Below are 72,089 nucleotides of genomic sequence, written 5' to 3' on the forward strand. Positions count from 1 at the left end.
GTCCATGGTAGAACTCGCCGAGTCCATGCAGACTCGACGAGTCCATGCCTGACTCGACGAGTCAACTCGTCAGATAATGCTTATCTCGGGATTTCTTGCTGTTTTTGCATATGGATAGTTACCTTATCATGTTAGATCAATATAAATCCGATTTTATGATATATATGACTATATTCTTGATCTAATTAAAGATAATTATCAATTAACAAGATAATTGTTTCCTTATAAGATAATTGATTAATTATTTTGAGTAAATTGATAAATTGTTTTGCAAGAAATCATTAAACAAATCAAATATGGATAATTATGTGATTAAATGTTAATTTAAAATTATTTGTTATTTGATCCTTGTTGTTATGAAAGGTTTCATATTTTCCCCTTTAGGTTTTATAGTTTAAATTTGAACCCAAAAGTTTTGGAATTTTGAAATTTAAATAGTTAAAACCCTAATGTTTTGAAAAAAGGTTTCAAAACTTGCCCTCAAGTTTTGGAATTTAAAAGTTGATTAAAGGTTTAATTAGAAATGTTAAATTCTAAAACCCTAGTAATGTTTTGAAAAGTTCAAATCACACCCTTATGGTTTTATTAATTAATTAAGGTGTATAATTATAAGAAGTTTGATAAATCCATAAAAGTTTAGGTTAACCATTTAATTGAATTAAAAGTGTAATTGTTAAAGTTAACCATATAGTATTTTAAAAGTATAAAATACAACCTATACTATATATAACATTAAAAGTCTAACATTATATATATGTATGAGTAAAAGTCAGTCTTACCGTTAGTAGGCCTCATTCACGAAACTTGTCTATAAGGGGTGTTTAAGGAAATTGCCTATAAAATGGCGATTGAATGGGTATCCACTCTTACCCACCGCACTCTTGACTAGTGGAAGGTCGTTAGCCGAACGGGTAGGATAGGACGAAACCTTCCATTATAAGTATAATGAAATACAAAGTAACTAAATGTTTTTCAAATTCCCAATCTTAGTTACTTAGGCAAAGTGAATTGATGCAATTCCATGAAATTACACTTTGTGCCCTTGCGAAGACGTTAGTGGAGCGTGTGTGGTTTACCGGCACACTAAATGGTTCTAAGCAAAGGTAGCAAAGGGTGACTCAATGTTTGTCATAGTTCGGTGGAGCGTGTGTGGTTTACCGGCACATCGAATAGGTGATTGTAACAAGTGAGGGCACCATGTAGTTTGCATGGTTATTCACACCCGCTTTGTGATCCTCGGCATCCCAGTCACAAACAAGAGGGGCATATCGAGATTTAAACATGCCATTGAAATGTTCAATGAATCTCAAAGGATCTAGGAGTTTTCATAGATTTAAAACTTAAATTTCTTTTTCGTTTTTCATGGTGGAAATTAGTGAATCGTCATTCACTTACCTTCAAATGTTCTTCAATTTGGGTTACGGCATCCCTCTCCCGAGTTGTAGAATATTGTGTTAGGTCCTAGCCTTGGAATTTCATTTGGGTGATTTACCAAGGACTCAATCAATCAACTAACTTGAATTCGTTTTTCTCCCGATGTCAAAGTTCGACAACTATGGTCTTCTCAAATCCCGTGGAACAAGTATTCCACATGAACATGATATTCCACGATTCGATCGAGGAACAAGAAATCATGCTTCACTTCCTCCTCCTCCTCCAATTATTCTCCCTAACCCACAAGATTGTAAAATTGAAAGGTTCAATATCACTCAAGCCCTTTTGGCAAGTAAACATAAAGAGGGCAAGTCGGTGTGTGCACACGTCTTAGGGATGAAGTCACACATTGATAGATTAAGAATGATGGGATCCGTTGTCGGTGAAGCGATGGATGTTGATTGGGTTCTTCAATCACTTCCTAACTCATATAGTGAGTTCGTAAGAGAGTACTATATGATGAACCGCGACGTGAGCCTTATAGATCTCACCTATATGCTTATTGCTGTTGAATCAGCAATGGTTTGGTGCAATAGAAAAGCAAAGTTGATTGGTGAATCTACCTTCGAGACCTCTATGGATATAGACAATGGAAATGAAAGACATGCAATGATCGAAAAGTTTGATCATAAGAGAAAGGCGATGTCTGAAGTAGTTCCATGTGTTGTTCCAAAAGAGTCAATTTGCTTTTATTGCTAAGAGAAGGGGCATTGGAGACGAAGTTGCCCTATTTACCTAAGAGATTTAAGAGATGGGAGAATCAAAAGTATGACTACACTTTAGGTAAAATCCACTATTTAACTCCGTTAAGTTCCTATTCATTGATTCTTAATACATGATGTGATAAGATTACATTTGAATGTTTTGAAGGATCGGTGAAAAGAAAGGAAGCTTGATAAGAGAGCAAGGTGAATCTAATCACAAGAGATGGATCTTGATCGCATGGACTTGAAGATTGGATTTTGAGCTTAGATAGTTATGATAAGAGTTGTTAGAAATTTTCTTTTACATAGTTTTCAATAGATTTTGCATTGTAAGGACAAATGTTTTTCCGCTGCTTTTATAAATAAAATAAATTTTGTTTAACTTATTTATTTGGTTATTTCCTTGCAATGAAATCGTTATGAAAATTGATGTTTGAATATTTCTACAACGAATGGATGTGATTCTTATTTATGGAAATGTCAAGAATTTACCAAATAGGGAGAGTTTCTCATCGCCCAAGTTTCAATTGGACAGAAACTTGGAATCATGCAACGTGGATGCACGATGAATGAGAAATTTCGTATTTGAAAATTAGACTAATTCATTGACAAAGTGTCAAGTGAAGGACTAGGAGATCGAGTACACAAAGTTGTGTGTTGATCAAGTTCACCATAAGAGTAACAAATATATTCGTCATGATTTACTAAAGGTTTGGTAAATATGATTATACTTATAAGATTAAGTGTAATTCTGAATTGATTAAAGGGTTTAGATCAATAGTAGAAAGAATAACAAGAATCATGTGGGCAGAGAGATAAAAGTTTCTCCATTCTAAGAAGAAGGGAGAGTACCTTTTATGCTTTATGATAGGTCTTGATGATTAAGAACCATATCTCAATTGATCCTCTAAGTGAGTCTTGGTACAATTGTATGTCCAAGAAGAGGAATCAAAGATTGAAGAAATGGTCAAATCAAGAAGTCAATCATACTTCGTTCCAAAACAAGTCTTAAAGTCAAGATTGTGACATTTAGTGAATAGTATTAAGAAGGTTTATAACATTCATCAATTGTGGAAAGTTGTGATGTCTTGAATAAGACAAAGACCAACTAAGACCAAAATTATGAAGTGTTTTGTTTTGATAAAAGCTACACTAACTCTTGAATATTTGTTTGTCAAGAAATGTTTTGATAAGAGAATCGTATATGTCAAGGAGTCAGTGGGAGTCTTAATGGTCTCGAAAAGTTTCAAGAACAAATCAAATAAACCTTATCGATCATCACTAGCACACGAGTTGAGGCTTACAACCTATCGTGAAGACATTATTTTGTTTCTGTGCCAATCCAATCGAGTTAATTATGCATGTGAGTCCTATGAGTTCTCATTTGAATGCATAAAAGGCAAGGACCTTGATCAATGAAAGGTGCATTGATAGGAAAAAGGTAAGATGCTTAACTACTTGGAAGACGTGGTGGGCAGTTGTGCTACCATAAGGCAAGAAATCAAGATTAAGAAAGTTCGATCCATATGAGTTTGAATTTGTCGTAAACTTTGTTTTTTAACAAATTCACATGGATAGGAACACATACACTGTTTAAATCTAAGTGTCATAAGATTTCCTCCTTCATGAAAATGATTGTGAGAAAATGTTTTCACTAAGAAAGATTTTAAAAGATAGTGATTGTAAAATTGCATTCTCGAATTCGATCATGGTTACGGCATCCCTTTCCATAATTTGAATTGTGAGGTTTGGCAATTAGTCTTAATTGTTAAGACACACACATGAACTATCTAAGGTAAAAGTGTATAAGTTCAAGAAGCCTTGATAAAAGATTATCAAAGCACTAAGTATTAGAAACATGAACTTAAGAAATTCAATAAGTATTGTTTTTCTGAAAGTTAAGGTGTTTATAAATACATGTCGAAGCTAGTGGGAGCATAAGTGTTATTTTTTAAAATAATCATCATGATAGTGGGAGCATAAATGTTATGATTGTATGATTATTAAGGCATGTATTGCATAGTTGGCAATATTATTTATAGAAAACAAGAGTCATACTTTGCAAAGTTGTAAGAGTTGAAAAGTTGTTTTGCAATAATTAAGGGAGAGAATATTATGCTTCATTTCAAATCTAAAGGATTAGGTTGTGGAATGTTAATAAATTTAGTCAAAGGTACATAGTGTGTTCTTAAAATTTCGATTATGATTACGGCATTCCTCTTCACAATTCGAATTCTGAGAACATAGAAAATAAAACATTGTGCGTCGTGTCCCATACGCTTCGAGTATAGGATCGATTGCAAATGCTTTAATGTTTGACCATTCTAAAATTTTCCAAATGTCTAGTGCATTTAGAGGGAAAAGGGACTAGAATTGGTTTTGACTAAAATAATTAAACAACTATCAAAGGACAATCCAAAGTTCGACGAGGATTGGTCGCTTGTGAGTAGTTGGAAGTATAGTATTGGAAATTATGGAAATGTTTCCATATTGGATGGACAATATCGACATAATTACGAATAGATAAGATTCTATTAAGAATGAGTTTTCATATGGAAAATATGGAAGCGTGTCCATATTGGGAAGTAAATATTGAAAATCTATGTCTAGATTAGAAACCTTTATGCAAAAGGATGTTCAAAGGAATGTACTTTGAGTGAGAGACATCATATCTAAGGAATTGTCTTGTAACAATCTCCAATAGAGGACTTTGTAATATCATTGGCAATAGTCTTTGAGACTTTGGTGCAGTGACATTACAAAAGGATCGTTGCATAAAGTGTTAGAATATAGTATATTCTATAAGTAACAAGAATTTGATATTCTTACACTTAAGAAAATGGATTTGGAGTTGTAAAATGAGAATGATTGGAAATGTGTTCAATTTGTCTATTTCACAAAAGTAAGAACCATAGGTAAACATTGTGTGCATGCTAGGAGCATGGGACAAGTGTTGGAATTCAAGTAAGAAGTTGATTACCCGAAACGACAAATAATGAGTAATCGATATGGTGATAAATAAAACGTGTTTTGTTTATACTCAAAGGTTTGAGGCCATATGGGATTAGTATTATTATTGTGTTTCACCTTGCATGTTTTGACTTCCAGAATAATTGAGTTTATTAAGAATAATCGAATTATTCAAACGGGCCACAGTCGTTCATATGTTGGAAGTAGATATGAATGAAGACTGTCATGAATTGGTGTGTGGATTGTCTAGAAAAGTATTAGACATAAGCAAATGTTTGCTGCAATGTTCATGAGTGCTTATGAATATGATTTGAGCATTGGATTAAACCCACGCTCACTTGGATCACTATCTCGAGTGATTAGTGAGACGATAACATCTTATATTCTTGAAACCGAGATGTGTGAGTTGTATCTTGCGAATCGGTTGCACATTGATAATATGTAAACGCACCAGTAACTTGGTGTTATAAAACATATTGTTGTGTGTAATTCGGTGAGTGAGTGCAAGCGAGCATTGTATCAAAGTTTATCCGTTCCTTTTATCCAAAGTAGGATAAAAGCGATATCTTTGGGCCCTTTGATGGTTTAGTGATGACATACGTAAATGCTCGGCCGGGCTAGGGCTAATTTGATTTGTTCAATTAGTATGTCGTCATAAATCAGAAATCGAGAAGTAGTACAAAGAGAATGATTAGAAATCATATCTCAGACGATATCAAGAATGGAGGAATATATGATCCCTTATCTAAGGACACGCGTATCTGATATGATCAGAGTTGACAGCGGCTTTGGAAAGCTACGATTGCAGATCAGAATCTGAAGTCATACGCAGAATAGTTGTTAGACTTATCCAAGTGGGAGACTGTTGGATTAGTGTCTAAGTCCATAACTATTTTGGTATGTACTTGACCCGATGGTGCATGGTCCTTTTGGGTTGCCTTCACCAAAGCAACTTGATAGGATGAATTATGGAGAGTAAGGATTAAATATGATTTATTAATATATTATGGGAATAATATATTAAAGGAGAAATCATATTGTTTAATTAATATTAGTCAATAATTAATTGGTAATTAGTTTTGTGACTAAAAGAGATTAATTAAACTTAAGGGACTGGAATTGTAATTATAGGATAATTGCAATTTGGGCCATGGATTGCCTTGTATCAAGGGTTGGACGAATTCTATGGGGAAGCCCATAAGGAAATCGTCCAAGGGCTTGATTAAAAGGAGTCTATGGGTTGCTTAGGGCTTAAGCATCCAAATTAGGGTTTCCTTGTTAGATAACCCTAATAGCCCAACTATATAAAGACCCCTTAAGGCTCAAAAACGTGGCTAATGTTCTTGTAAGGGTTTACACACGTTTTTGGCAGCCTCCATCCTCTCTCCTCTTCATCCTCTTGCTTATGGTGTTTGTGAACCATTAGAGGAGTGACACTTGTGACTCTAAGCATTCCAAAGTCAATACAAGGAGGAATTAGGATTGTTATTGCTACATGACAATCAAGGTATGATCTTAAACCTAATTACATATTAATATGATTACTTGTATGCTAGAATTAGGGTTTATAGTCTTGGATTCAAAGCATGTACAATAGAGAAACCTAGATCCAAGCATTAGGGTTTGTATGAGCACATAGGATGTCTTATGACCAAAACCCATCACCTTCAACTTCGGGCATTCGGGCTTCTTGTGTCCCGTCTCATTGTAGTGATAGCAGACGAGACCAGTAGAAGTAATTTGAGTAACTGCACTCGCAGAAGGAGTCCTACAATTCTTCCAATGATGCCCTGGCTTTTTGCAGTTGTAGCATATCAACGGATATTTCTCGCCCTGACCTGAAGACGGCATGTACTCATACCTTGACTTACCACCCTACTTTTTCTTTTTCTGGGCATCTCCGGATGTCTTGGAGGAGGTGTCATTGGCCTTTCTCTTGGACTGGGTCTGCAACTCGATTTCCCTCCTCATCGCTGTATCCATGAGCATAGTTAAAGTCGGGAACTCCTACATGCTAACGAATTCCCGAATCTCGGTACGTAGAATGGTAGTGTATCGGATGACCAACCAGGCCTCGTTCCCAGCAAACGAGGGACAAAAGGATAGCATCTCCAAGAACTTGGCGTTCAGGTCGCTAACGGACTTGGTAGTTTGCTATAAGGCCATGAAATCTTGCTGCATCTGCTGCTACTCCACCTTAGGCACATATTGTGCCTCGAACCTCTCCACAAATTGGGCCCATGACATGGCCCTCACTTCTTCTTCGTTTAATAGAGTGATGATGGTGTTCCACCATGTCTTTCCCCTTTTTCGTAGCTGATTCGTGGCGATCACAACTTTGTACTAGTCCGGACACCCAACAGTAATGAAGGCGCCCTCAACATCTGACACCCATTGCTTAGCAGCAATTGGTGCGGATTCACCGTCCCAAAGAGGAGGGCTACACTTACTGAACTTCTTGAAGTAGTATGCCAAATCCAGAACAGGCGGAGCCGGTAACGCTCCCCCAGGAATAGCTGCGAGGCGCTCATCGAAAAGCGCTCCGACCTGGTTGATTATTTCATTGGTAACATCTGGGATTAGTTCGTTGAAAGCATTATTGAATTCCTAAGCGAAAATATCCCTAACTTGCTCCATTTGGAGCTGATTAAGTCGAGCAGGCGGAGCCATTTGTATTCGTAGAAGGAGGAAAACATTTAGAAATAATTCATCCTAGATATTTCTAGGAAGACGAAACACTCAACTTGCCCAAAATTCCTCAACCTTTCCCCGACCCGAAACTAGCACCGATGTTTCAAATAGTAGGGGCCCTTCTACTACCTTCCACATAAGTTCCAATTTCGCATTCGCGTCTAGTTTCAAAATTTCCAGCTCGTTCTAGCCGTTAATCTTACAACTTTCTCACATGTTAACACTAAATAAGTGTGTAATCTAACATTTTAAGAATAGTAGAATCCAATTCATTGTTAATAATTTAACATAAACATTTAACATAAGAAATAAGGCTTACTTGGCTGGCCGACTGGCACACCACAACATCTTCCACTACTAGTCTTCAGAAAGTTTGAAAAATCCTTTAAAAATAAAATAAACTCTAGATCCTCAAATTTGAGTTTAGAACTTCCACAAGAATGCCTAGTTCCCTCAAACTATGGCTCTGAAACCAACTTGTGACACCCAAATTTTTGCAAAAATTTTAAACTTTTAAAACCCATCTTAAACTAAATTAAAACAACTGAAATAGTCATAACATAATCCATCAACTTAATAATCATATAAAATAAGTGCAGAAGTAATAATAATAATAAGTTCCCAACAAAAATAACTTATAGCAATGTCCCGGTGCTCCAAGTCAAGCCTTAGCCTCTTTAATCATAACACCTGAAAAGTTATAAGGGAAACCGTAAGCAAAAAGCTTAGTGAATTCAAACACAGACATTGTACTAACATTCATATTTACCAACCCTAATCCATTTTCAAATTATATTTGTATAATAAGGGCAAAGAACAAATCAACGCCAATAATATAAGAAGGACCTGTAGGTTTGAACCGCACCGAGAAGATCCCGTATCACTTGGCCATAATCACCGCAGCTCACGATGACTATTACATTGGTGATCTTACCTACCCACCGCACCGATAAATCTGTATCCTTTGTTGGTTTCCCAATATCCATTATTAGTTACATACAGTGCACATGTACAAATTAAAACAATACTTATATAGCATGCTTTTATAATAAATTCAAATAATCACATACGAGCTAACTAGCAAAGACAATCATCAATACAACGATGTGGGAGAACTCACCTTGAGTGAGTAGTAAGTATGGATAACAATAAAATAATGCTACCAAGCTTGAGCAAACTTCAAAACCTCACCTAAGAAGGACTAAAGGCTAGAAAGGAGAAGTAATGAAGCTATGAGTTGAGAAAAGAGTAATCAAAGCAAGATCTCTAAAACAGACCTGCTGTTGAAAACGGATTTACTCCAAAATCTAAAACCAAAATTCAAAGAAGTAAAGGACATACAAATGAAAGTCTCAGAGTTGGAATTGAATCAAAAGCATCTCCCAAAATACAGATATAAAATTCACATTGTGGACAATCACTGCACAAGCAAAAGCTGGTGACTACCCACTGATCTGGAGTGTGGATCCATTCTAACCAATTTATAATTGGAAATAACACCCAATCTGCTCCAGATCATAAATTCATAATATTAGGAACATATAGAAACTTGGAATCACTTTGGATCCTTTTCCAAGCCTTAGAAATGAATAAAACAAAATAACATATCAGAATAGACCCGGATCAGACCTAACAACAAAGATGCCATTCTTTCCCATAAATAAAGTCCTTATGAGTGAGGTTGGGATGCTTAAGAAAGTTAGCCAACTCAATTTGTGAACTTTGGGAACTAATTTGGGATCCGTTTGAGTTCTAGAGCTTAATATATGAGTTTTACAAAATGACTACAGATCTGATGGAAAACAGAATTATAGCCACCCGTGATTCTTTATGGATTATCCATCCTTCACCCTTTGAAACACGTTTTAAGATGTGTTCATCATCCCAATTTAGTCCCCATGATCATGGTGGTACTAAAAAGGGTTAGGTATCATTAGGATTTCATTTTTCCACAAGATTGTAATAATAATCAACATGAAAATAAACATAAAGCACATAAAATCACCATTCTCCCTTTTAAGGTTTCCATCATCTTTTGCAACATGTAATCCCCTAGATACATCATCCACCATATATGGGGTGTAAATAGGATCTTGAGATGATGTATAACATACAATTACAAATCAAATAAGAAGGAGATGAAGTGAAGATGAAATCATAAAACTAGAACAAGTTTATGAATCAAGTTGTAACAAATGATAAGGAGGTTCATACCAATATGAATCAACGCTGGAAATGAACAAGAATTAAGCTCCAAACAACAGCCCCTTGGCTGCTCTTGATCCCAAAGAGAGAGAGGAAGATTAGTGAGAGAGAGAGAGAGAGGGAGGGTTTAGAGTGTTTTTCTTGTGTGTGTTCCAAATGACTCAATTAACACATTAAGTACTATTTACTAGATGGACTTTGCAAATAGGCCCATAGCCCATGAAATTCAATAAAAGGAGTTTACAAGATGATCAAAAGAGTCCAATAACATAAGAAATCAGACATTGGTTAAATAAATTAACCCAATGTTACAAGGATAATTAAATTAAAATAACCAAAAATACCGAGAAAAACTGGGGCATTACAGCAACCAACTTCATGACAGCCTTAGTTCATATCTACTTCCAACATATGACCGACTGTGGAAAATTTGAATAATATGTAAAACAAAACATAATATTCTGGAAGTCAAAACATGCAAAAGAATTTCTAGTAAACGATTGACAGAAGATAGCAACACTTTAATCATAAAGAAACACAACTTTTATTCAATATCAAATGTCAATTACAATTTACAAATTTCAAAAGTTATCTAACCACTAAAACTAATGTCATCCTTTTGCGCTATGCTCCGAGCATGTTGAAGATGCTTAGCCCGAATCAGTCCCTTCAAAAGGGGATCTGATGGGTTCTCATCTGATGATACCCTCTTTGCCACGAGGATTCCTTCTTCTATGCGATGTCTGATAAAGTGATATTTTATGTCGATGTGTATGAATCTTTCGTGATCCCTTGGTTCTTTAGCTAACGTAACAACAGTTTCACTATCATAGAAAATGTCCATAGGCTCCTTTATAGCTGGTACAACCCCAAGGTCTCTAATGAAGTTCTTCAGATTTGTATGATCCATGAGATACCTCAGGCTCTTATGGTCCGTGTATATAGTACAATGAACCCCATAGAGGTAATGGTGCCAAATCTTGAGGGCGAAAACAATAGCCCCCAGCTCCAAGTCATGCATCAGATAGTTTGTCTCGTGAGACATCAGCTGCCTTGAAGCGTAAGCGATAACATGCCCACTCTGCATCAATACTGCGCCCAAACCTAATATGGATGCATCGCAATATACTACAAAATCCTCCATGCCCTCTAGCAGAGCTAACATTGGTGCCTGGCACAATCTCTATCTCAATGCCTCAAACGTGGCGTGTTGCTCAGGCCCCCGACAAAAGACGACAACATTCCTTGTCAACCGGGTCAGGGGCATAACTATCTAGGAGAAGTCCTGAATGAATCTTCAATAGTAGCCTACCAATCCCAGAAAGCTCTGAATCTTAGTTGGAGACCTCGGAACCTCCCACCTCATCACGGCCTCCACCTTGGCTGGGTCAACTGAAATCCTGTTTTGGTTGAAAAGGTGCCCAAGAAACTGCACCTCACGCAACTAGAACTCACTCTTGGAGAACTTATCATACAAGCTCTCCCTCCTCAGAGTATCCAGAACTTCTCGCAAGTGCTCCTCATGCTGCTCTCGCATCTTAGAATAAACCAAGATGTTGTCGAAGAAAAGTGTCACAGACCGATCCAACATGGGTCTGCACACGCGGTTCATGAGATTCATGAATGTGACAAGAGCATTAGTGAGCCCGAAGGGCATCACCACAAACTCATTGTGACCATAACGTGTCCAAAAGGCAGTCTTCTACACATCCTCCTTTCTGAACCTCATCTGATGATAGCCTGAACGCAAATTGATCATGGATAACCAAGATGTTCCCTGTAGCTAGTCAAAGAGGTCATCAATCCTCTAGAGTGGGTAAGATTTCATCACCGTTACCTTATTCATCTCTCGATAATCTATACACATCCCATGTGACCCGTCCTTCTGTTGGGTTTTAGCCATAAGAACTTTCCTATGTGTGCATGCAAAACCCTATTGCTTGGATCTAGGCTTTCTATCAAACATGCTTTTGAATCCAAGACTTCTAATGGCTAATTAGGTTAAACAACAACATTAATACAGATCTAGAATCATACCTTTGAGTTCCTTGTTGATCTTCTTGTCTTGGAGCTTCTAGAGTCACAATTGTCACTCCTCTGATGGTTCACAAACACCAATAGCAAGCAAGATGATTTAGGAGAGAGGAGAGGGGATGGAATTCGGCCAGAGGTTCCTTTCTTTAGGTTCTTAAAGCTTGTACACGAATTCCACACCCCAAGGGCCTATTTATACCTTTAGACTCCTTAAGGGTTTCACCCTAAACCCTAATTGGATAATCTTCACTTAAGGCTATCCAAATCCATTCCATAGATATCCTTATGGACTATTTTGAGCTATCCTAAAGCTCTTAGAAACCGTCCAAAGTCCATCCTAATGGATTTATAGTCTAAAGTCTAACTATCAAACAATTGACAGTTTATACCCTCTTATTTAATTAATCTCTTTAAGTCACCAAATTAATACCAATTAATTTATGACTTATATTAATCAAATAACTAAATATTATTCCTTACAATATTTACTCTCTCTTAACAAATCATCCTTCAAGTTGCTATGGTGAAGGCAACCCAAAAGGACCATGCACCACCGAATATAGTTATAGCCTTAGACACTATTCCAACAGTCTCCCACTTGGATAAGTCTAGTAACTATACAAGTATAATACGGTTTGCAATCGTAGCTCTCAAAGACGCTGTCAACTCTGATCTAATCAATCTTGTCCTTTAGATAAGGGATCATACAGTCCTCTTTTAGATATCATGCTGACAATCCTATGGAATGGTTAGTCTAGCATTTAGATTTCTCGATCTTCGATTTATTTGACATAGAACTTAATCGAACACATCAATTCAGTTCTGACCGGGCCCGGCACATAAGTCAAATCAAATCATCGAGTGGCCAAGATATCTCTTCTACCCTCTTAGGATAAAATTTACAGATAAACTTCGACTTATATGCATTTACTTATTCATTAACCAACTATACACAACAATGCGTTTTATAACATCAAGTTACTGATGCGTTTTCGCATTATCAATGCACAATCAAATAACAAATAATAAACCATATATCTAGGTTTTAAGACCATATGATATTATCGTCTTGCGATCACCTTTTATATCGTATTCCATAAAGTGATTCCAGCAAGCGCGGGTTTATTCCAATGCTCAAAACCAGTTCGTAAGCACTCATGAACGTTGCAGCAACTCTTGCTATGTCTAACACCATTTAGACACTCTACACACCAATTCACGACAATCTTCATTCATATCTACTCCCAACATATGAACGATTGTGGACCATTTGAATAATTCGATTATTCCTAATAAACTCAATTATTTTGGAAGTCAAAACATGCAAAGTGAAACAATAGTTAAACAACTAACATGTGATAGTAACTTTACTCATAAATAAAACTTCTTTATTTAATCATCAAATGTTAAATACATTTATCTATTATACGTTTCTAATACAATCTAATCTATGCTAATATCATCCTTCAGCCCAATACTCCTAGCATGCTGTAAGTGCTTAACCCTACTCAATCCCTTCGTAAGCGGATCTGCTGGGTTATCTTCTGATGATATCCTCTTCACTACGAGTTGTCCTTCTTCTACACGATGTCTAATGAAGTGATATTTTCTGTCGATATGTCGAGATCTACCATGATCCCTCGGTTCCTTGGTCAAGGCAACCGCACCTTCGTTATCACAGAAAATCTCCATGGGCTCCTTTATGGCCGGTACAACTCCAAGATCACCGATGAAGTTCTTCAGCCATATTGCCTCCTTCGACGCTTCGCTCGCTGCGATGTACTCTGATTCGCACGTTGAATCAGCTACGGTTTCCTGCTTGGAACTTTTCCATGTCACTGCTCCTCCATTTAGGGTAAAGACCCAGCCCGACTGCGAACGGTAGTTGTCCCTGTCGGTCTGAAAGCTGGCGTCACTATACCCTCGCACCTTCAAGTCATCACTCCCTCCAAGGACTAAGAACCATTCTTTCGTTCTCCGAAGGTACTTAAGGATGTTCTTCACCGCAATCCAATGTGCTTTGCCAGGGTTCCCTTGATATCTGCTAACCATGCTCAAAGCGAAGGCTACATCAGGGCGAGTACAAGTCATAGCATACATGATTGAGCCAACTGCGGAAGCGTATGGTACTCGGCTCATTTCTGCTATCTCGACTTCAGTACTCGGACTTTGAGTCTTACTCAACTTGGCATTTCCTTGTATCGGTAGTTCTCCCTTCTTTGAGTTTTCCATACTAAAACGTTTTAGTACCTTCTCCAAGTAAGTATTCTGACTAAGTCCAATTAGTCTCTTACTTCTTTCTCTTACTATCCTTATTCCCAATATGTAAGAAGCCTCTCCGAGGTCCTTCATAGCGAAGCACTTCCCGAGCCAGGACTTAACCTCCTGCAGAGTCGGGATGTCGTTTCCTATGAGTAATATGTCATCGACATATAGAACGAGGAAGCTTACTACACTCCCACTGGCTTTGACATACACACAAGATTCGTCTTCGCTTCGTACAAATCCAAACTCTTTGACTTTCTCATCGAAGCAAAGATTCCATCTGCGAGACGCTTGCTTAAGTCCATAAATGGACTTCTCAAGCTTACACACTCTATTCGGATGCTTCGGATCCACAAACCCCTCTGGCTGAGCCATGTAAACATCCTCAGCCAACTTTCCGTTAAGGAAAGCGGTCTTGACATCCATTTGCCAAATCTCATAATCATGAAATACGGCAATTGCTAGCATCACTCTAATAGATTTAATCTTCGCAACTGGCGAGAAGGTCTCATCATAGTCAACTCCGGGAGTTTGAGTAAAGCCCTTCGCAACCAATCGCGCTTTGTATGTGTGTACGTTCCCATCCACATCGGTCTTCTTCTTGAAGATCCACTTGCACCCTACGGTCTTACGTTCGGGCACGTAATCAACCAAATTCCAAACTTGGTTATCGTACATGGATTGGATCTCGCTATCCATCGCCTCTTTCCATTTCGCAGATTCCGGGCCTGCCATGGCTTCCTTATAGCTATTAGGTTCATCAAGATTTATTAGTGTACCATCACTAATATACGTGTCCCCTTCGGTAGTAATATGAAAACCATAAAACTGGGGTTGAACTCTAAATCTATCGGAACGTCTAAGAGGTAAGGATTCGTCAATCGGTTCAACCGGAGTTTCCTCCTCGGGTTGAACGCCAGCGGTAGAGGTTCCTTCATCTATCGATTCTTGAATCTCTTCAAGTTCAATTTGCCTCCCACTGTCTCCTTGGCTTATGAGTTCTCGCTCTCGGAAAACTCCTCTCCTCGCAACAAAGATAACATTATCTTTCGGTCTATAGAAGAGATATCCAAAGGAAGTTTGCGGGTAGCCGATGAAAATACATCGCTCACTTCGAGGTTCAAGCTTGTCGTGAGTATCTCGTCTTACGAAAGCCTCGCAACCCCAAACCTTGATATGTGCCAACGAGGGAGCTTTCCCTGTCCACATCTCGTGAGGTGTTTTGGCAACCTTCTTGGTAGGGACTCGGTTAAGGATATGGGCGGCAGTCTCTAAGGCATACCCCCAAAAGAAGATAGGTAGTGAAGCACGACTCATCATAGAGCGAACCATATCCAATAAGGTTCGATTACGCCTTTCTGCCACACCATTCAATTGTGGTGTCCTAGGAGGCGTCAATTGCGAAACTATTCCACACTCCTTGAGATAATCGTGGAATTCAAGACTTAGGTACTCTCCTCCTCGATCGGATCGAAGCATCTTGATTTTCCTGCCCAATTGATTCTCCACTTCATTTTTGAACTCTTTGAACTTTTCAAAGGTTTCTGACTTTTGCTTGATTAAGTAGATATACCCATATCTACTATAATCATCGGTAAAGGTTACATAGAAGCGGTTCCCATCCTTCGTGGTTGATCTAAAAGGTCCACATACATCTGTATGTATTAGGTCTAATAGTCCCTCACCCCTTTCACAAGTGCTCGTGAAGGGTGACTTAGTCATCTTTCCAAGTAAACAAGACTCGCAAGTGTCATCTTCCCTAAGGTCGAATGACTCCAACACTCCATCCTTTTGGAGTTGGGCTATGCGTTTCTTGTTGACATGTCCAAGACGACAATGCCACAAGGATGCTTTATCCATACTAGTGGAAGAATCAATATTCAAAACATCATTTCCTAAGTTATCAATAATCATAACAGTTTCATATATTCCATTACATGGTATAGCTTCAAAGTAAAAGACACCATTTAGATAAGCCAAAATAGAACCATTCTCATTATTAAAAGAAAATCTAAAACCTTGTCTATACAAACCATGAAATGAAATGATGTTTCTAGCCATTTCTGGCGAATAGCAACAATTGTTCAAATCTAAAACTAAACTATTCTTAAGCACCAAAGAATACACTCCAATCTTGGTCACAGGCGACGATCTTCTGTTCCCCATGATTAGATTGATCCTTCCTTGCTCCACATCCCTACTTCCTTTTAGTCCCTGCACATTAGAACAAATGTGATAACCACAACCGGTGTCAAGAACCCAAGAAATAGCATGATTAGAATCGTTAGATTTTATTGCATATATACCTGCGAAAGATGGCTTGATCTTTCCTTCCTTGATGGCTTGCAGGTAGTCCGGGCAGCTTCGCTTCCAATGTCCTATCTTGTGGCAGTGGTGGCACTCTGCCTCCTTCGGGTTAGAGCAGGGCTTAGAGGGATCAACTTTTGTCCCACTAGAAGAGGAACCATCTCGGGCTTTCACCTTTCGATAGTTATTTGAAGAAGCTTTCCTCTTCTTTCCCTTCCCTTGACCTATTGCCAAGACAGGAGCAGCAGACGGATTGGGAGTTGGTGCAACAGACTTGTCCTTGAAATTGCTCTCAGCAACCCTCAAGAGACCTTGGAGCTTACTTAGAGTGACCTCCTCTTTGTTCATGTGGTAGGTCATCCTAAATTGATTGTACATCGGAGGCAAAGAGTGAAGCACCATGTCGATCGCCAAGTCTTCGCCGAAGTCAACGTTTAACTTGCGAAGGCGGTCGACATACCTTTGCATCTTTTGCAAGTGCACGGTAAGAGATTCTCCATGACCCATCTTGGCGGAAATCATGTTGGTGAAGATCTCGTAACGCTCTTGTCTCGCGTTTTGGTGGTACCTCTCCAACAAGTCTTGATGCATCTCGTATGGATACATGTCCTCGTAGGACTTTTGGAACTCGGAGTTCATGGTGGCGATCATGATGCAATGTACTTTCGTCGCATCTCTCTCATGGGTTTCAAAGGCGGTGATTTCAGCGGGAGTAGCAATTTCGGGGTTGATTTTCTCGAGCTTCTCATCGAGGACATACTCTTTATCCTCATAGCGAGCAATGGTGCGAATGTATCTTATCCATTCGCCAAAGTTCGTTCCATCGAAGGTGACCTTTTGGCAAAGGCTCATCAACGTGAAAGAACTAGCAGAAGCGTTGTTTGCGTTTGACATCTATAGAAAGGACAAAGATAGATTAGAACAAGAATCCCTAATTATCACCCAATAAGAAAAATTAGGGCTAGGATCCAACAATAACATTTACATACTAGAAAAGGGATGCCGTAATCCAACATGCAAATAAATTGAAGGTAAGTGAATGACGATTCACTAATTCTCCATCACAAAACTTAAACTTTTAGTCCTAAGTGTTTTTGAGAATTCCTAGGTTCGGATGAGATTCATTGAACTATTCAATGGCATGTTTAAATCTCGATATGCCCCTCTTGTTTGTGACTGGGATGCCGAGGATCACAAAGCGGGTGTGAATTACCATGCAAATTTACATGGTGCCTTCATTGTTACGATCACCTATTCGATGTGCCGGCAAACCACACACGCTCCACCAAACTATGATAAACAATGAATCACCCTCCGCCACCTTCGCTTAGAACCAATTAGTGTGCCGGTAAACCACACACGCTCCACTAACATCTTAGCAAGGTGCAAAGTGTAATTTCATGGAATTGCATCAATTCACTTTTCCTAAAGTAACTAAGATTGGGAAATTTAAAAAAAATTTAGTTACTTCGTATTTCTTATTATACTTTTAATGAGAGGATGAGGTTGCCCTATCCTACCCGTTCGGCTAACGACCCTCCACCAATCAAGCAAGTAGTGGGTGTGAGTGTACACCCATTAAGCGCCATTTTATAGGCCGCAACCTTATACCCACCTTATAGATCGGCTTTGTGAATGAGGCCTACTAGCGGTAAGACTAGCATTTAGTTATACATATATATATTATTCTAATAATTTCATATAAGTATAGGGTTGTATTTAAACTTTTCAAAATCTAGGGTTTGAAATTTAAGTTGTCTAAATTAAAGCTTTTAATCACAAATTTAAATTTCAAAACTATAGGGTAGGTTTTAAACATTTAAAAACATGGAGGATCAAATAACAAATAATTTCAATTAACAATTAATATCTTAATTATCTTTATTTGATTTATCTTTGATTTCTTTGAAGATAATTACCAAAAATAATTAAAACAATTAATTAATTATCATATAAAGAAACTAAATATTTAATTAGTTGATAATTACCTTTAACTAGATCAATATAACACTTATATTTATCAAAAAAATGGATTCATATTGATCTAATTAGTTTATGGTAAGTTTGGATAAGATAAACTCAAAGAAATCCCGAATCTGGCCTTTCCTGACGCTTGGACTCGCCGAGTACACAAATGGACTCGCCGAGTCAGGCCTACTCGGCGAGTCCACTTTGGAACTCGACGAGTCAGTGACTCAAAAACCAAAAAAATCGAATTTTGCAGGTTTGTTTCAGTTATACAAGCAACAATTTGTAGAAAACCAATCTAGGCTCTGATACCACTGTTGGGTTTTAGCCATAAGAACTTTCCTATGTGCGCATGCAAAACCCTATTGCTTGGATCTAGGCTTTCTATCAAACATGCTTTTGAATCCAAGACTTCTAATGGCTAATTAGGTTAAACAACAACATTAATACAGATCTAGAATCATACCTTTGAGTTCCTTGTTGATCTTCTTGTCTTGGAGCTTCTAGAGTCACAATTGTCACTCCTCTGATGGTTCACAAACACCAATAGCAAGCAAGATGATTTAGGAGAGAGGAGAGGGGATGGAATTCGGCCAGAGGTTCCTTTCTTTAGGTTCTTAAAGCTTGTACACGAATTCCACACCCCAAGGGCCTATTTATACCTTTAGACTCCTTAAGGGTTTCACCCTAAACCCTAATTGGATAATCTTCACTTAAGGCTATCCAAATCCATTCCATAGATATCCTTATGGACTATTTTGAGCTATCCTAAAGCTCTTAGAAACCGTCCAAAGTCCATCCTAATGGATTTATAGTCTAAAGTCTAACTATCAAACAATTGACAGTTTATACCCTCTTATTTAATTAATCTCTTTAAGTCACCAAATTAATACCAATTAATTTATGACTTATATTAATCAAATAACTAAATATTATTCCTTACAATATTTACTCTCTCTTAACAAATCATCCTTCAAGTTGCTATGGTGAAGGCAACCCAAAAGGACCATGCACCACCGAATATAGTTATAGCCTTAGACACTATTCCAACACCTTCTTCTTCACAAATAAAATTGGAGCTCCCTAGGGTGAACTGCTCGGTCTAATGAATCCCTTATCTAACAGCTCCTGCAGCTGTATGGTCAGCTCCTGCATCTCAGGAGGATCCATTTGATATGCTGCCTTGGCTGTCAGAGCTGCACCAGGGAGTAGGTCAATCCTGAACTCTACCTGTATCTCTGGAGGTATCCCATGCAATTCCTCGGGGAATACATTCATGAACTCTCGTACTACAGGCACATCTCCCACCGTCGCCTTACCCGCCTCCCGAGTATCCATAATATAGGCGACATATCCTATGAAACCCTGCTGAATGTAGCGCCTAGCCCTCATTGTTGAACATAAAGCTGGTCCTTGCTATGGCCTCTAGCCCTGAATCACCAGCTCTCCCCCACTTGGGGTCCTTACTCGCACCAACTGTTATGCCTAGTCAATCACTGCCCCATTGGGCTTAGCCAATCCATACCTACAATAACCTTATTCCCCTGCAAAGGTATGGGAACCAAGTCTACAAGGTAATGCTCCTCGAACAATCTCAAAACACAATCCCTAAATACCTCTAATACTTGTACTGAACGGTCGTCCACAATCTCGACCTCTCGAGGGCAGTCTAGCATTCCTGAGGACTCAGGAAACTTCTTGCTAAGCGCAAGAGAGACAAACGATCGGGTAGCACCCGTACAAAAAAACCTGAACTGGGATGTCATTAACATGGAAAAATCGTAAACAAATCATACATATATCATATAAAAATCACAGCGACATAACATAAAGGAGAAAAGAGAAGAAATCATACCTGTCACCACATCAGGTGCGGAGCGTGCCTCTTCGGCTGTCAACTAAAATGCTTGGGTCTGCACCACTTGAGCCTCTCCTTTGATCTTCTAACCATCTGCCACTTGTGTTGTCGCTGGAGTGAGTGCCGCCACTGGCGCTACTGCTAATGCCGCTGCCAATCTAGGGCAGTTGGCCTTCTTATAGCACCTCTGATTGTAATGGAAGCAAATCAGGTCTGTCGTCTCACCCGTGGGGGCAGGTACAGTACAATCCTTGTCAAAGTGCCCCATCTTTCCACACTTATAGCAGTCCGAAGATCCTGCTCTACAAGCTCCCTCATGCGGCCAGCCGCATTTCATGCAGCGGCTCTGGCCCGGCTAGCCCTTCGACCTAATGTCGTATCCCTTAGGTTTCTTCCCTGAAACCCTTGTAACATGCTCAATCTCTGCCTTCCTCTTCCTGAGGTGCTCCAAAGCAATGTCCCTCTCCCGTGCCCTGGCAATCATGGACTCTAGGGTCGAGCAAGCTGAATAACTGACATGCTCCCGGATATCAGCCCTCAACATATCGTGGTAGCGGGTCTTCCGCATCTCCTTGTCCCTCGCATACAGAGGTACCAATAAGTCCCTCTCCTAAAACTAAGTGGTGATCTCCATTACTAACTCTGTCGTCTGTCTTATATCAAGAAACCCTATGGCTAGCTACTGAAGCTCCACAGCTGGCACAAACTCCGCGCTGAACGGGGTCACAAAATCTGACCAAGTCATAGCCTCGATGTCTGGGGCTCCTAGCGAGTCACCAACTGACTCCTACCAATATTTAGCTCTATCCCTCAAACATTCCGCAGTGAAGCAGACCTTCGACCCCTCTAGGCAGAAGCTCATTAACTGCACAGACTCAATGTTTGTGATTCATCTCCTGACAGTAATGGGGTCCTTCACCCCGTGAAAGTCCCTCGCACCACTCCCCCTAAAGTCCTTGAAGGACAGTGTACACCTACCCATCTGGCCAGACGCCAACTCACTCCTAAATTTCTGGAGGCGATCCTCTATCAGCTCAATAATCCCCTCCTTGATCGACCCAAAAATGATCGGGCTCGCCTCAAGGATACATCTCGTGATCTCAGACGTGATGAACTCACATAGCCCGCCATCGACCTACTCGAAACCTGTACCCAAGCCAGATCTTGATCCTGATCCAGATCTTAAACCTCCTGCTACATGTCGTTTAACCACCATACTAAAAATAATCCATGTAAACGTGAGGATCATACATACTTTCAAGAGATCTCACACACTCCCTAAGTTTCCTGGTTCTATCTTTGCCCTCTTTGACTTGAGTACGGATCCTCTGCTTTCAGTATTGCGGGCCCGTACTACGTTCCACATCTATCCGTACTTTCCTCCTTGGACAGTGTGTGCGTACCCATCTGGCCAGATGCCAACTCACTCCTAAATGTTTGAAGGTAATCCTCCATCAGCTCAATAATCCCCTCCTTGATCGACCCGAAAATGACTGGGGTCGCCTCAAGGATACCTCTCATGATCTCAGACGTGATGAAATCGCATAGCCCGCCATCGACCTGCTCGAACCCTACACCCGAGCCTGATCCTGATCCTGATCCAGATCCTAAACCTCCCGCTCCATGTCGTGTGACCACCATACTAAAAATAAAACACATAAACATTAGGATCATGCATACTTTCAAGAGATCTCACACACTCCCCAAGTTTTCTAGCTCTATCTTGGCCCTCCTTGACTCGAGTATGTCCCTAAACCATTATCCCTTTCCAATTGATCTCATCCTAGTATTTCCTAGGTCACCCTCTGACCTACTCTCCGCCATCAGCTACACTAGGGGTCCCTACGACCTTTCCCTAACTAGCTTGACAGTACTGTTACATATTCGCTTACTAGTTAGTTAAAGTTAGCCAGAACCCCTATAGCACAAAGCAAGCAACATTCGTGCATTGAGTAACCAATCAATCATAACCTAATCAAGCTATCTCACACCTAGCTAATAGCTCTATCATATAGCTTAATGAGCTCCTATAACAAGCATACGAGGCATCCTTCCTTGATCCTTAGCCCTATATTAGCATGCAGTTCTCATAAACACATAACAGGAATACAAAGCATACTCCTAGATCCTTAGCCCTAATCTAGCATGCAGTTCTCATAATCATATCATATAACATAAAAAGTACGGGTATCTTGGGGAAAACTTACTTGAGCTCAGCAGGTCGCACGCATCACACTCCTCGTTCTTTCTTAAATCTCTTTAATTTAGATTTTAGAAAAGCTATTTCCATGTCAAAATTTCAAGCCCTTGGTTTGATTTCAGACACCCCCGAAGGTGTGTCCAAATCCCTCAAACCAAGGCTCTGATACCGACTTGTAACATTCCAAATTTCGAGTCCAAAAATTTCGTTTGTAGTTAAGTAAATTATATATTCGTTTACTAAAAACATTGTCAATATCATATCAACCCATAATCCATCATGAATAAGTCTAAAAATCACAACATCGAATAGTAGTATAAATCAGATTACAATCCAAGAAAACTCAATGCAGAAATCAAATGTGTGTGTGATGTACTGCTATGCTGCCGACTCCTTCCCCTTGGATGAAGAGGTACCTAAACCAAAACTGAAACTGTAAGCATAAAGCTTAGTGATTTCCCCATCATACCACATATATATTGCCAGGCAATTCTAGGGTGCCCGACCTAACAATGTCAACCCATTCTGGGGTGCTGACCTACCCATGCCAGGCCATTCTGGGGTGCTGACCTACCCATGTCAGGCTATTCTGGGGTGCCAACCTACCCTCCGGTCTCTCTCAACCGAACATGGGGACTATTTCACCCATTACCGCTAGCATATAATATTATATAATAATCCTATTGTCAGACATTTCTGGGGTGTCCGACCTATCCATTGGTCCTAGTGACCGAATCGGGGATAAGTCCCCTCCTACTGATACTTTCTCACATAACATAGCATACTGGCATACACCCATGTCAAGCAATAGCAAACCAAATAATTATCACAAAGACAATCATCTCAACTAAACATCTACTAGTAGGCCTACCTTGGTGCCTTAGACTCACTTCTACTGGAAGGTAACTCACCTAAATGTCGTGTAGTGTCTGAATTGTCCTTGGTGTGCAAATCGACTCTCCTCGACTCCTCAATCCCTACACGACAACCATTCTAAGTTATCAATTTAAATATTCAACCCTAACCAGGGCCAACTCAATTCAGACAAAGTCAACATTGGTCAAAGTCAACATCTAGTTGGCCTGACTCGCCGAGTTGGTCTACCAACTCGTCGAGTCCATATTCCACTAACCAACACCAATCTCCGACTCTACTCGTCAAGTCTAGCAAGAACTTGACGGGTTCTCCTTCAATCATACCATCGAAACAATCTTCATCCGACTCGTCGAGTTCATCCTTGAACTCGTCGAGTTCATCTCCCTTATAAGAATGCATCCAGTCTATGACTTTTTGAGTCGTAAGAACAACTCTTCGAGTCCATCTTCAAATATTGGGAGATGGCATTGGACTCGCCGAGTTTGCTCAGATGCTTTGTCCAGTCCCATGATTCCCATGTCCCTTAAGAGCCTAAACAATGGAGGGACCTTCCACACTATCATCTGGTCCATCGACAAAAAGGATTTGGTGGTCTTTACACCCGACTCGCTGAGTCCTAAGAATAACTCGTTGAGTCCATCCTTCACCATTACTATACAGTCGATTTAAATGGGCCATAACACATCAAAACCATAGATCTTGCCTCCTAATGTCCATTTTACACGTAAAGTCTCAAGCTCGGTGCACATGCATGGGATCTTTTGCTCAAAAATCCATAAAAGATGGTCTACAAGATGCATGGGGTGTTTATGGCAACAATGTGGGCACTTTATGTCATAAAGACCCCCAATAACCCAAGATCTTAAGCACAAACTAACTTCTTATACACAATGCTGAATACATCCTCACTAGGGCTTAGAAAGATGTAGAAAAACGTCTAAAATCAATATCTAGACAATGAATAGACAAGGATTCAACTTTATACATCTAATAAGATGGAAATATGCTCAAAACTTTGGATCCCTTGTTTCCCCTTGATCTCACAAGCGTGCTTCTGTTCTTCAAGATTCAATCACACAAAGTAACACAACAAAGCTTAAGAACACACTAAAAACACCTAGGGTTTCGAGTTAGGGTTTGCTATTGATGATGGGGGTTGAGTTGAGGTGTTATAATGTGTTTAAATAAGGTGTAAACCCTCAATTTAGGGTTTCAATCAAACATCATCTACCCACCGAGTCGATCTCCCGACTCGCCGAGTAGACTACTTAAACTTCCCACAAATCACGACTCAACTCGATGAGTTGGGCCTCCAACTCATTGAGCCCCAGAGAAAAACCTAAGAAATACTTGAATTAAAGGCATACCAGGAATCAGGTGTTTCACAACTCATTTCGACAAAAACACTCACTCGTCATTAGTATGTTTCTTATGGCACAGGATCACTTTGTCACTTTAATGTATCTCTTGATATTCAAGGTAGCCTTCGTATTCTCTAGTAGGATAGGGTCACCTGGCCACTAGCTGAATGTCAATAGTACAAGTTTTTGAAGAGGATAAAACATAGACCTTGTAGCCTATTATATGATGTGTAAAGGAACTATTTACTTTATAAAAATTTTGGAATTATGCTCACTACAACTAATATATATTGAACATATATATCTTCCAACCAAACAAGTGGCTTACATGCTTATATTAGACTAAGGATAAAATGGTTTATCCTTATCTAAAACGTATAGATTTATAGAGCTTATGTTACACAATAAGTTTAACCACTCATGCATCTACTAACTGCATTTATGTAGAATATCCAAAATGATTGTTTAGGATAAAGTTTCTACTAATCCCACTAATTGTCATTCCATAAGACAATTGATTAGAAAGTGAATTTTCTAAGTGGGAGCAATTTAGAACTTTAAAAGCTAAAGATCCATAAGATGATTACATTATAGTTTGGAGCTAGCAAGTTTTCAATTGTTGTTGAATTCGCTCAATGGTTCATCAGAAACTAATAAAAGACATAGAGATGCATTCATGTATGATTATCAAGTATGGGCTTGATTAATCTTGCTCGGTATATTGTGAATATAAAGAGTAAGTGAATTTTCAAAGGAGAAAACATACATGAATGAAAATCTTTCCAAGATTTAAGCTAATTTAAAGTAAGAATCTTCTTTCTTAATAAGTTAATTAGATAGTGTGATTTAATTATGAATCTAGATGACTCTTGTGTTTTATACAACGCTACTTGGAGCGGAGTAACATTCCTAATGTTATATATAGTCAACATATTAATTCATGGAATAAGGATCTATATAGATAGATCATGGAAACTTAAAGGATTAACTAAAATTTCATTAATTGTCAAGGATCTTAAAGAGCTTAATATAAAGGACTCCGAGAGAGTTATTTTTGTCAAATACCACATAACATGATTTTGAGCACTCCTCAAAATCAAAGTACAATGTTTTGAACTAGATAATATGATTATATTCCATATGCTAATGTAATTAGATTAACCATATATGTCATGTTTATGCATAAATCCCAAATAAGTTGTATGCTTAAAGCATGTCGAATGATACACATATAATCCGAGTACAAGTCATTATGTGACTTATAGTAGCATTCTAAAGTACTTGTGAAAATTAAAGAATTATTCCTAATCTGTGGAGTATTTGGAAGAAAGCTATGTTTAAAGTTGTTACATATATGCTAAAGTTTCAAATATATTGAGATGAATATTAGTTACAATCGGGTTGTCCTCAATATGAATGAAGAGATATTTACATGGATAGTGATTCCATGTAGATTTTAATTATTGTTACACATCAGAGTTAGAGTACATCGTGGTTTGGAGAACCACGTACAAAGATGCTTAACGTATAGTTCATTATGACTATGAGTAATCCCATTATGAAAGTACTTGTATCTAAGTCATATTCAAGCATCTAATTCATTCTCAATAGTTTTTTCTTCATATATGAGTTATATATAAAACTGAAAATGATTGTATTCACAAATTTTATACAAATCAAGTTGGTGCTATAGGACATTCTTGATACAAGTATATATATTTGATTGAAATTAGTATTTGGATATTGGACCAATAAAGGCAACATATATTGTAATGAATGATATATTCGATATGAGTCTTTCATTAAATAATTGTTGTGTTCTATATTAGCATGTATAAATCCTTGAATAACTAGGTTATTCTAAATGTCCATAGTCGTTCGTAGTAGTGGGAGCATCTATGAGGTAACACTAATATGAGCGGATTAGTAGATTCCTATGGAGATGAGAATGGCAAAGAGTTGTTGCCAACTTCATAGGTACTTGATTAGGAAAATACGTATTAGAGTTGACTCGTATCAAAACCACTTTATGGATCGTAGTCAAGAGTGATGTTTTGATCAAGGTTGTATCTTTCTAATCTTAGACTTGAGATACATATTTGGGACTTGAAGTGTAGGGATTGTTGCTCTTTGACATGGTTTAACGTTGTTTCATAAAAAGCAGTCATAACGGTCATCGTTGGGTATGACATGAACTATAATGATAGGCGTATGTGGTCGAGATGATTTTTGTATTCTTAGACCCGAGATACATATTTGGACTTGAAGTGTAGGAATTGTTGTTCTGTGAAATGGGTTAATGTTGTTTCATAAAAGGAAGTCATAACGATCATCGTTGGGTATAACATGAACTACATTGATGGGCATATGTAGTCAAGATAGGATATGTCTCTCTTATTCATTGAGAGTTAGACATCTAAGGCCTTACTAAAAGTTGAACACTAAATGAGGTTGATCGCGATCCATATCTCATGTTCAACATGATGTAAGAGACAAAGGAATAATTGATACCACGCCATTAGTAAAAATTACAACTTAGAGCTCTTTTAATTGGTTTTTGACGAAATGGCACCCTTCATATGTTGTTAGGGGAAGTAGCCCGTTGCTAGATGTCAACTACTGTCTATGTCAGTCTATAATGAATCTTATGCAAGTGGGAGATTGTTGCATGTATATGCCAAATAATCATTAAGGAGTGATATTGCTAATAATATATGATCCTATAGGGTCACACCTTTATCAATTTGGAAACACTTTGTATATTAATTATTAATTTGATTATTAATAAATAGTGTCAATTCTTGTATTTTTATTAGGGAATAATTATTGTGTTGTGAAAATAATAATTATAAGAGAGTATTACTAGTTATTAGTTCATTTGGAATGAATTAATAAGTCATGCACAACATTTTAGACTAGTTGGATTTTTTTGTCTTTTACCTAAAGACAAAGTTATTATTGTATAAACTTTTTATAAAAAAAAATAAAGAATCTTTCTTATAAAAATAACATGGGCCGAATGTATGATGAAGGTGTGGAAGGTTGCTTGTCAACCATCCACCATTTGTCTCCCATGATTCTAAAGGCTACCAATACTTTAGATTATTTTAATGGTTAGGCCTTACCTCTCATGCAATTTATAAGAGTGTCTTATCTATGAGAAATGTGCAAGGTTTTGATCTTCTTTCTTCCCTTCTTCTTCCCTCTAAAACCGTGAGTATGAAGGAGCTCCAAACCTTTGAAGTTTAGTGCTTTACTTTGGTGTTTAGAAGGCCTCTTGAGTTTTTCCCTTGAGTGCTTAATTGAGTTAAGCACTTAAAGGCTTAAGACACTCAAGAATACAAGAAGGAACTAGCATTCTAAGTGCCTTACTCTTGATGGTGGATACTTGTAGAAAAAATCATAAACTTTAATCTTTTGCTATCTTCACCAATACCCCGAAACCAAGTGGTTTCAAAGGCTTCAAAGGTTATCTCTAAAACATCCTATGTTTTTTTATATTTCATTATAACCTCTATAAATGGATAAAAGATAGTTCGGTTTTGTTATGAACTAAAAATAAACTTGTTATTTTTATAGTTTTTTGTTGCTGGTTTTTTTTGTGAAAACAAAACTTTTATTTTGTATCAAAGCCCAACAAGACTACCATGGCGGAGTACATTGACAAGCGTTACACAGCACTGTCTGAGGTTTTCGCTACTGTACTCACCACAACCATTGTTGTTGCCAGGATTGGTGTTGGGAGAGCTTTTTAGTATCGAGAATTCGAAAAAATGAATCCCATGTCATTTGATGGATTTCAAGATCCGATCATAGCCATGACGTGGATGTCTGACATCAAGGTATGTTTCTTCACTTGCTCTTGCCCAGCTGCACAGAAGGTCAAGTGCACTCTGAATCTTCTGTGGTCCGGAGCGAAGGATTGGTAGAGACTTGTTATTAGCTCGTATTCTACTGAGCAAAGGGCTGATGTGACTTGGAAGCACTTTTCGGAGATGTTCCATTCTAAATATGTTCCGTTGGCGGAGTGTGAGAGGTTGGCCCAAGAGTACTTGGATTTGAGACAGGGGACTGGGTCAATGATGGAGATCACCATGACGTTTATGGAGTGGGTGATGTTTTATCCGGAGTATGCTACTTCTAAGCAAGCTTAGATGACCCATTACTTGAGCATGCTCAAGACAGACATGATGCAGCTTGTATCCACTCAACTTTATGGTTCATTGTTGGAGTTGTAGGAGGCCGCTAAGTGGTGGGAGATTAAGATCGAACTTCAGACAAGGGAGCAGAGACAGGCCCCGACATAGTCGCAGCCAACACCAAAGCGGTTCATGAGGGGGTTTGTTGATTGGGAAGTGTATGCTAAAAATGTGGGCTACGAGGGACATTATGCGAGGGATTGTCGCAGGACGGCCCCAATTATGAGTACCAAAATCTACTACCACTGTGATCATGTTGGACATATGAAGGTCAACTATTCATTGCTCATTGCCAAGCCAGCACAGGCCCTGGCGCTAGTTACTTTAAGGATCACCGATTGGTGCCATGCGAGGGTGGAGCCCCCGAGGGCTCGGGGTCATGGTTTTCAGCTCACTGTTGAGGAGCCCAGAGCAGCTCCAGTTGTTGCGACTCGTATGTTTCTATTTATTGTTCTGTTGACCATGCTTTATGTTATACTCATTTATAGGCTCCTAATAGGTATCTTCGTAATGACCTCTATGCCTTCTCTTATGTTATTTGACTTAGGCACGAGTCGATCCTTTGTATCTCAATCTTTCAGTAAGGAGTTTGATATGCCTATTAGGGAGTTAGAGTGTCCGTTGCATGTTTCTATCGCCAACAAACACATGTTTTATACATCCGTAGTGAATCAGGGTTGTGTATTGGAGATCTTCGGGTGCCTTATTCAATTGATATGATCCTTATCCGCATGGGGGATGTATGAGTGATAGTGGCTATGGACTGGTTGAGTAGGTTTGATGCCATGATTCATTGTGAGGGCCAATGAGTGGTAGTTTGAACCCCAAGTGGTGGAGAACTGGTTATCTATAGAGAGAGAGCACCAAGGTTGGTTTAGGGTTTTGTTCGGCACCCAGGGCATGACAATATATGCAGCACGAGTGTGCAAGTTATTTAGCTTACGTGGTTGACACTCGAGTTGGGGAGTAGACTTCAGTTTCAAAGCTACCGATTGTCATGGAGTTTGTTGATGTTTTCCCGCAGGAGTTACCCGTTGTGCCTCCGGAGAGGCAGTTCGACTTCAAAATTGATATTGTGCTAGGTGCGGGCCTTATTGCCAATGCTCCATAATGCTTGGCACCACCTGAGATGCAGGAGTTGTTATCTCAGATTTAGGAGCTTCTAGACAAGAAGTACATCAGACCGAACAGTTCTCCGTGGGCTGCGTCGATACATTTCATCAAAAAGAAGGATGGTTCACACCGGATGTGCATTGATTGCCAAGATTTGAACAACTTAACGGTGAAGAATCGTTATCCCCTTCCACAGATTGATGACCTCTTTGATCAGTTGCAAGGTGCATCTTGGTTCTCCAAGATAGATATGAGGTATGGGTATCATCAGGTGGGAGTGATAGACGAGGATGTGGAAAAGACAACGTTTTAAACTCATTATGGGCATTATGAGTTTGTGGTGATGCCATTTGGACTCACCAATCTGCCTGCTGTCTTCATGGATTTGATGAAGCAGGTATGCAAGCTAATGCTTGAGCGAGCTGTCAGTGTGTTTATTGATGATATCTTGGTGCATTCCAAGACAAGAGAGCAGCATGAGGAGCACCTTCGAGAGCTTATAGGGTTTTGAGACAGGAACGGTTTTATGCCATGTTGTAGAACATCGAGTTTTGGTTAAGAGAGGTCTAGTTCCTTGGGCACCTCATTAACCAGGATGAGATTTTGGTTGATCCGGCCAAAATCAAGGCGGTGATGCAGTGGGAGGTTTCGAAATCTCCCTCTAAGATTAGGAGTTTCTTTGGTTTTTCAGGGTACTATCGAAAATTTATTCAGGACTTTTCCAAGATTGTGGTACCCCTCACTCATCTGATGAGGAAGAGGGTGGATTTCCGATGGGGCCCTGAGTAGCACTCGTGGTTTGAGACTCTTCGGCAGAGGTTTTGTGAGGCCCTAGTATTGACCATCCCTTAGGGAGTTAAGGATTTTCTGGTATTTTGTGATGCATCCATCACCGGTTTGGGGGTGGTTCTTATGTAGAGAGAACGAGTGATCTCTTATGTTTCATGGAATTTGAATCCACATGAGATGCGATATCCCACGCATGACCTAGAGTTGGGGGCAGTGGTGTTTTCCTTCAAGATTTTGAGAATTATCTTTATGGGGTCCGTTGCACTGTCTAATCGAATCATAAGAGTTTGAGATATCTTATGGATCAGCCGAAATTGAACATGAGGCAGCGCAGGTGGCTGGACATGGCCAAGGATTATCACTGTGAGATCCTTTACCATCCGGGTAAAGCGAATGTGGTAGTGGATGCTTTAAGCCGCAAGTCAGTCGGGTCTTCTGTGGGGAAGGTGTGTATGAGGATATTTGTTGATCCACAGCTATTGGGATTGATTAGAAAGGCTCAGGAAGAGGGAGTTTGGAAGGAGAACTAGAAATATGAAAGGATCAGGGGTTAGATCGATAGGTTTGTCATTGAGCATGAGGTTACATTTCAATAATGCTTATCATCCGTAGACTAATGGGCAGAGTGAGCAGACTATACAAACCCTTGAGGATATGTTTCGGGGCTGTGTTATTGATGTTAGTGGGAGTTGATATTCCTACCTACCTCTTGCAGAGTTCTCCTACAACAACAGGTATTACTCTAGCATTGGTGCTCTACCATTTAAGCTCTTCTATGGTCGGAGATATCATACCACAGTTTGTTGGGGAGAGGTTGGTCACAAGGTTATGGAAAGGACTGACGTAGTCCTTCAAAGCATGAAGCTTATTCAGCAAATTAGGTAGAGAATGTAGACCACTCAGAGTCGGCAGAAGAGATATATCGACCGGTAGCGATCAGATTTAGAGTTTCAGGTTGGCGATATGATGCTCTTGAAAGTCTTGTCGTGGAAGTTTTGATACGCTTCAGGAAAAGCAGGAAATTGGGTCCCCGGATTATTGGACCTTTTTGGGTGATTTACAGGGTTGGCTAGGTGGCTTGCAGGTTGGATTTGCCCAACGAACTCAGTCAGATCCACAACGCTTTCCATATCTCTCAGTTGTGAAACTGTGTGCTGGACAGCGAGATAATGGTTTCATTGGATGATATTCATGTTGATAAGTGCCTGAACTATGTTGAGGCACCGGTGGCTATCCTGAACAGGAAGATGAAGGTCTTGTGCAACAAGTAGATACCTTTTGTAAAGGTACAGTGGTAGCATCAGAGAGGCTCCAAGTGAACCTACGAGCCGGAGGCTGAGATGCAGGCTCATTATCTTGAGTTATTTGACATAGCTGACCTCAAGAACAAAGTCTAGATCAAGTATGGGAGAATTTTAACATCCCGATGTTAAGGTACTTCTAATTTTGGACACTATAGTTTTATTATGTTGCCTTTTCATCCCTAATTTAATAAAGAATGGGAAACGGGCCCAAATTGGCATTTTGGTGAAAGTTGGTGGGGGATGAGTATGCCCTATGTACGTGTGTATATGCTAGGCGTACTAAGGCGCGACTTAGTACAATGGGCGTACACTTCGTACGCAGGGCGTACGTGGAATGCATGTAAACCCTAATTTTAGGGCTTTGGCTCATATTTAAGGAACCTTGTGGACTCATATCCTCTTCTTACCCAACCTCCTACTATGATTTCGACCTTAAAGCAACCTTAGTGCAAGAAAGAGCAATTTTGAGCCTTTAAGAAAGTTTTGGAGTGGTTTTGAAGAGAGACCAAGGTGGTGAGAAGATCTTGGATTTGAGAGCACCTTGGATCTAGAATTTCTACTTGGTGTGCAACATCTTGAAGGTATAAATCTTGCATCTTTACTACTCGATCATGTAGATCTAGTTTTTCTATTTATAAAGTCACTTTTCGGTCCCAAAATGTTGATTCTTGAAAAAAGCAGGTTCTTGACTCATTAATCTGTCCTTTCAAACCCTCGGAAGGGTCTTGAGTCTAAATATGGATTCCATGTGGTTGGTTTTGCTCCATGCATCATTTAGAAGGTCTTAATGGATTATAAAGTTGAGATAAGCACTTAATGGACATGAAAAGTCATAAAGTTGGAAACTTTATGACTCTTGAGGGTATTTTAGCCATGGATCTAAAAAATAGATTTAATTGATTAAACTATTAAGAACATAATCAAAGTTTTGAGCTTTTGGAATTATGCCATGTATACATGTAGTACGCCATGCGTACGAGGTCAAACACCCCGATGGTGGTCAGCATGCGAGTATACTCGGCTAGGTTGACTCAGTTGGTCATTTATTTGAAATAGGTGTTGGTTAGACAAGAGATTCACATTTGATGCTTCATCTGCTTTTGTCTAGTTTGTGAGGTGAGTTTTCCTCATTATATTTACGGGTCGAAGGCACCAAAGTTGGTCAAATGGATTAGAAATCCAATTATGTGATAGTATGTTATCCTACTATAGTGATCTGTTATATCGATATCCTTCTATATAGGATGATGCTATGCTTAGTGGTCTGTAAAATCTATCTGATTATTTATTGACTATTTGTATGTATGTTTATTTGTTATGTATATGTCGACATGTTGTGTGTGGTTGGGTTGAGGTGGACCAGCGTAAACTGAAGGCTTAGAAATCCAGGGTGCCCAGATAGACGATAGGCCTGATAGGTGTACTAGTTAAGCTGAAGGCCTAGAGAACGGTCTAGATAGGCTAAAGGCCCGGTGAGGTGTTCCAATCATGAAGAATGTTCTGTAACTGTTCCAAATAGTTTGTAGGTCAGTGCAGCGTTCCAGTCAAGCTGAAGGCTTTATATGCATGTTTTTTTGTTATTATTCTTATGTTTATGTGTTGGTACTTTGGTGGATCTCTGTAACACTCCAAATTAGGTATTGCCTTGAAACCCTTGAATTCTAAATTTAGCATAATAAGTCCCTAAAGTACGTTGGGCGTATTTATGGGTACGCTTAGCGTACTTGGAAAAGAGGATCGCGGAGGGGCAGCACGTACGCTGGGTGTACAAAGAGTATGAAATTGTTTTGTCTTTTATTCAACATTCAGAGGTTACTGATCAGACAAAGCTATAACATTGGTTAATATTATTATTATTAAGTGCGGGCGATTAGGGACAATTAGGAGAGAAACTTTTAGATTCTCTAGACAAGGGTGAGTCTTCTCACCATACCCATGGGTCTAAGTCACTAAGACCGGCCCATTATGTGATCATGACATATGTTTTAGTAAAGTCCATGTGGGGTAGCCCATGGCACGAAGGTGTAAGACCCAGGGGGAGGGCACGACATCCTTACATGTTTATGTATGTGCATGTAGGATGTTAGTCATTTCGATGATTTGAAATGCTATATGATTGTTTTTTATTGCATGAAAGACCATGGGGGAAGCCTGTGGCAATTGGATGTAAGACCATGTGGGGTAGCCCATGGCATTCCCGGGTAAAGACCATGTGGGGTAGACCATGGCACGTTTGATGTAAGCCAATGTAGGGTAGCCCATGGCATTCTCAGGTAAACACCATGTAGGGTAGCCCATGACACGAAGGTGTAAGACCCTGGGGGAGCCCATGGAATCCTTATAGGTTTAGTTATGCATGGATTATGTGATATGTAACTTTTCTAACTAACATGATATGTGATTTCCACCGCATGGCTTACTCAAAAAAGATCTTTCATCCATCGTCGATTTAATATCACTCCATACGAAATTCTCAATAATCGAAAACCTAATGTGAAATTTTTCCATGTTTTTGGATGCATGTGCTTTATTATCAATCTTAAGTATAATCTTTAGAAATTTCAAGCTAAAGTAGATGAAGGAATTTCATTATACTCCCAGCATACGTGCTGCCCCTCCGCGATCCTCTTTGCCAAGTACGCTAAGCGTACCCATAAGTACGACCAAAGTACTTAAGGGACTTATTATGCTAAATTTAGAATTCTTCAAGGCTTTCAAGGCAATACCTGATTTGGAGTGTTATAAATCTCCCCACTTGAACTATAGTTCTTCCTCGAAGTATGTAACTGTGAATAGATCGGGATAATGCTCCCGCATCTCCTCCTCCGACTCCCAACTTTACTACCTTCACCTCCTTGTTTCGAAGGCCCTTTGTCTTCTTATCTAAGATAGCACCCAGCCTCTCAACGTAGTTCAAAACCACATCCACCTGAATATCATCCAACTAAATGACTGCGGACTCGTCAGTGACACACTTCCTAAGCTGAGACACGTGGAAGGTGTTGCGAATCTGGCTAAGCTCCTCCGATAGATCCAAGCGATATGCATGCCACCTTGCCTATCCGAGCCGTGATCCTGAACAGGCCTATGAACCGAAGCCCCAACTTGCCCTTCTTCTGAGACCTGATGATCCCCTTCCAGGGTGACACCTTCAATAACACATAGTCCCCCACCTGGAACTCAAGATCTGAGCGATGTCGGTCAGCATAACTTTTATGTCGACTCTGCGTGACCCGCAACCGGTCGCACACCTGCTGAATCAACCCTATAGTCTTGAGCACTACCTCAGTTCTCTCCATGACCCGGTGCCCAACATCGTCCCAACAAACTGGGGTCCTGCACCTCCGACCATATAACATCTCGAATGGAGCTCGGTCGACAATGGCATGTTAACTGTTATTATAAGAAAACTCTGCCAATGGGAGGTATGTAACCCAACTCCCTCCAAAATCCAACAAACATGCTCGAAGCATGTCCTCTAGTGTTTGGATCATCCTATCACTTTGGCCATCGTTCTGGCGGTGGTACGCCGTGCTAAAATGTAGTTGAGTGCCCAGTTCCTCGTGGAACTTCTTCCAGAACCTGAATATAAATCGAACATCCCTATCAGAGACTACCATCACTGGCACCCCATGTCTAGCCACCACCTCTCGTACGTAAATTTCCGCCAACTTCTATGCGGATATACTATCAGAAATTGGAATGAAGTGGGCACTCTTCGTCAATCTGTCCACGATCACCCATATGGCCTCCACGCCTCTCGCCGTCCTCCATAACTTCATGATCAAGTCCATAGTGATTTCTTCCCATTTCCACATGGGTATGGGTAGTGGCTGAACTTTTCCTTAAGGCCACTGATGCTCGACCTTGAACTTTCTGCAGGTCAAGCACCACTCCATAAGCCAGGCGATCTCCCACTTCATGCAGGGCCACCAATAACTCAGTCTCATGTCTCTATACATTTTTGTAGCACCTGGATGAATAGAGAACTTGGACTTGTGTGCCTCCGCTAATATACTCCATCTCACTCCTCCAGTCATCGGTACCCGTAATCGGTCACACTATGTCAAAAGGCCAAGACTATCCTTAACAAACAAAGGATACTTTCCCCGAATCTTCTCTATCATTCAGTTCTCTTTCTTCACTCCCTCGACCTGGGCCTCATTGACCATATCCAATAAAGGGGAAATCACTGTCACCCTCATACAAATGTTCCCAATCAGGGACCCCTCCGTCTTACGGCTCAACGCATCGGTCACCACGTTGGCCTTCCCTCGATGGTATAGGATCTCACAATCATAATCGTTCAGCACATCCAGCCACTTACTTTGTCGCATGTTGAGGTTCTATTGATATATCAAATACTTTAAACTCTTATGATTAGTATAAATGGTGCAGCACACTCTGTACAAATAGTGCCTCCAAATATGGAGGGCAAACACCACTACCCCCAGTTCCAAGTCGTGAGTGGGGTAATTCACCTCATGAGGCTTCAACTGCCTCGAGACGTAAGCTATCAAGTTCCCCCTTTGCATCAGTACCGCACCTAACCCTGAAATCGATGTGTTACAGTATACCACCAAATCATCCAACCCCTCCGATAGTACTAAATCGGATCCTTGCATAACCTCCATCCTAGGGTCTCAAAAGCCAACTGCAGATCTGTACCCCACCAAAATGTCACATTCTTCTTAGTCAAGCGGGTTAAGGGTACAATAGTCTTGGTGAAATCCTAGATAGATCTCTGATAATAGCCCGCTAAACCCAAGAAGCTACGGATCTCAGACGCATTCTATGTTACTTCCCATCGCATCATTGCCTCAACCTTGGCCGGATCAACCGAAATACCCTCCCGTTTGATGATGTGCCCCAAAAACTGTTCCTCTTGTAGCCAAAAATACTCTTGGAGAACTTGGCATACAACTGCTCCGCTCTTAGCGTCTCCAATACCTCCCTCATATACTGCTCATGTTGTTCCCTAGTTTTAGAATATACCAGCATATCATCAATAAAAACAATCACTGACCGATCCAACATCGGTCTCTATACCCTGTTCATGAGATCCATGAATGTTGTTGGGGCATTGGTGAGCCCAAATGGGATCACCACAAACTCATAATGCCCATACAGAGTCCTGAAAGTTGTCTTCGGTATATCCTCATCCCAAATGCTCATCTGATGGTACCCCGACCGAATATCAATCTGGGAAAACCAAGACGCACCCTTCAGCTGATCGAACAAATCATCGATCCTTGGCAACGGATAACGGTTCTTCACTATCAGTTTGTTCAACTCTCGGTAATCAATGCCCATCCTGTCTAATCCATCCTTCTTTTTCACGAATAGTAACGGTGCTCTCCATGGGGAACTACTCGGACGGATGAACCCTCGGTGTAGCGGCTCCTGAAGCTGTGTAGATAACTCCTGCATATGGGGCAGTGCCAACCGGTATGGTGCCCTCACTATCGGTGCGGCACCCGACACCAAATCGATACGAAACTCTACTTGCCTCTCCGGAGGCACTCTTGGTAACTCATCGAGAATGACATCTCGAAATTCCTGTACTACCGGCACACTGCCCACATTTGTTGTGTTCTCAACCCTCATATTCGAGATATAAGCCAAAAATCCCGTATACCCCTGGTGCAGAAATCTCTTAGCCATCGCAGTCGAACAGAGAGTTGATCCCTGTGAGGCCCTGTCACCATGTATAACTAGTTCTCCCCCACTTGGGGTTCGAACCATCACCAACTGGCACTCGCAGTCAATCATGGCCCCATTGGCCCCCAACCAGTCCATCCCAATAATCACATTCAACCCTCGAAACGGTATCGGAACTAGATCAACACGAAACCTCTCCCCACACACATTCAGGAAATGTCCCGATACACCCTTGCTGCACTCACGGTGTTGTCATCTACAATCTCTAACTCGAGCGGGGAATCCAAAGTTTCCGGTGCGTCCCGAAAGTTCTTGTTAAGCGCAAGAGACACGAACCATCAGGTGGCACCCGTGATGAATCAATGAATTGAGTAATTATCAAATCATAGTATGTAATAAAGTAAGATTGAACACCGGATGTAAATATGATCTTGTTTTTAGCTCTATAACGCTTTCGAATATTTAGAGAGTACAAAGACAAGTTTCTGTAAAGCAATCGCTATCTAACTCTAGTTAATGTTCCTATTTATAGGAAACAGAAAGCGTACAAAAAAATACTAAGGCATTGACACTGAGCTTCGTTTAAAAGCACCTTAGTAAAATACATTACAAAACATACGAAGGGATATATGACAGACTTCTACTAATTACAACATACATTGACTCTTACAATCTCCCCCTTTGTAATAATAGTCGAACTCCTTAATTTGTGAGAAATTAAATGGAATATAGCCTCACCCTTCGTATATCCATGTACTAGGAAATGATCTTATTAAGCTCCTTCTTATCTCCTTCATAGTTCTTCTTGCAATGATTCATACGAACAATTATGTTCGTATATTGAGACGTTGAATACCTCTTCACTTCGCTTTCCTGGAATAAGAAACGTTTTGCTTTTCCAGCTTTGTCTTTTCCTATGAAGACCAACCTAAAAGGTTTTAAACAGATCTCTCCATCTGCATACTTCTTCAAATCAGTTTGGGTCTTCGTAGGTACCATTAGAGCTTTTGTTTCCGAACATTTAGCTGTTGCTAATTCAACATCAGTTAGTGGCAAGCACTCGTAATAACTTTCAATGAAAATCTTGATGTGAGCAACCCCAAGTTTGAATTTATCAGGTTCAGTATTTTGAAGATACGAAAATGATTTATCTTTCAAAATCAATGCAACTTGTATAAGATCATACAAGTTCATTAATAGAAAATCTACAATAGTGAAATCACAAATATTTCCATTTTCCATGGCCATAACGTACTTAATATTTTGGAATGTGTTTTCAAATACCACATGCTTCTTTATACTGATCACCTTCTTAATCTTCACCAATGACCAGACTTCCTCAGCAGATTTGGCAAGAACAACATGAATTGAAACTTCATGTGAGTACCTTCATCTTTTACTTTGAAATTTCCTTCTTCTTTGAATTGAGGCATGATAAACATCATCTCATTCACTGAAAAGTCTAGTTGGCCTGCATCAGTATTCGTTGCAACATAGCTCTGCTTCAGTTTCTTTTCAAACAAATACATTTGATTATATGCAACCTTGGCTTCGATTGTTTCATAATTGTAATGTTTGGATGGATCACCTTTATCCGAACCTGGAGGATCACATGCATGCTGAGTCATAATGCTTTAGACTAACCTCAACTTTTCAAGTTATGCTTCAACTTCAACTTTCTTTTCCTCCTTTGACTTTTCCATAACAATGGATTTTCCTTTATCTTTTGAAGCATCATATGTCACATTTGGCTTCTTATTGCTCCCACCAGCTGCTTCACCAATAACAACTCCTTTTGTGATAGGCCTTGAAATTGGCATTGTAGTGACCACAGTTGTAGTAACTAGCCCAGCAGATGACATTATTGGCTTTGTTGTTGGGATCTCTGTAGAAAACACCTTTCCCACAAATTTTTCATCTGCATGCCAAGCTTCACTAGCAACCGTAAAAGAGGTTGTTTTGTTTGCCCCAACATAATTGTAACCGTCAGAACCCTTTGAATGGAAGTAAGTATCTTTTACTTTTGGGTTTTAAAGTAAAGTCATTTGCCAGATGTTCGAAATCATCAGCCTGAGTTGGTGTTACTCAGAACCTCAAGAATTTTGTGAGTGTAGTGTTCCAAAAATCAGATGAGAAGCAAAAATAAGAAAATTTTGGAAGTTAGTGATGTTGATCAATTTTTCGACACAAAAGCAGCATAAACCCCGGGCAAAGGTTACTTCATTAATCATTAAGAGAGATGATCAACTTCTTGTGTATGTTCCCGTGATATACAATCGAATACTTGTAGAGAAGTATCGAAGGGTTTCTTTTATTAGGCAGCATGGGTGGCTATAAGAATTTCGTTACATATCAACCTAAACATAAGGTGAGAAATTGTAACAAAAATTACTTGTTTGACCAGTGTAGTTAGTGACAAGTTTGCTTTGACAAAACAATTTTAAGTAACTTTGGATTTCGAATGAAACTCACACGGAAATCATATTCATGAAAAAATTTGTGTTGGATCTTGTTGGGTAACAAACATCATTGGTTTCAAATGTTTGATCAAGACTCCTCATATGAAATGAATATCATTTGGAGTTTCGAATATAAGTACTAAAACAATTTTTTTGTGAAAATCTAGAACATAGTTCCCCGTTAATCCCTTAAAAGTTTAGAAAATTGGGTTTCACGTTCATCACGGTCTGATGATGTCAAATCATAAACACAAATTTTTTTATATGTCTAAGTCTCAATTGGTTTTATCAGAGACCTCTTGGACATATGTCTTTGTGTGTGATCATGTAAGAACTTTTTGATGAAAACCATTGTTGTAAGACATGAAATGTACCTCTGTTATATTTGGACAAAATAGTAAACTCTTAACTCATGTGAGAAGAGCCATGTAGCTCAGGAGACTAATATGAGTACAAGCCTGATTGGGAAGAAATTTCCGTATGAAAGATTTCATTGAGGCTTTCGTACACACATATTGAGTCAATGGAGGCTTTGGTCAACATGTTGCAACATACTTCTAGGGACAGTTAGGAGAGCAGCTTTTAGATTCTCTAGACATGGGTGAGTCTTCTCACCATACCTATGGGTCTAAAGCACCAAGGCCGGCCCATTATGTGATTATGGCATATGTGTTAGTGAGGACCATGTGGGGTAGCCCATTACACGAAGGTGTAAGACCTAGGGGGGAGGCCACGACATCCTTACATGTTTATGTATGTGCATGTAGGATGCTAGTCATTTCTGTGATTTGATATGCTATATGATTGTGTGTTATTGCATGAAAGACCATGGGGGAAGCATGTGGCAATTGGATGTAAGACCATGTGGGGTAGCCCATGTCATTCCCGATTAAAGACCATGTGGGGTAGACCATGGCACATTGGATATAAGACAATGTGGGGTAGCCCATGGCATTCTCAGGTAAAGAGCATGTGGGGTAGCCCATAACACGAAGGTGTAAGACCCTGGGGGGAGCCCATGACATCATTACAGGTTTATGTATGCATGGCTTATGTGATATGTAGCTTTTCTAGCTAATATGATATGTGATATGTGGAGTGTGTGTGTGGTATGATCTGGGGAACTCACTAAGAAATTAGCTTACAGGTTGTGGATTTGTTTGAGGTACTTCAGAGCCCAAGGGCAAGGGCAAGGCGTGATGGCACGGAGTGCACTCTCTCTCAGTCATTTTTATGGGACACTCTGATGTTTGGAATAAAAGTTGTATTTGACTTGTGTTTTGAAAATGATTAGAATTGGATTTCTTAAATTATGGAAATGTGTTTGATTATTGAAAAATGAAAATTTTCTTTGAAAAATTGAGTAGTTACAAACTCACTAAGCGTTGGCTTATAGTTTTGGTTTATGTTTTAGCTACTTCGGATATGGGAAGGCGAAGGCGTGACCGTACACATCTTTTTGTCATGACTTATAATTTTGGGAGAATCTGATGTTGGGCAATGTTTAGAAAAATATTTTGTAAACATTTATTGATTTTGGGTTGATTTTAAAAGTTTAAATTTATTTTCATTTTTATGATGTTACATAAATAATATTCAAATTTAATTAATTTAATATTCAGATTTATTTTTAATTAAATACTATTAAAATTTAATTACGAAATTCAAATATTCAGATTCAAACAATTAAGATAATATTTTAAAATGGAGGCTCATCCCTAGATCTTCGAAATCAGTCAAAATCCCGAAACCTGAAAATTTGAGCAAGCGTGTCGCGCATGTCGATTAATAGGTTTCTTTTGTATTTGATTTTTCACAAACTTTTGTACTCATAACTAAAATAGTTAGGCTCTAATACAATTGTTGGGAATTTATAGTGTCAAGTATATTATCTAAAGGTAGCATAAAAATCTAAAGATATGTCTAAGAGCACATGCATCCTAGGATATATGTTTTACTAGTTATAGAAACCTACTTTGCAAAACACACACAAAAAAAGGAAAGTAAAGTAAAGGATTACTAAGATCAATTTCACTTGCTTGTGATCATATGTGTGCCAACATGTTGCAAAGATGAAGGATCCAAAAGAGCACCCCTATAATGGAATCAAACCCAAAAACACCAAAAAGCAAAAGTATATAACCCAAGTTATGGAAATCACCAAACCCTAGAAGAGAGGCTGTGATTTTCATCCAACACAAGAGAGTGACAAAGGTTGGATGATTTTATAAAAGGGAATAATTTTCTCTAGGGTTTACTCTAGCAGTCTCTTTATAGTCGAACAAGGAGTATTCCAGAAGGATACAAACTCTATGGTTTATCCTTATATGAATCAAATCTGTCATATCCTTATCCAAGGGATAGAAATCGTCCTATATATGTCTCCAGAAGGTTCTGGAATAATCCAAATAATCTCTTAGTTTAACTAATATTCAACCACCTTAATTAATTAAATCATTTTAGTTAATTTACAAAATAATTTCTAATTAATTTATTAATTCTATAATAAATTAACATATTATTATCTCATTTTCCTTATGTTATTTCGGTTATGACACCAACCCAAAAGGACCCTGATATTATTACAAATATTACTAAAACAGTTATTGACCTTGGACACCATTTCTAACAAAAGATATAATTAGATCAAAGAGACGACCCTTTAAATATATTTTTTAAACATGACACATAAGGCTTTTGGATGCGACACATTCATGTAGTTATCGCATATTCTTCAAGTATTTCCAGCTCAACACATTGCTTGTATGTCTTGGAATTAACATGTTTTCCTCATTCCAACACTTTTCTAGCTTCTTGTATTCCAACTCTGTTATCAGCCTCATTTTGCTCATTTTGTTAGCAACAACTTATTTATCTGCAAAATTATCATTTCAAAACCTTATAAGTTCATTTTATTATAACTAGGATCAAAATAAAACATAAATATACTCAATATCACACAAAATAATTGTGTAAAATACACAAATATCAATGATAGATCATGGGGTTAGTATTAACAACCTTTTCCAAGTGAAACTCTTAGGTATGCCTACCATTAATCAACATATAACAAGTTCTCAAAGACAAACAAGCCCGTATCCAACCCAACCACTTTTCCCCAAACCCTAAAATCCCATGATCGACTCCAAGTACTCCCATGAGAGGGAGTCATATTGTTGTTTAAAATCAATCTTAAAAATCATACACATTCACTTTTTCTTTTTATACCAATCCAACATCTCATTTTCCATTAATATACCATTTAAAAGTTTCCACTTTTTCACAAACGTCGATTGTTTATAACTAGTGAGACTGCTAACAATGAAGCTAATCTATTTGCTAAAAATTTAACAATAATATTGTACTAACCACCAATCAAACTAATCGGTCTATAATCCTTCACTAACATTGGATCAAAACTTTAGGAATCAATGTAATGGATGACGTAATACAAACTCGTGGAATGAAAGTGAGTTATAAAACTCAAGCAATTACTCTATAACATTTTGTTGAATTAACTCCCAATACTTCTTCATAAATGAAAATGTGAACCTAGATTGACTCGGTGATTTATTTTTAGGGTTTAGATGGGTTTATGGTAGAGAACTGGATTCCCAATGGATCATGTAGGTTTAGTTTTTGAACTAATATTCTACCATATTCTCAGGTTATAAGAAATTCACTTTAGGGTAATCCAAATGAGAACTTACGAATGTAGGCACATAATTGTAAACCAAATTGCTATAAGAATTCTGAGTTCGTCAGAGAAGAAGAAAAGTTGAGAAGGGTATATGTGGCTCAAATAGAAGAGTCGTATTTATACTTGACAATTATGATTTACGTCTTTTGAATTAGTTAAGTAAATCCCACAATTAATGGCATAATCAATGGTTTCCAAAAGTGACCAGATTTACCGATTTTACCATAATCTCCCATTAGAATTCGGAGAGTGACCATTGTCAGGGGCTCTACCTCTTGGACCCCACTAGGGGAGCTGCCCCTGGGAACCTGCAAGGGAGAACAACTCTCTTGACAACCACCATTTTGTTGTATCTATTTATAACTCGATCTTATATATGTGTGCACTCAGCACACAACAAACATATAATATAAAATACAAGTCATAAGCCCCTTAGCTATTGTAATAATTTCAAATTACACAAAAAGTCTGATGATATTAAAATCACCAACATTTAACACCACTGAAAGTCCGGAATAACTTGTTGAATGGTATTTTTTTTTTTTTCTATCTATACACTTAGCGGAACAGAATAGCCTCAAAACTGTCGGCTACAATTTTAAAGTCGAACTCCAAAGAATATAATGAACTTTTCTTTAAAGGCACAAAGAAATGATTTTTCACAATGCCCGAATCATCAACCGATTCATCACGGACTTTTACTCCTCGGATGCTCGATGTCCATTCTGATTCAATAAACCATAAAAAACTTTGAATTTGTGTCGCCATCTATCGGCATTTACCCTTGGCTTTTTGGGCTACATCAACCACGTCTTCTTTTTCAATGTCACACAATCTTTTAAATGAACACGACAAGTAAACCTATCTTGCTTTTTTTTTTTTTTTTTTTGAATCTCACTTTTGTCACCCATTTTCTTTAGAGTCCCCAACCGTTGCCACTTGCCACTCCTAAAGCGTACTCTTCAGATACTTAAGCTTGTTTTCAAATTTAATGAATTTAAAATCCCTCCATTTGTTGATTTCAAGCATCTTTGACCATGTCATCGAAACCCTCCCTATCAAACGACGAATTGAAACTCTTGAAAGCGACGGAACCAAAATCCGTAACATTTAGTTTTAAAATTATCGGGGGATGATTAAACACTATTCTTGATTTGTATAGTTAATATAAAATTTTGATATGAGTTATGAATCAAACAATTGTCTCCCAAAAAAAATTGTAATCACTTTTATCTTTCTGTTTCTTAAAAGATTTTCTGTTCCAAAATTTCCAAACCGGCTAACCTTGAATAAGACGTCCAACCTGATATTCTTTGGCGCCAAATAATGCATACCATCGTTCACAACGGCCAACATATCTTATTACATACATGATGATTATGGGACCATCTAAAGTACCTTATAATGTCATATTATAATAGACATAAACTGTTTTTGAAGTTGATATGTTTTTTTTAATACAATTTGATAAAGGTACAAATTACAATTGATAAAACCCCAAGGGAAGTTGACATTTGATCTAGACCACATATACACCTATGCATGCATGAAAAAAGGTTATATATATATATATATATATATATATATATATATATATATATATATATATATATATATATATATATATATATATATATATATATATATATATGAATGATCATTTGTGAACCTAAAGTTTCACAAAAACCCGAGAAGTAAAATTGAAACGTCAGATCAAAATTTTTAATGACTTAAATCAAACATGACATATTTTCTAATAATTAAAATTTCAATGGTAACATTGATTTTTTTATAATAAATTACAAGGGAAGTTAAGGGATAAAAATTAACATACAGAATAATTAATCAAGATTAATTTTGAAAATACAACTCTCTCTCATCGTCTTTCTCTTTCCCCCATGTTCATCTTCATCCTAGATTTTGAGATGAAATCACTGAATCTCACCTCTTCATCCCAGATTTTGAGATGAAATCATCGAATCTCGTCACATTCTTATTGTCGTCTTCAATCGTCGGAGTGTATCACATCCACCTTTGCTCCTCCACACTCCTGTGAATCACCAATTGTATCATTGTTGTTGATTTTCCCTAAAACGCTTGTTATATCTTCGGTTAGTTATCTACCATCATATATCTGGAATAGAAATGGTTGTCTTCAGTCGTCGTGCCATTCTCACAATCGTCTTCAATCACCAGAGACTACCAACACCGCATATGCTCCTCCACAATCCTGAATCGTTGATTTGACCTAAAACATAATTGATGTCTCTCATTCCTTACCGATTACAGTATATTTGGAATAGAATTGGTTAAATTATCTAATCAAAGTTGCTTCGTCGATTCACTCAACTTCGATCATCAGGTATCATTAATCCTTACCTACTTGTATTATTCAGATTTTAATTAGGTATGAAATCCATTCATTTATTGAATTAATTATCTCTCTTCTTTCATCTAAACTGATACTCTTCATATTTGGTTGATTTAACTAATGTTTCTGTAACAATGTGTGGATTTAACTAGGTTTTATGTAACATTCTGTGGCCGAAATTCTTTGAATTCAGATTCATTTTCATTTCAATCAATGCATATAATCGTGGCAGGCCATCATCATAATATGCAAACCACACCTGGTAATCTTGAAATGAATTTTCCATTCGATCTAAATAAATATTGTGAAAGTGAGGATCAGGAACACTCATTTCAGATTCTTCATCATGTTTATTTATTAGGTTCTACTTATGTTCATGTAAGATTACTTTAGTATTATGCATTTATCATTTGAGTTTGATACACACATATGCTAGTGTCTTATTTAAATTGTTTGTTACATTTAGTTGATTAAATGAGGGTTAAAGGTGGTTGTACTTGGCTTTATATATATATATATATATATATATATATATATATATATATATATATATATATATATATATATATATATATATATATATATATATATATATATATATATATTTTGTTGATGGATTAGACATTTGGTTTTGTTTCTATTGTAGACGAAGCACAAAGAGCCATAAATTCCGCATACATTGAGGTGAGTTTATTATATTGTTGATCTACCTATCATTTTGCACATTTTAATCACAGGCGATTCACATTTCAATCAAATGTAATTCACATATAAATCACAAGTGAAGCACATATAAATCACAAGTGATTCACATGTAAATCACAAGTGAATCACATATAAATCACAAGTGATTCACATGTAAATGACAAGTGATTCACATATGAATCACATGCACCAGATTTAAAGTGTCAAAGCGTCAAAATCACAAGAGATTCACATATAAATCACAAGGGAACCACGCCAAAGCGGCGAAATTTAAAACGATCAATGGCAAAAAGAATGGTTGTAGACTTTTACAATGGACGTATATACACCAAATTATACCAAAGCACACTTCTTTGTTTTTAATTTAATGTTTTTAGGCCATGTTTTTTATTAAAAGAAACGAATATACCATTATTCGTGATTTTTTATCATCTTTCCATAGAGATCGATATTAATATATAAAAATGATATATTTTTTTCAAATAACCCACTTTATTTTCTTTGTTTGTTGAAAAGTAGGTTTATTTTTTTATTGAAAAAAAAATAATAAATATACCAAAATTCATACTTTTTGGTACTTTTTAAATATAGATTCATATAGATGCTAAACAAATTGATATTTCAGTTCAGATTCACATAATGAACATTCTTAGATTCACAGTATACATAATAATAAGTCAAATTCACAATGTGAATCTGAACTAATCGAGTTTTTTCACATTGTGAATGTTACAAAATTAAACTATTTATAGTTTAGATTCATAGTGTTAATCAATACTGATTGAGGTTTTTTTATAATATAGACAGTGTTGATGTTTATTAATAGAATACAAAAAATTAATATTTTTGGTATAATTATTTTTTTTATTGATAAAAATAAACTTAAATATTGAAAAACTAACAAACTAAAGTGAGTTTTTTTTTCGAAAAAAAAAATTCGTTTTTTATATTTCAATATTGATCTCTATGGAAAGAGGACAAAAATTGATAACAACGGTATATAAGGTTTTTTTCGATAAAAAATGTGGCCCAAAAAAATTTAAACAAAAAAAAAGTGTTTTTTTTTATAAGGGGGTGAATTTTTTGGTATAATCGCGTGTGTATGCGTCTAATGTACAAGTGTATATCTATTTCCTTAACCGTTGATCATTATGATTTCTGACGCTCATGATTGGTTCATTGGGTCTTTGTTAATTATGGTTTTCTATTGAACATCATCTTATATATATATATATATATATATATATATATGTATATATATATATATATATATATATATATATATATATATATATATATATATATATGGTTCATTGAGATTTCAAAAAAAATAGCGATTGTGAGATTCAACATCAGCCACATATTTCTCAGTTTCCGCTCTAGCGTTCAGACATATTGGCGCAAGGGGAGATTTATAATCATAAATGTTTCTTCACGCCACCCGTTCCTTTTTCCTTCACCACCTTCCCTACCACCACAACCGTCATCACCACCACCACTACCGCCAACCGACCCCACTACTGCCTCCTCTATCACGTATACCACCGCCACCTCTGCCACCACCACCTCCTCTGCCACAAACCACCATAACCATATGTGATACTCAATCTGTGAACAAACGTATATGTATAATCATTTATGATTATGCATATATGTATAAACATGTATAATCATATATGATTATACCTCTCAGTTGGATATTTATTTACAGAAAAATAAGCATAAATAAATTCATTATCACTAGTGATTTATATCTCCTTAATCTCTTAGTGTAATGTGACTTCATATCAACACCTGTGATATAAATAAACTGAGTGGGTCAGGTTGGAAACCTAGTGAGTACATAGGGTTTTCAACCCACAATAATATAATTATTATGTTTAATCATCAAACAGTTAATCCAATTACCCATCCCCATTATCTTTTTTACTCTTAAATATCTACCCTAAGGATCAGCTATTTCTCATTCATTCATTCCTAAGGATTATCCTAAGGAATAGGTATGAAGTCCATCTTTGTCAATGACACAACTGTCAAGCACAGCTGTTAGTTCCATCACTTAGGTGCAGCTGCCAGAATTATGACATTCTCTATGAGGCGTAGCTGCCGGTATTGTCCTTTGGGCACAGCTGGTAGGGTTATTTCGTTTATTGACAGCATCGTTTTCGAGAGTCCACTAGCAATACATGTCAATGGGTTTTTAGAGTACACCGGTGAACACATCGTTCACAACACCTACATGTTGAGAGCCTCCTAGTGTTCCACTAGACTGTCTAGAATAGTTTGTGGTTGTCATCCATACTCTGCTAGATGATGGGGCCAGCATTTGGGAACAAGGCTTCTCACATCGTCTATCTCTCGCCCTTACCTCATGGTCTATATCACTTCTCAACTCATCATCCAACTCATATTTCATCTACCCATGTTTTACTCAACATATTATGTAGATATAAATACATATACAATTTAAATCATATAAAACTTGTATACAATCGTTGATCCATCATAGATAGCAAATATACAGATAATATGCACACGTAGCACGTAGTTTATATAAAATACTTCATATCTATGTGTAAGATAAAAGGGACCATGCACTCACTTGAAAAAGGTGGTGACTCGGTACTCGGACGACACTTCATTTACTTTGAACAACTCCTTTGACTGAACCTAGTATCATTACCACTAGAGTTTAGTCTAATGCTCAACGAGACTAATTAATAGTCTAACTATGATTACTATTATATAAGCGTTAACACAATACTTTTCACCCACTATGTACATACAGGGGCCAGACATGGAACATCGGAGGGTAGGATCAATTTGGCATATAGCACTTCTGAAATCTGGCAACCCAAGCAGCCCTCCAACCCAGATTCTCCATACCACGACTGGTTAAAAAGATATTATAACGACACTTATATAACTCATAATAATAGCCCAAATATTTACTATAAGGCCCTAATAACATTACTATATTAAAAAAAACTATATTTAAAATAGCGTAGGCGTATCTCACCTACAAGGGGGTTTGGCTAGAAGCTGGACTCTGCAGGGACAGAACTTCCGAGCTGAAAGCTCTTCTTCTTGGAGCCGTCGAGTGCTCTGGGGCTTTCTTCTAGTGCTAGGGGGTTTTGGGAGGTTTAGAGAGTGTAGAGACAAGAAAGAATGGGAAAGGTGTGAAGAAAATGAAGGTGGGAGAGGTTGTATTTATAGGGTAAAATATGGCTAAACTTGGTGTCACATGTCACCACTTGGTGGCAAGAGTTGGGTAGAAAGCAATGGCCAAGATTGTGCCACGTCACCCATTTTCACACAACATACTTCCGACTTCTAAAATCCGTAGCTTTCGCATACGAGCTCTGTTTTTGACGTTCTTTATATTCACGCGTAGGTAAAAGAGCTACAACTTTCATTTTGACTTCATCGACTATCTCGACCGATCATAAATTTAACAGTATGAGGATATTATACTGTTAAATGATCGCGGAAAATTCGTAACTATTTCATACGGACACCGTTTTCGTCTGTCTTATTATCGTTGACTTCCTATTAATGAGATATTTAACTCGCATTTAGGTCGCGTAGGCCAAAAACTGCTCGATCTAAAATTCAAGTTTCGGGCTGTGCACAACTATGCCAATTCTTAGAAAATTCATAACTTCCTTATATGAAGTCAGATTTGGGCGTTTTTTTTTGTACGATCTCGGTTTAACTTATACTGAAACTTTTGTTTAGATCACTAAGGTCAAAAGGTCCTCTATCGTAAATTCACTATTTACGTCTCCCGGTGGCGTGTCGGTTTTGCTGTAAAACTTCGGCGAGCCATAACTTGTTCAATATAACTCGGATTTCGGCGTTATTTATATGTATGGAACCCTTGTAACATATAATACCACTTATTTAAGATTACTCCTTCTAAATAATATTCCATCAATAACTCATTTTTTATATTTTTTTGTCTCTAAATTGACTAGTCTGAATCAACGGGCGTTACCAAAAGTCCAATGGGTCAAAGGGAAAGCCCAACTTTGATACGCATCATGTTGCGAAACAAAAGGTGGTCGTGTGATTCCATTGTATCCATTGGGGAAGAAACTGCCCTGGGTACATAAAAGATGTGAAAGATGCTAAAGGCAAAGTGTCTAGACAATTTGGTACATATTCTATGAAAATCAATAACATTTTTATTTCAAATTCTTGGGTCCTTGACACAGGATGTGGTTTCCACATTTGTTCTGATTTGCATGGAGTAAAGGAAAGTGAAGAGGTGAAGCATGGAACCTGAACTTGATCATGGGGAATAACTAAAGGTCAGCTTTTACTAGGATTAGGACTTATGAGCTTATGGTTGATAGCATTAGGGTTGATTTAAAAAATTATTGCTATTCGCCAGAAATGGCCAGAAACATAATTTCTTTTCATGCTTTATTTAGACAAAGATTTTATTATGGCTTTAATAATAATGATGGTACAATTAATATTTATTGTAATGGGGTATTTATTTTCAAAGATTATCATTGTGATGGAGTGTGTGAAACTATTGTTTGTGTAAATGAATTTGGCAAAAATGTTTATAACATTTATTCTTCTAATTTTTTTTGTAAAGCTCGCTTATGACATTGTGATCTTGGGCACATCAACAAGAAATGCATCACCCAAATCCAAAAGGATGGAATGTTAGCATAACTTGACCGCACATCAGACGAGGAATGTGAGTCTTGTTTGTTGGGTAACATGACTAAATCACCTATCACTGGTACTTGTGAAAGAGGTGAAGATTTGTTGGACCTCATCCATACTGATGTATGTAGTCCTTTCATATCTACCACAAGGGATGCTAATTGCTACTATGTATCATTTAATTTCCATTATCGTAGGTATGGATATATATCTACTTAATCCAACATAAATAAAATCTTTTGAAAAGTTCAAAGAGTTTAAGTACTACGTAGAGAATTAGTTAGATAAGAAGATAAAGATGCTTTGATCTGAGAGAGGTGGAGAGTATCTTAGTATCGAGTATAACGACTATCTAAAGGAATATGGAATTGTTTCACAATTGACACCTCCTAGGACACCATAACTTAATGGTGTAGATGTGAGAATCGAACCTTGATAGACACGGTTTGTTCTACGATGAGTCGGGCTTCACCCCATATATCATTATAGGAATATGCTTTAGAAACTGCAACCCATATTTTAAATCTTGTTCCTGCCAAGAAGGTTGCCAAAACACCTCCTGAGATGTGGATAAGGAAATCTCCCTCACTCACTCATATCAAGGTCTAGTGTTGTGAGGTTCTTGCTAGGTGCGAGACCTAAGACAAACTTGAACCTAGAACCGAGAGATGTATTTTTGTTGGCTACCTACAAAAGTCCTTTGGATACTTGTTCTACAGACCTAGTGACAATGTGGCAATTATAGCTCGAAGGGGAGTCCAAGAGTCATTTCTAAGAGGAAAATGAGAGTACGCTTGATCTTGAAGAAATTCAAGAGTCATCCAATGAAGGAACCTTCTATGAAACTAGCTCTCAACCTGTGGTTGGACCTATTGATGTATTTTATTTGCACTAATTTTATTTATGAAGTCCTATTTATTATCAACTAGTATTAAACAAAAATAGGTAGTGTACCTACTCGTGAAGTAATATAGTTTAAAGTAAGAAAGGGTATCGAACACAGGGAACGGGAATGGTTTAGATCAAATAACTCAAATGTTAATTGAATTAACAATAGAAAAGTAAATATGGGGTTTTGGTGTAAACTAAATTAAACTCGTTTTAACGCTCTATTAATGAAACAAAGTAAAGAAGTATGTTAAAACAAAAGATAAGAAGTATTTCCACTATAATACAAATCCCCCAAGTTTCTATGTTTGATATAATAGAAGTGTAATGGATTAATGAGTTGATTACCAAATTGTAATATTACTAATTATCATGTTCTGACTCATCGTGTTTACCAATTCATGAACTACTATACAATGGTAAAGTACAAGTTGAACACTAAATTGATTTTAAGGATTATTTGGACTATGAATGATAATTTCTTATAATTACCTATCTATGATCAAAACAAACAATACAAGCACATGTGGATAACTAATGCTCTCTAACATAATCAAAATTACTAATTAATATAGCCTAACCCTATGATTTGTTCAATTAATAGATCTAATTATTCAATGATCATAAACAACTAAATATCAAGTTTATGCAATTAGAATGGTCATCTAACTACACATAACTTGCATATGAGAGATAAAATCAGAACATTAACATATTAGGTTGTTAATCTATCAAAGAAAATTAAAAACCAAACTCAATTAATTCTTAAACAACAAAATCAAAGCATATAAACAAGGTATATTTAGTAAACTATAGCAGCAAAACAACAACAAAATATTGCAAGACACGGTCATCAAGCAAACTTGAACTGAAATCTCGATGTATTAGCATTTCAATCTTCAAATCCTTCCTCTAGTTTAAATCTAGCTTCAAAATCGGCCCTTTTTGGAATTCAAAACAAAGTAAAAGTGACCTCTATAGCCCCCCCCCCCCCCTTCAAGGCTGCACACCAATTAGGGTTGTAAATATTGTGTTTTTCTAGATTTTCTAACTCCAAGCTATTGACAACAACTTGCCACGCCGTGGGAGATGGTACCTTCGCATCCATACATAAACTAGATATGACACGCCATAGAGAAGGCTTTTCCACGACACAACGTGGGTACTAGGAATCAGACTTTTTCACAAATATGAAAGTTATTAGAAATTTTGTTTAGTTTTTAGAACATTTTGAATCTTTTCGATCAGAGTTATGAGTCATGAGATATGATCAAAATACTGACGAGGGATCGAGCTACCAACAACTTCCATTTTGCGTCTTTGTTAGCTCTGTTCTCTTCCTTTTGCATCCTACCTCCCATTTTAATTGTAATTGAACATTTTCAAGCATATTAAGTATCACATATCTTAAAATATAACATTTTCAATCAAATATACTAAGATAATGACCTAAAATATATAATTAAACAAGGTCATATCACCTATTGAGCCCATGGACAATTCATTACCTCTTCGTCGGTCTAGTAGAGTTAGTGCACCACCTGAGATCTATGGTTTCCATATAAAGGTAGATGGGGATACATTTATCAGTGATAGCACATTGATAAATTTTAACAAGCCGGCTAACTACAAGAAAGCGATGCTAGGCCTTAAGGATGCTAAATATAAAATGAAAACGGATAGCAAGATCCAATCCATGTATGATAACCAAATGTGGAACTCAATTGATCAAGCACCTAGTCGAAAGACTGTAGGTTGAAAATGGATCTTGAAGAAAAATATACATATATCTAACTCCCACAGATTCGGGCTAGTCAATTTAGAGACAATAAGCGTCAAAAATGACTTTTTAATAGAAGATTATTTAGAATAAATAATCTTCACCAAGTTATAGTATCTTTCAAAACGGTTCCATACATATAAAGAACGCTGAAATCTGAGTTATAATAAAGAAATTATGACCCATCGAAGCTTTACAGCAAAATCGGCACGACACCGGGAATTGTAAAAAGTTTCGATACAATACTTTTTAGCCTTAGATATATGAAAGAAAGTCATAGTATACGTTAAACCGAGAGTGTGCATAAAAATAATTTCAAAAATATGACTTCGTATGAGAAAGTTATGGTCTTTCTAAGATTTAGCATAACAGTGCACAGCCTGGAATTTGAATTTTATATCGACCGATTTATAGCCGACGCAACCTAAATGAGAATTTAATATCTCATTAATAGGAGATCAACGATAAAAAGATAGATGAAAACGGACGTCAGATGACAAAAATATGAATTTTTAACGGACTTTATCTGTCTAAATCTGTTAAAATAAAGCTTAAAAAAATAAACTCAAAATTAGCCACAAAGTCTAAATGAAACTTGTAGATCAAGTTGCCGCCTATGCGTGGATATCAAGAACATAAAAAAAAGGAGCTCGCATGAAAAAGTTACGAATTTTAGAAGATAATGAGTTTTGGGGTAATGTGCGAGTGACACGTGACACAATCTGGGACACACCTTTTTCCCCACAACTTGGAACAAGATGGCGACACGTGGAAACGAACACCCTGCGTTCAGCTAGGGAATGTGTTGCGTTCATCTCTTCAATGCACTGCGTTCAACCCTCTGCCCAGGCTATAAATAGATCTTGTTTCTTATCATTTTTCCACACCAATTCACTCCAACTCTCTCCCAAACACCCCCAAACCCTCGAGGTTTTTCCCTAGCACTTCCAAGGTGTTAGAAGAGAGTCCCGGAGCGCTAGAAGGCTCTGAGAAGAAGAGCTTTTGGCTCGGAAGTTCTGCCCCTGTAGACCTCGGTTCCTAACCATACCCTCCTAGTAAGTGAGTTATCTTACCCTAATTTAAATATAACTTATGTTTAAGTTCATTATCGTTATTATGAACCTATAAAAAAAGATTTATCAGTGATTCTAAGTCGTTATACTGATTGATCTACTTACGGGGATGATGTTTATACTGTGATTTAGTGAGGTGTTTAAAGTGGGATTTCCAAACAGTATACTTTGTATACCAAATGGACCCTACCTCTGATATGATCCTACCTGGTTGTTCCTTACTTGATAGATCATGAAGTAGACTCTGAGTTAAAGATGAATCCAGACTAATAATCAGTCGCAGTGAATATTAGAATAAAATCTAGTGGTAATGATACTAGGTTTGTCGAAGGGAAATAAATTCAGCAAAGCATTGTCTGAGTTCTGAATCACCACCTTAACAGGTGAATGCATAGTTACTTTCATCTTACACATAGATATGAAGTATTTTATATAAATTACGTGTTATGTATGCATATTATCTGTATACTTGTTATCTATGTTGGATGAACACTATTATCCATGTTTTAAATGATTTAAACTCTATATGTATTTTATACCTATAAATTACAATGGGTAAAGGTGGGTAGATGAAAGATGAGTTGGATGATGAAATGAAAGGTGAAATAGATCATCAGATGATGGCGAGAGGTTAAAAATGAGAGAATCGTTAACCCAAGCGTTGGCCCCGTCATCTAACAGAGTATGGATGATAACCACAGACTATTCTAGACGGCCCGATGAAACACTAGCAAGCTCACACCCTGTACGTGTTGTGAATGATACGTTCACTCGGTTTACTCAAAAACCCATTGACATGTATTGCGAGTGGACTCTCGAAAATAATACTTTCAGTAAGCGAGATAAACCATGGAGACTATGGACTTACTTCCTGTTATATAAACCTTGGCGACTATGGACTTAGTGCATGTTATATAAACCCTGGTGACGATGGACTTCATGACTATTCCTTAGGTCAATCATTAGGAATATATAATGAGGGGTAGATGATTCATAGAGAAGATACTTAAGAATAAAAAGATAATGGGGATGGGTAATGGGTAATTGTTTGATGATGAAACATAATAACTATATTATTATGGGTTGAAAACCCTATGTACTCACCAAGTTTCCAAACCTGACCCACACAGTGTATTTGTATCACAAGTGTCGATATGAAGCTACATTACTCCGAGAGATTAAGTAGATGTAGATCACTTGCATAAATGAATGTAACGTCTGTTTATGCTTATGTTTCTGTATTGACGATGACATCCAAAAGTTTTAAAATGAATAAAATACGTTTCTTAGGAAATACTTTGATAACATATTTATCATGTTTTTCTGGGAAGAAAATTCACAACACTTTTCTTTAAAAGGTTACTCTGATTTTAAAATAAAGCATAAACAAATCGGTATATTTGGCCATGAAAATGGGGATGTCATAGTTGTTATTAGAGCATTAGTTTAAGCCAACTAGGAATAAAGATATTTTCTAGACTTAATCTTAGAATACTATGAGATGATCGTGAGGAGTGTGTCAATTATATTTTAGGTACACATGTATAGACACGAGCACTAGCTTATTTAGGGAAAATGCCTAATATGATATTATGTGCTAAATGATTTGTGATGCTTTATGATGCTATCATCTGATCGGATCTATAGTCTGTTGTCGACCAGATCTGGAAATTTCATGTGTTTAGATTTCTAAACGTTTGATTACGGTATTAGAACTGGCATATAACTTTTTGGGGTGATAAGAAGATTTATACGTCAACCATAAATAAAGTTTCCCTAGATAAATTTTTGTCACTACACACTGAATGTTTAAATTGGTGTATAGACAGACATGGTAAGAACTCGAAGCAGATTAGGAAATGCTAATGGAAACCATTGGCCTGAGCCACAAGTGATTGAGCTTGTGCTGGAGATAGCAACTGCACCCGAGCCAATCACAATGGCAGGATTCCAAGTAATGATTCGGGCTATGATGGCAGAACAAACAGAGGAGATTGGAAAATGTTGTTTAATAGGGATGAACCTAAAATTCCTGTTGAACAACCTGAATTGAATGATGGGCATTTGGAGGAAGGGAGCTATAGTAGGACTGTTGGTCAAGCTGAACCGCCAGTTGTTAGTAGTAACAACCAAGACGACGGAGTCAAGAGGAACGACTGCAAGTATAAGGAGTTCACAACTTGCCAGCCATCGACTTTCACTAGGAAAGAAGATCTGAATGGAGTTATGGACTGGATCTTAGAGATGGAGTTGGCCTTCATAAAATTTGCTTGCGAATGCAACAAACAAACCACATTTGTAGTTCGTCAGTTCAGAGGTGGCATTGTTCGTTGGTGGAACACTCTGGGGAAGACTTTAAGTCCCAATGAGACCTTGTAACTAACTTGGGTATAGTTTTTAGTACATTTCAAGCGCAAGTACTGCTCATCCCAAAATCTACTAGATCTAGAGAACCAATTCCTGACACTGAAGAAGGGAAGCATGTCCATCGAAGAATACACCAATAACTTCACGAAAAAAAAATGGAGTTTTCCTTCCGTATTGTCCAGGACGAGCTGACGAAATCAAAAAGTATGCAAAGGGACTTCCATGGGAGTACGTAGTGCCATTACATTAGGCACCTACCCTAGAGGAAACTATCTGGGATGCCAAGTTTGTTGAGGAGATGATCAAGGGAAGAGCCGCCAACAAGGTTGAGGTTGGTGAAAAGAGGAAGTTAGAAGGATCTGCAATGTTCAACAAGAAGACCAAGTTTGGTTCAAGGAAGTTTGGAGGAGGAAGGAATGAAGCTAAGTTGTGCGAAAAGTGTAAAAAGAAACACTTCAGGAAATGTAGAGAGGCAATAACTTGCTACAAATGTGGAAAGACAGGGCATTACGCCAGCGAGTGCGCATCAAACAAGAGGGTGTGCTACGGATCTAATGAAGAAGGGTACATTTCAAGGGACTGCCAAAAGAAGAATGGAGCAGCAAGAAAGAATGTGCCGTTAAAGCTAAAGGCATGAGGATTCCAAAATGATCCTTGACAAAGTAGGTGGCAATGCAAGGGATTAGGAATAAGGATCTATGAAGTAACCACGTGGATAGTATCACGTGGTGTAGCCTATTATAGGCATAATGTAGGTTAAAACTTGAACATCTATGTAACCATTTCAAGAAATAACATAAAACCTTGATGTTGTTATCTGATGTGTTCAATGATTATGTGAAATTCTTTTATGGTGACATGGAAAACTGCAAGGTAATACTTGGGATGAGTATGAGTAGGTGTGTGAATGGTAGTAGAGGCCTATACTACCGGAGGCATAGGACTCGCACATTGATAAGGTAAAGTCACAAGGTTATGAAGAAGCTAGCAATTGATTTCGTTTTGTTCATGTGTGTTGTTACTATTGTTTCAGTAATGACTAAGAAGACAATTGTCATTTCGACCCTAGCGGTCATATAAAATCGAGTCTGAATAAGACAAATATGTTACATGGTTTATAGAACCATGATCGATGTAGCATATGACTTAAAACAGAAGGTTTAAGTGAAATCAATACGATCAATAGAAGTATCGTGAACCACCGTTAAAGTAAGAAGCTTGTAGCTAGAAGTGCTACATTCTAGAATGTGATTATATCATATTAGAACATGAAGGAAGGTGTAGTTTATTTTGGAATTTGACTCTAAAAGATCTAAGTCTAAGTGTTGCATCATACGATGAGAGGTCATTAGATTGTAACCCATCGTTCCATTGTGGTAATCAAAGAAATTATCTCATGTTTGTTAAGAAGAAGAAGAAGGAGTCTCCAATAAAGACTGAGATTGTGACTTGAAGTTCATGATTGAAAGTTTAACATGAGATAGAGAGCGGGTTCAAGATCGATTACCGCCTACACTTAAACAAGTCCAAGAGTTAGATATTAATTCGAAGGAACATACAAGTTACTATTATCACCTAGGATGAAGAGATAACATGTGGAATCATTATATAAGCCATGTTTCGTTATTGATTATGGGTTGTAATCATCCTACGGGGAGATAGTTGTAATGCCCGCAGATTCGGGATAGTCAATTTAAAGACAACAAGTGTCAAAAATATCTTTTTAATAGAAGAATATTTATAATAAATAATCTTAACCAAGTTATAGTATATTTCACAAGGGTTCCGTACATATAAAGAATGCTGAAATCCGAGTAATAATGAAGAAATTATGACCCGTCGAAGTTTTACGGCAAAACCGGCATGACACCGGGAATCGTAAAAAGTGAGTTTTGGATAAAATACTTTAGCCTTAGCTATATAAACAGAAGTCGTAGTTTACGTTAAACCGAGATTGTGCATAAAAATAACATCCAAATCTGACTTCGTATGAGGAAGTTATTATTTTTCTAAGATTTTCCATATCAGTGCACAACTTGAAATTTATATTTTAGATCGATCGATTTTTTGCCGATGCAACCTAAATGAAAATTGAAGATCTCATTAATATGAGTTCAACGATAAAAAGACAGATGAAAACGGACGTCCGATGACAAAATTATGAATTTTTAATGAACTTTATGTTTCTAAGCTTGTTAAAATATAACTTAAAAAATAAATTTAAAATTCGCCGACAGAGTCTATATGAAAGTTGTAGATCATGTAGCCACCTACGCGTAGATAAAAATAACATTAAAAATGGAGCTCGTTTGCAAAAGTAACAGATTTTAGAACATAATTTGTTTTTGGGGTAATCTGCGAGTACCACACAGCGCAATTTGGGCCACACCTTCTTCCCCGAGGCTTGGAACAAGATGGTGACATATGGCAACGAACGGTATTTGTTAAGCTAGGGAACGCGCTACATTCACGAATGCCTTTCGTTTGTTTCTTAAATACGTTACGTTCGACCCTTCGCCCAACCTATAAATAGAGCTTATTTCTTCTCATTTTTCCATACCAATTCACTCCAACTGTCTCCCAAACAACCCAAACCCTCAAGGTTTTTCCCTAGCACCTCCAAGGTCTTAAATGCGAGTCCCGGAGCGCTAGAAGGCTCCGTGAAGAAAAGCTTTCGGCTCAAAAGTTTTTCCTCCGCAGATCCCAGTTCCTAACTAAACCCCCTAGTAAGTGAGTTATGCTTACCCTACATTAAGTATAACTTATGTTTAAGTTCATTACCATTATTATGAACCTATAAAAAAGTTTTATCAGTGATTCCAAGTCGTTATACTGATTGATCTACATATGGGGATGATGTTTATGTTGTAATTTAGTGAGGTGTTTAAAGTGGGATTTCCAAATAGTATACTTCGTAAACCAAACGGACCCTAACTCCGATATGATCATACTTGGTTGTTGCTTACCTAATAGATCATGAAGTAGACTCTGAGTTAAAGATGAATCTAGACTAATAATCAGTCGCAATGAATATAAGATAAAAATCTACTGGTAATGACACTAGGTTTGTCAAAGGAAAATAAATTAAGTGAAGCGTTGTCTGAGTACGGAATCACCACCTTAACAGGTGAGTGCATTGTTACTTTTATCTTACACATAGATATGAAGTATTTTATATAAATTACGTGTTATGTATGCATATTATCTGTATACTTGTTATCTATGTTGGATGAACAATACTATACATGTTTTAAATGATTTAAACTATATACATATTTTATACCTATAAATTACAATATGTAAAGATGAGTAGATGAAAGATGAGTTGGGTAATGAAATGAAAGGTGAAATAAATCATGAGATGATTGTGAGAGGTGAAAATGAGAAAAGCCTTTACCCAAGCGTTGTCCCCGTCATCTAGTAGAGTATGGATGACAACCACAAACTTTTCTAGACAGTCCGATGGAACACTAGCAGGGTCGCAACATATAGGTGTTGTGACTCCGACGTTCACCCAGTGTACTTTAAAAACCTATTGACATGTATTACGAGTAGAATCTAGAAAATAATACTGTCAATAAACGAGATAAAACCTGGTGACTATGTACTTAGTGTCTGTTATATAAACCATGGAGACAATCCTTAGAAATAAATAATGAGGAGTAGATGTGTCACACCCCCAAACTTGAACGGCGGAAACGTTCGGGGGCGGATGACTTCATGTGGTAACATAACAAGTGAATACATAGTAAAGAAAGAAATACAACCATCATATATATATATATATATATATATATATATATATATATATATATATATATATATATATATATATATATATATATATACATATATATAATTGAAAGTTTACATTTGTCAAAAGTTACATGTTCAAAACCAATTACAAATATGATGTCAAAATATGAGATTAAACTGGCGCCGCAGCATCTCTTCATCAAAAACATAATGATACCTGTAGTTACTAAATCCCTGTGACATACAAGTAATTTTGAAAGAGTAGATCAACATTTAAGCTGGTGAGTTTCATAAATATTTAATGACAATGTTTGTATGAAACGAAATATCTTGTCCTTGTTTGTTTGTGTTTAGAAAATCCTGTATTTTCTACTAGTATAAAAGTAGTCTTCCTTCTAGACCATAGTTTGTTTCCAAAATGTATGTAAGTGTAAAAGTAACCAATATGTTTGAAAACCTCGTAAATCAATGTATTTTTAATACCTCCTGTGAGCTGTATAACCATACTATTGACTCGAAATGCCTATACACAACATTCTTCAGGCGTTGGAATGTTATGACGTTTGTCACCCCAAATGGTGGACTGTAGCTAACAGTCAGGGTGCGGGTTGTCAAGCCCGTATAGATCTATACACAAACACCATGCTCCCCTTCCAAGGGATTCTGGTATATAATATAGGACTTGAAATGTGTACTCGAACGTACGTTAAGTAAATGTCTCACAGAACCGTAGTATAAAAACAGATTTACGTGTTGAAATGTTCGTTTGTTATTGTACATGAAAGTGATTTCTTGAAAATCGTGTTTCTAGTATGCAAAAGTTAGCAATATCCTCATAAAACTATACCTATTATAGTTTTCTAAAAGTGTGCCTCGTTTGTTTTAGAATATCTAGAAAAGGAACCACTTGTTATGAAAGCATAGATTTTTTTGAAGAGTCTAAGATAGACACATATACATTAAATCTAGGAAAAATGTTTAGTTTATACATGCATTACAATAATTTATAGTTTCAATGATAGAATGCTTTTGTAATATATTTTGTATACGGGAGTTCCCTATAAAGTTTATAAATCACATATGATTCTACTTAACAAAAGTGTATAATAATCTTTATATATAACACCCGATAGTAGTCGTACGTTTTACTTGTATCCCCCCCCCCCTCCTTAGAAAGCATATAAAAGCGTTTAGAATATTTAAAAGGGTTAATTAAGGGGTATGAACTCACTTGAAAGTTTGAAGATAGCGAGATGGAAAACCAGATAGAGTTTCGTCTCGGGAAACGGATTTTTCTCGGGAGTAAAATTGACCTTCGGGACTTGCACAAAATGACCAGGGCTTTGGGGTAGTGCGGGCACGGAAAACGAGGTAAACCGCAAGAAAAGTGAGAGAGAATGAGAAAATTTTCCGGGAACCCTCGCATCCTATTTATAGGAGGCTGGAACCGCCTCGGTACGCGGGGCGTACGCTCGTACGCGTACGTCACGCATAACCGAGTCCTCGACTGCCTCAGACTTCGGATGGGACAGGCTAGCTTCGCATAGACCGGGACGTGGACGATCCGAGGCCTTGGCCTTGAGTACGCGAGGCGTACGAGGGTACGCGGCGCGTACTTCGGCCCTATCTGCTGACTCCTTCGGATAATACCAAGAGTTTATAATTAAATAAATATATAATTTATTTAATAAACTTCAAAAAATCATATCTTCTTCATACGAACTCCATTTTCGACATTCTTTATATCCCCGCGAAGGTGAGACTAAGATCTACAACTTTCGTTTAGATTCCGTCGGCAAATTCCGAAATTATTTTTATTATTTATTTATTAAAATGACGTGATTAAGGAATTTCTTTAAAAATTCATAACTTCTTTATCTGACGTCAATTTTTGCCAGACTTTTTACCGCGAAAATACCATTGTCGAGACCTTCGATTCTCGTTTAGGTCATTCCGGCCAAAAGTCGCTCGATCTCCGATTCGAGTTTTTAGTTGTCTGTTGCTAAGCTGAAATTGGAAAAATCTTAATTTCAATATACGAAGCCGGGTTTGGGCATTCTTTTTACGTACGATCCCGGTTTAATGATATAAAATATGGTAGGTAGTTAAATAGAAACTTTTTGGACATTTTATTATCAACGTTAATTTTTATTAACTCAAAAATGGTTACAATACTTGACCTATTAGGCCATTACAAAGAGTTGAAATATCGGGTTGTCACATCATCCCCCCCTTAGAGGGAATTTCGTCCCGAAATTTAAAGTAGTAAGGACACTAGTGAACATGAAAGAGATGAGGGTACTTTTGTGTCATCTGATCTTCGCGTTCCCATTTGAATTCAGGTCCCCGCTTGGCGTTCCAGCGAACCTTCACGATGGGTATGCAACTTTGTTTTGTTTGTTTAAACTCTCGGTCCATGATTTCTACTGGTTCTTCCACAAAGTTGAGGCTCTCGTTGATCTCGATTTCGTCGAGTGGAATAACAAGAGTCTCATCGGACAGACACTTTTTCAAGTTTGAGACGTGGAAGGTTGGATGTATGTTACTAAGTTCACGCGGTAGGTTAAGCTTGTAAGCCACAGGGCCGATTCTGGCAAGAATCTCGAAAGGCCCTATGTATCTTGGATTTAGTTTCCCCCGCATTCCAAAGCGTATTAAACCCTTCCACGGTGAGACCTTTAATAAAACGTGGTCTCCTACATGGAATTCCAAAGGTTTCCTCCTTTGGTCAGCGTAGCTTTTCTGCCGGTCTCTACAGGCTTTCAATCGTTCACGAATATGAACGATCTTCTCTGTTGTTTCTCGTATGATTTCCAGACCGGTGAGAGTGCTTTCAGGAACTCTTCCTTTAGCTAACTGTGTATCGCCAACTTCAGTCCAGCACAGAGGGGATCTGCACTTTCGACCATAGAGGGCTTCGAACGGAGCAGCCTTTATGCTTGTGTGATAACTATTGTTGTATGAAAATTCGACTAGGGGTAAATGGATATCCCATGCCTTTCCAAAGTCAATCACGCAGGCTCTCAGCATATCTTCTAAAGTCTGTATCGTTCTCTCACTCTGCCTGTCTGTTTGTGGGTGGTAGGCTGTACTCATGTCTAGCTTAGTCCCCAGGGAACCTTGTAGTGACTGCCAGAATCTTGAAGTGAATCTACTATCTCGGTCGGAGATAATGGATATCGGAACACCGTGTAGTCGCACTACTTCCCTTAAGTAAGTTCTTGTAAGCTTTTCCATTTTGTCAGTCTCCTTGATGGGTAGGAAATGCGCGGATTTGGTCAACTTGTCGACGATGACCCATATGGTATCGAGTCCACCCGTCGTCTTGGGCAACTTGGTTATGAAGTCCATAGTAATCCGTTCCCATTTCCATTCTGGTATCTCTGGTTGTTGTAGTAATCCTGATGGTTTTTGATACTCGACCTTAACCTTAGCGCAAGTAAGGCATTTACTTACGAAGGTAGCAATTTCTGCTTTCATGTTAGGCCACCAGTACAAGTTCTTAAGATCCAGATACATCTTATCTGAACCCGGGTGAATGGAATACCTCGTGTTGTGAGCTTCGGTCATTACTACGTCTCTGAACCAGCCATGTTTCGGCATCCAGATTCGGTTCATAAGATAATATGCTCCGCCACCCTTGACTTCTAGATTCTTTTCCATTCCCTGTAGGGATTCACCCGTCACATTTTCAGATCGCAAAGCTTCCATTTGTGCCTCTTTAATTTGTGTGGATAAGTGGGAATGGATAGTTATAGTCAGAGATCTGACCCTCCGTCCAGTGTATTCCTTTCGACTGAGGGCGTCAGCTACCACGTTGGCCTTGCCAGGATGATAACGAATTTCACATTCGTAGTCATTGAATAACTAAACCCATCGTCGTTGCCACATGTTGAGTTCCTTCTGATCAAAAATGTGTTGAAGGCTCTTGTGATCAGTGAAAATAGTGCTCTTTGTTCCGTATAAGTAGTGTCTCCAGATCTTCAGAGCAAATACCACTGCTCCTAACTCAAGATCGTGTGTCGTATAGTTCACTTCGTGTGTCTTAAGTTGTCGGGAGGCATAAGCAATAACTTTCCCTCTCTGCATAAGAACACAACCAAGTCCTTGATTTGACGCATCGCAATACACTACGAAGTCTTCTATCCCTTCAGGGAGGGATAGTATCGGTGCGGTGCACAAGGTCTGTTTCAGTTTTATGAACGCCTTCTCTTGTTTTGCTTCCCAGTCAAAGGCCACGCCTTTCTGGGTTAATGTAGTAAGAGGTTTCGCAATGCTAGAGAAGTTCTTTATGAATCTGCGGTAGTAGCCAGCGAGACCTAGAAATTGATGAATTTCTGTAGGTGTCTTTGGTGCCGACCAGTTCTCGATGGCCTTGATTTTGGAGGGGTCCACGTGTATCCCTTTCTCGCTAACCACGTGGCCCAAAAATTCGACTCTTCGAATCCAAAATTCACATTTAGAGAACTTCGCATAGAGTTTCTCCGATCGCAGTGTTTCTATGACTTTTCGTAGGTGTTGACTATGCTCTTCCTTACTTCGGGAGTAGATAAGTATATCATCGATAAAGACGATGACGAACTGACCTAAGTAGGGATGGCATACCCTATTCATTAGGTCCATAAATACTTCTAGTGCGTTGGTTAATCCAAATAGCATTACTACAAATTCGTAGTGTCCATAACGAGTTCGGAAAGCTGTCTTGGGAATATCCCCCTCAAGTACCCGTAATTGGTGATATCCGGATCGTAGATCTATCTTCGCGAAGTAGTTTGCTCCTTGGAGTTGATCGAATAGGTCGTCAATACGGGGTAGAGGGTAACGGTTCTTGACAGTAAGTTTGTTCAGCTCTCTGTAGTCGATGCACATACGGAACGATCCGTCTTTCTTCTTTACGAACAAGACCGGTGCTCCCCAAGGTGAGAAACTTGGTCTTATGAATCCTCTTTGCAGGAGTTCATTAAGTTGACTGGACAGTTCTTGCATCTCTGATGGTGCTAGATGATAAGGAGATTTCTCTACTGGGGTAGCCCCTGGAGCTAAGTTGATTCTGAATTCGACTTGGCGTTGTGGTGGTAATCCTGATAGTTCTTCTGGAAAGATATCTGGAAAGTCACGTACTTCTGGAATGTTCCTGATGTCCTTTAGTTCCTGGCTTGTATCGATGATGTGCGCTAAGAATGCTCGACAATCCTTCCGTAAACACTTTCGAGCCTGGATGCACGAAATGATACGAAGGTTCATACTCGATTTGTAGCCGTAAATCACTAATGTTTCGTTGTTAGGGAGATTAAGACGAACTACTTTTTCAAAACACATGATGTCGGCGCGAAGTAGACTTAACCAATCCATGCCGACTATGACATCGAAACTCTTAATAGGAACCGGCATGAGATTGATTAGGAAAGAATGACCGTCTAAAGTTAACGTACAGTCCTTGTATATGTAGTTAGTGTTTTTGGTTTTTCCGTTAGCCATCTCTGCAGTGAATGATTTTTCTAGTTTGCTAGGTTTAGGTTTAAGTAAATGAATAAAGTTTTGACTCACGAAGCTTCTCTCCGCTCCACTATCGAATAATATGCATGCATATGAATTATCGAGGAGGAACGTACCAGCAACTACAGTTAGGTCAGCTATAGCTTCGTCGTGGCCTATAGTCAAAACTCATCCCACACCGCCGGTGCCTGCTGCTTTAGGGGAGTTCCTCCTGTAGTGGTCCACCTCGCCACAACCGTAGCAAGTCTGGCCTATACCTGCACTGGGAACTTGAGTGATCGGCTTTGCGGGCTCCTTGCAGAAACGGACTGTGTGTCCCTTTCTGTTGCAGTTGGCGCATTGCATTTCCCGACAAGGTCCATGGTGGTGGTAAGTGCATTTGGTGCACTTTGGACGGTTACCTTCATAAGGTTTTGTTGGGTAGGTAGTTGTAGGAGTTGTAGTAGGTACCGTGGCAGCATTCACCGAAATGAGTTGTTTCTTTGCGGATTCTTGGGAAGACCCACCCTTCCCTTTATTCCATACTCTCTTCCTGTTGTTGTTGTTGTTGTTGTTGTTGTTGTTGTTGTTGTTGTTGCTGTTGCTGTTGTTGTTGTTGTTATGGTTGTTGTTTCCTCTCTGTGGTTCTGGTGCAGAAACGGTTGACTTCCTATGGCCTCCGTAGTCAATTAGAGATTGTGCCAGTTCCTTAGCACTTTCAAAGGTGTCAGGTTTGGAAGCTAACACGCTTGACCGTATTTGGGTCGTCAGTCCCCATATGTACCTCTCTATTTTCTTGCTCTCAGGAGCAATCATATCTGGGCAAAGGACTGCCAGCTCGCAGAATCTGTTGGTATATGTTGCGATGTCGGTACCAACCATTCCGAGAGTCCAGAGTTCATGTTCGAGCCTTTGAATCTCTCCCCTTAGGCAGTATTCTCTCATCATCATGGCTTTGAGGCTCTCCCAGCTTATGGAGTTTGCCACAATTATAGTAAGTACTTTAACGTGGCCGTTCCACCAAGTCAAAGCTCTATCAATGAGTGTTAAGGTTGCAAATTTGACCTTGCTGTGCTCAAGGTAGGAGCAGATTTCAAAGACTGATTTTATCCTTTCAATCCACTATCTCAGAGCCATCACACCACCAGTTCCATAAAACATACGGGGTTTTGCATTAGTAAAGTCCTTATAAGTGCATTCTCGGGGTTGCCCATGATTCTCGCCATGGTTGGATAGGTGTGTGCCAGTTCTCGAGTCATTAGTACTCGAGTTATTGAGCTGTGACATGGCAGCTGCTACTGCTGCGGTGACTGCTGCTTGGAACATGACAGCATCCAATTGAGGAGGTGAAGGTGGTGGTGGTATCGGTGTTTCATTGATAGGGTTACGTCTGGTATTCCTGCGTGGCAGCATCTTTAACTATACGTTTAAAAGATGATGATATGGATAAGAATAAGTGACAAATGAATGTGTCTCATGAACCAAATTGCCATGGTTCAACAACATATGATAGCATACAAAAAATGAAAGTTGTTTGTAAGACTGAAACTATGAAACAAGTATTTGGTTTCTTGATGACTTTTCAAGGTTTGAACGAAATACTCAACGTAGTAATAATAGTGTCACTTATATTAATATAAAAGTTGATACAATGATCATGAATATTTGACCCTTATAAGGGTCTCTGATTACAAAGTTCGAGAAATTTAAAGACTTTTAGCCGAGGTCCTAAGTTATAACAAAATTTGAGGTTTTTATAAGTACTACTTGCGACGGGTGTTGCGCTTGGAGCTCGATTCTTCATCTGATTGCTTCGACTCCATAAGAAGCCTATCAAGGGCGGCTTGTTGTTCCCTCAATTCTGCGAAGGCTACATTCGCTTGTGCTTGGAATGCTTCGGCGCGAAGGTGGATGTCGTTCTGCAACATCTCTAGGCGGTTGATATCGGCCGTGTGGATTTGTACTTCCACGTTAACCTCTCGGATTCGGTTTGCTTGAACCCCCGATTGGTAGGACTGGTTGGCGAGTTTTCCCACCATGACTGGGAGTGCCCGATCGGCTGAACCTCCACCTCGGACATCGTAGAAATCTTGGCACATGCCGTAAGGAGAGCGTATACTTTGTTGTTGGCTCCAGTGGACGAGGTGACTTCCCCAGATGGGAGTCGGCACTTGAAAGTTCCTCCTAATGGGTGGAGGGTTGACTATTTCTGGTTCTGAGTCTATCCCGGAGTCGTCCCCGCCATCCAACTCAATGGGCTCTTCGTCCTCCTCCGGATCCTCTTCAATCCATCCTCCGTTGCCTTGTTGTGGGTAGTAGGGGTCTCCATGCGGGTGAAATCCAGCCATTTGACTATACGAGAATAGGGTTATAAGATTTGAATAAAACTTGAGACATGTAATACTAATTAACCTAGCGTATGTACCAAATACTCCTATAGTATTTAAATTCTTGTGTTTGATCTTCGTGATGTTTTTGGTAAGTTTTGACTTCTTGCTCACTACGAGCGTTCCTCGATATACATTGGTCCGATTTCGGGCAAATATAGTTGATCACGCTATATTTGTCCCAAATCTGATTACATATATCGAGTCTTAATCGTAGTGTCCAACTTGTCTAAATACTTGTTGTATAGTTAATAAACATGAAAATAATGTGTTGTATGCATGTATTTGTACTTGAATGAGCTAACATTTTTAAGTTATACGAAACGCGGCTTAGGCGTAAATAAAATCGTTTTGTCAGAGAGTATTAGTCCCTTAAGCATTTATAGTTTGTATATCTTATGTGGTTCGATATACTTAGTTCACTATAAACATTGCTCTGACACCAATCTGTCACACCCCAAAACCTTAACGGCGGAAACGTTCGGGGGCGGATGACTTCATGTGGTAACATAACAAGTCAATACATAGTAAAGAAAGCAATACAACCATCATATATATATATATATATATATATATATATATATATATATAATTGAAAGTTTACATTTGTCAAAAGTTACATGTTCAAAACCAATTACAAATATGATGTCAAAATATGAGATTAAACTGGTGCAGCAGCATCTCTTCATCAAAAGCATAATTAGTATTATATGTCTCAAGTTTTATTCAAGATGGTGAGTTTCATAAGTATTTAATGACAATGTTTGTATGAAACGAAATATCTTGTCCTTGTTTGTTTGTGTTTAGAAAATCCTGTATTTTCTACTAGTATAAAAGTAGTCTTCCTTCCAGACCATAGTTTGTTTCCAAAATGTATGTAAGTGTAAAAGTAACCAATATGTTTGAAAACCTCGTAAATCAATGTATTTTTAATACCTCCTGTGAGCTTTATAACCATACTATTGACTCGAAATGCCTATACACAACGTTCTTCAGGCGTTGGAATGTTATGACGTTTGTCACCCCAAACGGTGGACTGTAGCTAACAGTCAGGGCGCGGGTTGTCAAGCCTGTATAGATCTATACACAAACACCATTCTCCCCCTCCAAGGGATTCTGGTATATAATACAGGACTTGAAATGTGTACTCGAACATACGTGAAGTAAATGTCTCACAGAACCGTAGTATAAAAACAGATTTACGTGTTGAAATGTTCGTTTGTTATTGTACATGAAAGTGATTTCTTGAAAATCGTGTTTCTAGTATGCAAAAGTTAGCAATATCCTCATAAAACTATACCTATTATAGTTTTCTAAAAGTGTGCCTCGTTTGTTTTAGAATATCTAGAAAAGGAACCACTTGTTATGAAAGCATAGATTTTTTTGTAGAGTCTAAGATAGACACATATACATTAAATCTAGGAAAAATGTTTAGTTTATACATGCATTACAACAATTTATAGTTTCAAAGATAGAATGCTTTTGTAATATATTTTGTATACGGGAGTTCCCTATAAAGTTTATAAATCACCTATGATTCTACTTAATAAAAGTGTATAATAATCTTTATATATAACACCCGATAGTAGTCGTGTGTTTTACTTGTATTCCCCCCCCCCCCCCCCTCTTAGAAAGTATATAAAAGCGTTTAGAATATTTAAAAGGATTAATTAAGGGGTATGAACTCACTGGAAAGTTTGAAGATAGCGAGACGGAAAACCGGGCAGAGTTTCGTCTCGGGAAATGGATTTTTCTCGGTATTCTCGGGAATCTCGGGAGTAAAATCGACCTTCGGGACTTGCACAAAATGATCAGGGCTTTGGGGTAGTGGGGGCATGGAAAACGAGGTAAAACGCAATAAGTGAGAGAGAATGAGAAAATTTTCCGGGAACCCTCGCATCCTATTTATAGGAGGCTGGAACCGCCTCGGTACGCGGGGCGTACGCATACGTCACGCATGACCGAGTCCTTGACTGCCTCGGACTTCGGATGGGACAGGCTAGCTTCGCATAGACCGGGATGTGGACGATCCGAGGCCTTGGCCTTGAGTATGCGAGGCGTACGAGGGTACGCGGCGCGTACTTCGGCCCTATCTGTTGACTCCTTCGGATAATACCAAGAGTTTATAATGAAATAAATATATAATTTATTTAATAAACTTCAAAAAATCATATCTTCTTCATACGAACTCCGTTTTCGACTTTTTTTATATCCCCGCGAAGGTGAGACTAAGATCTACAACGTTTGTTTAGATTCCGTCGGCAAATTCCGAAATAATTTTTATTATTTATTTATTAAAATGATGTGATTAAGGAATTTCTTTAAAAATTCATAACTGCTTTATCTGATGTCGGTTTTTGCCAGAATTTTTACCGCGGAAATACCATTGTCGAGACCTTCGATTCTCGTTTAGGTCATTCCGGCCAAAAGTCGCTCGATCTCCGATTCGAGTTTTTAGTTGTCTGTTGCTAAGCCGAAATTGGAAAAATCTTAATTTCAATATACG

Source organism: Lactuca saligna, chromosome 1, assembly GCF_052625555.1.
Source record: "Lactuca saligna cultivar CGN05327 chromosome 1, ASM5262555v1, whole genome shotgun sequence".
NCBI classification, from domain to species: Eukaryota; Viridiplantae; Streptophyta; class Magnoliopsida; order Asterales; family Asteraceae; genus Lactuca; species Lactuca saligna.